The sequence below is a fragment of the Microchirus variegatus genome (assembly GCF_963457635.1).
Source record: "Microchirus variegatus genome assembly, chromosome: 2".
NCBI lineage: Eukaryota > Metazoa > Chordata > Actinopteri > Pleuronectiformes > Soleidae > Microchirus > Microchirus variegatus.
In genome coordinates, this window is record NC_139803.1 from 24,315,837 (window position 1) to 24,386,508 (window position 70,672).

The following is a 70,672-nucleotide window of genomic DNA, read 5'->3' on the forward strand; positions in this document are numbered from 1 at the left end:
ATCGTCACTCCCAAAGAGAACCTGAACACGATATAAAGGACCTCACATAAAGGCCAATCGAAGCGGTCGGGAAAAGATGACAGGAAGAAGGTAGTGAAGCAATACACCAAACACCAAAGGAACAAAAACATCTATATTTTGTTCCTGCAAAATAAATAGTGCTTGTAAACGAAAAATGAGCACATTTAAAAACGCCAGCATAAACAAAAGCTCCTCATACCATTAGTAAATTCACGAATTCGTTCGTTCGTTCGTGCCACATTCTGTATTTAATTAATATTGAATAACACTGCCAACTCGTTGGTTCAGAATGTCAAGTTATAGAACGTAGCCACATTAAATCAAAGGACATTTCCGCTGATACCCTATATATATATATATATATAACCATACAACCCTTACATTTAAGAAAACGAATTGTGGGAAAATAAATGCACCTAACAGAGTAACCGTTATGTTAGTTATTTCACAAACGAGACACATCCCATCAGACATACATGTTGTAAGGTTTGTGAGGACCTTTACTTTGAAAGGAAAATGACCAATCGAATCCGGTCTAACGCTGTATTTTGGCTAACTTTATGCTATCAGACTACTTTTTTTGCTGATCGCCTGTTTCTCCACGGAACTGAATAGTGTTGCACCGGGTGTAACCAACAAGCTAATGGTAAGCTAGTTAGATGTAGCCAGCTAGCCTTAGGTTCTTGTCGGCGTACGCAGATGAAGAAGACCTATATATGCACGAATACTGTGCGATACAAACGAAACCCGTTGATGTGGTTTTGTGTCACCGGTGCGACACTGCTGCAACCGACGTCTCATTAAGTTGTTTTCATCATTAAGGTCTTGCTTGCTCTGTTACCTGGTTAGCCCCTTCAGCTAAGCACAGTGGCGTATGGGTGTCAAAGTTAGCTGTGACTTAACTGGGTATCTGGTTGCCTGAGCTCAAATTCCGGACACGTCAAGGTAAACACTTAGCCGTCGAGAGTTTGAACGCTTAGCTAGTGAGCTAACAGTTGTTTAGCGGTGTATTCAGTCTATATCGTTGTTGTAAAACTATGCACACGTAAGCTGGTAAAGTTCGACCAAACGTATGAGCTGGCATTTCTCCTCATGTTCTCGCTATTATCTCCTGTAACCGTCTCCTGTTACTCCCACTTAGCCTTCCTGTAGCTAACGTTGGCTACCTTCTGTCATTTAACACTGTATTAACTTAGATTTTTTTCGGATTCGTTTTCCGAAATATGTGTTTTATTGTTGCATTAAAAAGAAAGCTGATATGTGTTCCCTAGATTACCACAATAACAGATTTCAGTATGTCCACATGTAGCTCTATTCATAAAATATGTTTTTATTTTTCTTCAAAAGGCTTAATTGCATCCCGATCTTTTAATCACAGGACTGTCCCCCTTGTATTAAAATCTTCCCAAGGTCTAAGCACGAGTCTGTCAGAAGTGAATTAGTATTGATCCAATGGTTAACTTTTGACCTGTCATCCCACATAGAAAATTCAATATGAGCCACTGTACTGATTGAGACAATCTTGAATAAAGTGTTGCGGTGGTTTAGGTTGAAGATAGGAATGTGGCTACTCTTCGCATTTTATTTAACATTTATATTATATTAAACATTATTTAAACAATAAGGGGGTGGAACTAATGTTACCAAACTGTGTTTTAAATTACATTAACATGCTACTTACAATAACAGTTCTCTAATTATCTAAATCTATACTTTCATAAAGACACATTTCTTATATTGTAAAAATAGTAATTAAAATGGTATAAATAAAAATATTTCCCTTAACTACTCAGGAATAAATGAAAGCACAATCCTTATTATGCATCTTCTTAACTTTGGTTCTTCTCTCCAAGGTTCCTCAAACCTGTAGCATATTTTGGGGCTGCCATGTCGGAGCCAAAGACCCCTACTCCTACCCCAGCTGGTGACACTTACAAAGGATGGGTATTCAAGTGGACAAATTACATCAAAGGTTATCAGCGGAGGTGGTTTGTCCTGAGCAATGGACTGTTGTCATACTACAGGTATACTATCCTGCATAATATAAGATCAACCAGAAAAATCCCTCACCATTGATCTCTAATAACTGCTGTTTTTTAGTTGCTTCACCTCAGGGTATGTCTTTTCTATTAAAGCAATATGTCTTTGTGTGATTAAAGCTTAGGGAACATTGCAGAATGACACAATGATGACACAGCCACCCGAAAAACAAGGGGTTTGAATCGCTTGGTACTTCACTGTTCAACTTATAAAATGATTGTTGATGCATCATAATGTTTCTTTTTCAAAACAGTGTATTTATTACTATTTCCTAATTAAATTAGATACTAAATAGAATGAATTCAGTCTAACAGTAGTTGGGTGCATCTGCACAAATATCTGTAGTTCTAAGCTATATGTATCAATAAAATAAGTAGCTCACATACACATGACTGGTTGGAGCTGCTTCTAAAACTGAGGGGCGATCACCTGTTTACCTCTACCTGATTTTAATAGGGAACAAGTGCTGTGCCCATTATTTTGCATTTCTCATCCAAACAACATAAAAGTTGGCACTGCACACACTGGTGCCCTTAGTAAGTCATCTGCCAAGTTTGAGGTCTGTCAAGTGAACTGACAGATATTCAATTAACAGAAAAGCAGACAGACATCACTTATGTTTTCTATCCTTGGCAATGTCAAAGTCAGCACTCCACACTCCAGCGCCCTTAGTAAGTCACTTTACCGAAGCCTGTCAAGCAAACTGTTGTACAGTTATGCAATTAATAGTCAGACATACTGACAATAAGCCTTTCACCATAGTGACACCAGCACGATGAAATGCAATTATTGATTTCTTCTAAAAATTCCCTGCCTGCTGTAATTATGGATTTATCTCTCTTGATTCATAAACTTTCAAGAGAGACCTTTGATGCATCTAAGAATTTGGCTCTTTTTTTACCCTCACCTACATAAAACATGGCAAATTCTTTCTGTCATAGTCTTATTCCAGGGTTTCTCACTCCTGGGCTTAACCCTGCATGTTTTAAGTGTTTCCCTGCTCCACACTTGATTTAAATAAATGGGTCGTTATCAGGCTTCAGCAGAGTTTACTGACAAGCTGACCATTTGAATCAGATGTGTGGCTCCCCAGGACCAGGAAGCCTGGTCTATTCTGTCTACTGTCTATTCACGTTTCACAAATTCCTCTATTTTTTTTTTTTTCAGGACCCAGGCAGAGATGGGCCACACGTGTCGGGGCACAATCAATCTGGCCACAGCAACTATCACTGTGGATGATGCATGCAACTTTGTAATCTCCAATGGAGGAGCACAGACATATCACCTAAAGGCCAGCTGTGAGGTGGAACGGCAGCGCTGGATCACTGCGCTTGAACTGGCCAAAGCAAAAGCAGCACGCATGCAGGCTGAGTCAGGTAAAATATTTGGACATGACAAGATTAAATACACCTTTGTTGATTTCCCCCGTAGAGGAAATTCAAACTGACAGAGCAGTTGAAAGGGTAGCACCAAAAAGTGCTGCCTTATGCCCGAGCTGAATTCAATCTGGCATGCTGCATTAAATTGTTATGAATGAGAAGTTCTAAACAAGTTTGAAATCAAGTTTATAGTTGAATGTTTAAATGTATTTGTGCAAAATTAGGGATTGAAAATACATGCAATATATGCAAAATCGGAATTCACGCATACAGGCTGTCTCGGTAATAACATCGTACACTGTGGTTTGAAAGAGGTTATTGCAGAGGAAGACAAAATACAGCATGACCGCACTTGACATCACCTCATATTAAGACTGTCATATTGTATGGAATGTGACAAATTTGTCTACATTCTGATTGAAAATGATGGAGTAAAGGTCAAATGTGTGAACTGAAGAGCTGTTGAAGATAATTATTATTATTTTTTTGAACAGTTGAACAACCCCTCTCTAGCTAGCATGTGATGTCACCCACTCTAAAAGTGAACTTTGCTCTCAATACCCACCAATATAAAATTCTGGAATTTTCAGTTGGCTGTGAGAAACTGTGAGGGTCATGAACAAGCTGAAATGAACGATACAAGTCCCACTTTTTGTGAATGTTTTGAAGTTTGAATTAAGAACTTTGAAGTGTGTGGCACCAGTAAGTAGTAGAAATGAGTGTGTCTGAAAGTGCATTTCAGTTAATCTGACAAAGTTGAATATTTCACAATATAACAGCAGAATTCAGAATGGACTGAATAAAGTCTTATGGACTTTGAAATCGAGTTTCTATGCTGAAGTATGTGAAACTTGCGGAAGTAGAAAAAATGGCTGCTGCAGAACAAATATCTATTATAAAAATCATAGAAATGCTGTATACAGTAACAGTACACAATGTACAATGTATAAAGTTGACAGTATGTGCAGTTTTGCCTGTCAGTGCAGTATGTGCATTATCTCTCATTCGAGATTGATCACTCATTGAGATGATTTTGGTCTTTGAATCTTATTAAATTAGAAAGCAGATTTTCTTTTTTAAAGTCCTGTTCTGTTTTTCTTTTCTTGTCAATAGATGACTCTGGGGACGACTTTTCACCATCATCTGCACCTGCGGCACCGGGACAAGGTGGGAGTTCACAGAACTCTGAGGTCCAGTCTGCTCTCAGAACACTAGGCAGCAAGGTGGAGGATCTCAGCACATGCAATGATCTGATCTCAAAGCATGGCTCTGCCCTCCAGAGGTCAGCCTTTAACACACTGTTTCCGTGTTCTCACTTTAGTTCTCAGGCCTAAAGTCAATGTTTCCCACATGTCTATTGTGTGAAAATAAAAGTGAAAATTCCAAAAATAAATCTTTCCAGAACACGTCGGGATTAAAGGCGTAAAGATAACTTCTTGCTAGTTTAGGTGTGGTCTGAAAACACTTGAATTATGTAGATAATCGTACAAAAACAAACAAAACATTTACAGATAAATGAGTCATGCAATGTTTTTTTTAAACACAGTGACGCAGGTAAGTTAATTGTTTGTCAAGGTGTGGTGTTCACGCAAAACAATGATGTGGATAACCAGTTGAACAAACGAGACAACGCCAGTTCTAATAATAAATCCACCTATTCACATGCTCATGATCTTTAACATTGCTATCAATTAACATCTTTTTTTGTTTTTGTTCTTACAGTTGATTCATGTTCAATTTTATTTCAGGTCTTTATCAGAACTGGACAATTTGCGTCTGACTGGAGAGGCTGGGGATAAGATTCGTCAGGTCACAGAGAGGGCAACGCTGTTCCGCATCACCTCTAATGCTATGATTAATGCAAGTGCCACCTCCTGCTCTCTTAATCTATTTACGTTAGGTTTGTATTGTTGACATTAAACAATGTATCAGTGAAAGTGGCCCTACTAACAAGTCGTAATATCAGTTAATAACATTGGAGATAAGTCGTTGCCAGGAAGTGCCCGAAACATGGAAACGCATAAAGCAGTTGGCAGCAAACACAAAATGGTCAACTAAACTAAATATTTGTTTGACTAACTTCTGTGGTAACTCAGGTGTTGAAGTGTTTGAGCAGGGTTTGTAGGCAGCAAATGAACATTTGAAATTTTGAAGAATTTGGTTCTACCATTGTTGTTAATGGAGCCACCATTTCATTTTAACGACTCTGATGACATATGATAATTTTATGACTTAAAGAGGCTATATGTAGGATATTCCATTATAGTTTAAGACGGTTACAGCTAGTTTCCTGGTAGTTTGAGTATCTAATCACACACTAACAGAGCAATCCACAGATAGCGACACTTATACCCCTGTATCAGGCTGCCAATTCACTTACGGTTTTACCTTATGTTCTAAATCTCTGATATACCATAGTCATTATATGACAAGCAATACATGTCCAAGAATCCAAAGTTCATACAGGCCATATCAACTGGGGTACTTCTAGTTAACTGCGTTTGGTTGTTTTCCCCTCAGGCTTGCCGAGATTTTCTGGCTCTTGCTCAGGCTCACAGTAAGCGATGGCAGAAGGCCCTGCAGGCTGAACGCGAGCAGAGAATGAGGCTGGAGGAGACTTTAGAGCAACTGGCCAAACAGCACAATCACCTCGAACGAGCGTTCAGAGGGGCTGCACAGGCTAATGCTACAACTGACAATAAAAGTAAGACGGGACTCTGACCCTAATGCTCATTACCTCACACATCACTCCTGTTTTTTCCCATTTTACATGTTTGTATTATTCAGTTATTTTTTAATTACTTTTATATGTATAAATGATCATGCTTTTTTAAACATAACTGTAAGAACGCTAGAATTTACATAATTCTACACTTGCACACACACAGCAGTCTCACAATATTTATGCATTTTGATGCGATAAAGTGGTAATTTTATTAGTGATAGTGATTAAAAATATATATAATGGCAGCAATAGAAATGTAATAGTAGCATTTTTTTTTACATTTTTTGTGAATTCAAGCAACCAATTTCATTTGGTTGAAACTTTTTGAAAAAGAAAGTATTCAATGGAAAAAAAATATATTGTTTCCTGGTTCAGGTGCTGCCGGGCCAAGAAAAGGTGAGGCCAGTGACGAGGACGATGACAATGAATTCTTTGATGCCATGGAGGAAGCTCCTGAGTTTATCACTGTACCTGCAGACCTGCAATTCCATAAGTTAGTGCTATCTCTTTTGACTGACAAGTTTGTCCAGGAAGAAATATTTGAAAATGTAATTCTCTTCTGTTAATTTATGTCTCCCAGTTCCTTGTATGACAGGAAATCACAAGTTGTATTCAAAGCAAAAGTCACAGTTGTGTATTTTTTGTACAGCTAAACATTTTGGAAAAAATATCAAAATGCTGTTTTTCCTCACAGCTACTTCTGCTATGGATTTGATTCGTATGGTTTTTTTTTAAAGTCAGCGTCAGTTTAGTTTTCATTGCATAATAGATTTAAATAATACATGATTTTAATAACACAAATTTTATAAAATTATACATGTTTGATTTTTAACTCTCTGTCAAATAATGTAAGGTTGAGAACTGAAGCTGAACAGTTAACAACATGTATTGTTTGTTATTTGCATAAATCATACAACTATCAAAAATAGAGCAATTACATTGCGTCCTTTGTGATTTGAAAGCGATTAATGTGTGCACTCTGAATTATGTATTCATATGTCCTAGTTAGAATTTTGAATATTTTTAATATTATGGTCAGTTTAACAGAATTGTCAATTGACAATGTCCGAATGTCTTTGTTTTTCAATCTTTTACAGAAGGTCCAGCAGTAATATCAGTGGTTTCAACAGTGAAATGTGTCCTGATGATCAGTCGGTATGTGTCAAAGAAGCTTTTCAATATTTGTCACCTCATTATAATGTTAAATTGAACGGCTAAACTTGATTAATAGCCAGTATGCCAATGTGGCTGCCTGGACAAGGAACTCTCATTATACTTTTGCTTGTTATGTTGCTCATGTGAACAATAGACACTGTTGTGTCTTATGTCTTAATATCAAAGGTGTGATTGTACTACAACACAATACAAACAATTTCAGAATGACTCATTTAAAATAACTGAATGTGTAATTTCCAATAGCTTTTATGTTGGTTGACAGAACTTTCTCCTTTTTTAGCTTAATGACGAGCCTCTTGCGATGAACCAGGAGTCCCCCTCTCAGGAGCTGGTGCCCCTGAAGAAGAGGCGAACACGCATCCCAGACAAACCCAATTATTCTCTCAACCTGTGGAGTATCATGAAGAACTGCATCGGCAAAGAACTGTCCAAGATCCCAATGCCTGTGAGTAATACTGTGACTATTACATAACTTTTACTGGAACCAACTGGATTTTTGTTTGCTGACTCAGCAAGCCTCAATACGTTTCACCTCCTCTTCGTTCTATTGGCTACTATTTTCAAGTCTTTGTTTTGCTGCAAAGTATTCAAACTAACAATGTAAACACAAATTAAAGGTCAGACTGTTGGCACCTGTGTGGGCCTATCATGTGGGTTGATCATAAAACCATTCATCTTTAAGTCTGCACTACTGGCTCAACAAGTTTTGTAGTCACATGTATTGTGAGTCAGCAAGTTATATTTAGATATTTTGAGAAACTGTGGAGTTGACATCCGTCTCTCTTAATACCAAGAACAAATAAACCAGACATTATTGTCACAGCTTCCCTTAGTCATGCTTATTTATTACAGATGAGAAATGACAGTGCAGAAACTTTGTTTGGTAATTTTGAAGCCATCAGAAAGCTTTGACAAGTTGAGTAATACACTGTCAAATTTCAACATTACTGGGTTTTATGGTTATAATTCAAGAAAAATGTTTAGATTGTTTTGTGTCAATTGGTGCTATTGATATCTGCACATATTTTTAAATAAATCCATAACGCAATCAAATAAATACTGATATTGATATTTTTGGTTCCTATGTGTGCTAAATCATCTGTCAGTAGTCCCAATCTTTATGCATTTCTAGTAAGTTATAACAATGTGATAATCACAAAAACACCTTTAAAGATTAAAATGGCAAACTCACTGAATAAAGACACAGGTTTTACCAGTGACTTTATTCAGTGAGTTTGCCAATCATAAATTTGGGTTCCACTCTAGCTTTCAGTGAGACCCGGTCATTTCAAAACTGCATACATGTTTGCCGCATTTGTAAAATAAGTAGATGATTACAATTCAAGTAAAAATGCTGATGCAATGGTCTTGACATTATGAAATGAATGTGTGTTGGATTGACTCTGTGTCTTTAAGCAGTGTTGATATTTATAAATTCTAAGAATATTTCCAAGAGGAAACCTGTTGCCACAAACTTTGTGTGAAACTGCTTGAGAAAACTTTGTCAAAACGTATGAAAGGATTCTTGCAATAGTTTCAACATGGTCCACTATAGAGCCAGCAGGTGGCAGACTTGGCTTTAGGTGAGTGCAGAGCAGTTGGTCTGAGAGGCAGGTACTGTAAAAATCAGTTATTGTCAAATTTACAGCAGAAACAGTGTTGGTAAATAAAAAAAAATATTGTAAAAGCAGTGTTTTACTAGTTGATATTAAAGGGGACATATTATGCGAAATCAACTTTTTAATCATTTAAATCCTTATATTTGGGATTCTGGAGGCCCCATCAGTCGGCAAAGTGTGAAAAAAGATGACACTCGTTTTTGTGGTCCTCCTCAGTGTAAGTACAGGAGATGAAACACACAATGTTGACTTTCACACTCATTGCGACGTCACAATGTGCTAAACTGTTGTCTCGCGGAGCTCCGCTTTGTCCATAGAACACGCACGTGCTGGCGAGGGCAACAGTATCCGAAAACCGGAAGTCAGCGAAAAGTTCCATTCTTGGCTCCACAGTGCAGTATAGAGTCCTGCACAGAGTCCTACACAAACTTCCAGCCTTAGAGGATTTATCTGTCTTGTGGATACATGTTATATATGACGGCAATGTGCCTGCTAGAGCCTGCAAATACTTTTCCAAATGCTTACTACTGTTAGCTCCCAGTAGCCTCTGGCTGATGTCATTTCCTGTCCTTTAAGTTTTGTTTTACTTTTTTTTTTAAGGTGGACTTAAAGAGATACTACTAAACAGAGCATTCTGAACAGGGCTGTTTTGGCAGGGTAATTGAACTGCTGTGGTGCTTCATCCTTATGGTTTTTTGACCAAAGCATGTCACAGACATGTTCATTAGGACACCAGGGAACTAGGTTTACTTGGAGAAATAGTATAATATGAGTCCTTTAAATAATTTTACCCATCATCTCTCTTTTTTTTCTTTTTATTTAATACTTTCAAGAAGCATGTCTGTTTTTTTAACTTATTTTTATGGCCACTTAAAAAAACACAGACTTCAAACATTGAAATGTTTCTGATTTCTTTAGGTAAACTTCAACGAGCCCATCTCAATGCTGCAGAGGTTGTCAGAGGACCTTGAGTACCACGAGCTGCTGGACAAAGCTGCCAAATGCCACAGCTCCCTGGAGCAGATGTGCTATGTTGCAGCCTTCTCCGTGTCCTCATATTCGACCACCGTCTACCGCACGGGCAAGCCATTCAATCCTCTGCTGGGAGAGACGTATGAGCTTGACCGCCAGAGAGAGAGCGGCTACCGGTCCCTCTGTGAGCAGGTGGGAGGAAAAAAGATAGTTGAACGTTCTCCAACGGGGAGCATTTCTTGAACAAGAAATGCATGTCAAGTAGGATGACTTCAAAAGTCCCAATTACTCGGCATTATGAAAGCTTTCTCCCTCTTTTTATGACTGGTTTTACATTGGGTTATACCAATGAATTAAACATATTTCCACTATTTGATAGACAAGACATTTTAACTTTAACTTTTGTGAGATATTTATCAATTACTGAGAACAAAACTACCAAATGGCCAATTAATAAATAAGAATTATAACAGGGTGTCCGTGGGGTCTTAAAAAGTATTAAAAGTTGATAAATCAATTTTGGGAAAATGAAGGGCCTTAAAAGTCTTAATCGTGATATCATGAGGTATTAAATTTAAATGTATTTTATTTTCCTCCCCATGTTTGTTCAAAACAATGATGCACAGTCATGATTGCCCTGCAAGATCGGCTCATGGCCACGCGAGTACACGAATGTGCTCCTCTTGGCGCGAAATAATCTCAGAAATCGCCCGAAATTGTGCTCTATGGATTTAATCGCAAACTAAAACTGATTTGTAAGTTAAATGTGTTGCTGATTACAGCTTGAAGTGGCGATAGGGTCTTACAATATTTTGAGAATGTCTTGAAAAATTCTAAAAAATTATTGAAATTAACTTCAGGATTCCTGCATATACCCTGTACAATAATAATAATGCCAAATACAAAATAAATAGAATAGAATAGATTGGTGTACTGCTAGTCTTCATTGTGAAACTACTACTTCTACTACTATCTACTCTACTACTGTCTATGCCTCACATAGTCTGTACCTTTTTCCCAGGTGAGTCACCATCCACCTGCAGCAGCACATCATGTGATTTCTGATCGAGGATGGACTCTGAGGCAGGAAATCACTGTTGCCAGCAAATTCAGGGGCAAATATCTCTCCATAATGCCTTTAGGTAAGGCGTTCAGCTTCAAAGCATCTCAAACATGCCATGTGGTTTGTTGGTGACGTCCATTTAGGGTGTGATCTATGATGGGCACATCACAAAATGAAGTGAACAAAACATTGTACACAAACAGAGTACTAATTACTCTGTGAACAAAGCTCAAGGAATTCATCTGTCACACCTCAGCTTATGAGAATGTTGCTTGTCAGGGGGTGTATAATAACAACTCCTGATCTGTTTTTAGGTAAGGTAAGGGATTTTTAAATACTCATCTGCACTTCCTCTCTCTCTCTCTTTCTCTCTATGCAGGCACAATTCATGCAGTCTTCGAAAAAGGCAACCATCACTACACATGGAAGAAAGTTACCACCACAGTGCACAACATCATTGTTGGAAAATTGTGGATTGATCAGGTGCAAAAAAGAGAGAGATAAAGCAAACTCGTACTGTCAAAGGCAGGGGTCACCAAACTTTTTGAGCTACCGGAAGGGTAGAGAATAATATGGAGTGTTACCATATTAACATTTTATGCAATTTACCATTTCAATGATGATACATACATGATCATACAACATGCAGTTATCCTATGAAAACAAATCATGCCCAATTGTTGTTTTATTAAACTGTCTCTGTCTGTCTTTCATACACAAACTCTGTCTCAGTCGGGTCAAGTCTTCAGGAAATTCAGTTGACCCAAGATAACCTTGTCATAGTTGGTGCATTTCCAAGAAAGTCATCAACAATGAGGAACAGGGCTGGGTATTACCAACAACCTTGTGATTTGGCACATATCGTGAAACAAATATACAAAGTTATTTTCAATCTTGTCAATTCTGTACTTCAGCATTTAAATCATCATTCTGTGTAACACATTGATATTTTTCAACTATATTCAACTACATGGCTAATTAATGCTTTTGTAATAAATAGACATATTGCTGGTATAACAATGGGCAGTTTAATTTTAGGATATATTTCAGGAAAAACAAAGTGAAGTCGCCATTTAAGAAAACCTTTAAATCCACTGAGAAGTGCACTCTTCTATCAGCAATGACCTACAAATATCACACACCGCATTGTATTGCCTAAACCTAAATCGATGTTTTAATTTTTTTTTTGATTTTAAGTTATTAAACATGTTTTCTGTTTCCCTTTCAGTCAGGAGAGATTGATGTTGTGAACCACACCACTGGAGACCGCTGCCATCTGAAGTTTGCTCCTTACAGCTACTTCTCCAGAGATGTAGCCAGAAAGGTGAGAAAATTAACTTAGTCCAAGTTTTCACAGATCCTACGTACAACTTTTGTTAATCCTACTACACAAACCACCTCTTTATTGTTGCAAAGCTGGGGTTCATGCTTCATTTCATTGTTACTGTTTTTCATTGATTAAACCTTTCATTACTTCCTCTTCTGCATTTAGTTTCTCTCTGTAGTTTTTCCCCTTGTTTTGTTGAAGACATTTCCTTATATGACAATTAAGATATGCCCTAGATTGTTGTAAGGTGAGATGATATACGATAAGCTGTTATTATCTCACTCACAAATTATCTTAGACAATTATCTTATACAAACTACACTGACATGAAACCTGCACAAACTTTGGGGTCAAATGATGCAGAGACAAACTCTCAGATGCCACACAATCTCCCAACACAGCAGTTTGTGTGGTCATAAGCCACAAATGCTAGTCAGATGACTTACTGAAGCTAGAAAAAAAGAGTATGAGGGCAACACTAATGGCGAAGGAGCTGGATGATTTAAAACATTTAGACTTAAAGACTTAGACTTCCTTTTATTGTCATTGCACAGAGAACACACAACAGAAAAACAGGCAACGAAATGTCGTTGCTTGGCAACCGGTAAAGAAGCTTGGAAACCGGTAAAGAAAAACATTTGAGGTGAAAGAGAGTCATTCTAAGACTTACTTTGGGGGAAATTATTTTTGTTTCTTGTATTTAGCTTTAAGGAAATATTTAGCAGTGGCAAAATGGCTGGCAACATGTACAGATTAAAAAAAAAAAGGGACCCTGGGTTTTATTTTTAGTCATTTTGCATTTTCTATTTTCCTGGTTTAGAATCTCCATAGTAGTTTTATTCTTTTTCTCCAACTTCTTTTGTTTCCGCTCTGTTTCTAATGTCATACAGACCAACAACTTGTAATGGGATTGATATTAAATGCCTTTTTTTTTCCTTTTTTTTGCCAATTTTCAGCGATAAACATAGGCTTCACGGTTTTAATGAATTCCTATGTTAACCACTTTTAGGTGACAGGAGTGGTGATGGACAAAGATGGCAAGGCTCACTATGTGCTATCTGGGACATGGGATGAGAAGATGGAATTCTCCAGAGTGATGCAGAGCAGCCGAGGTGGCGAGAACGGAACTGAGGGCAAACAAAAGACTGTTTATCAAACACTGAAAGCCAGAGAAGTGTGGAAGAGGAACTCTCTTCCGTAAGTATGACTACGTGGCTAGATTTAATGAACCCTGTACGTGAGTTTAACTAAATCAGTTTAACCTTTCATTACTCTGACGTGCATTATCCTGTGCATCATTGATTATCAAGAACCAGTTTTTAATTACACAATTGGCACCATCAAAAAGTTGCTTTTAATCAGCTCGTCGAAGCTACTCTGTCTCTTTATTGTGACAGAATAAAAATCTACAGAAGTGAGCAATCAAACTTGTCATTACTGTTAATATATAACTCTCCCTGTTTATATAAAACAACAACAAACCATGTGTACACACATGCAATCAAGCGTTTTTAATCATCATGTAAAATGTGCCTTTTTTATTTTAGGTTACGTTAAACCATGTGACGAACCAAACAATCAAATCTGATGACGGATAAATGATACCCAAACCTGTCACTCACTGTGTGCTAATGATGGACTTTATTTACTGCTGTGGCCTATTATGACTAAATGGCAGCAGTGAGTAATGCTTCAAAATAAACAAATTATTTTTTAAGTGACCGGACCGTCCCAGCACCCATGTCTTTTAATGTAACACTTTGTTTTAAAATATTCCTACAAACTGTGCTGATGATTGTATAATAGCCAAACATTTATGTTATTAATACATTTTTTTTTTTTAAGATTTCTCCCAAGAGATGATGGCGTGTCCTTTTCATGGCAGGACATTGTTGACATGTTTTGTCAGCAGTCAAATTACACACTAGCAAGGACCTATTGTTCTTTTTATTACTGTATTTCTGTTTCTATTGTTAGTCCATAATGTCATTGAATATTTAAAGATGTTCTATTTCAATTGGAAACGCCAGGTCAGAAATTAATTTTAATAGGTCCTGTTCTTCTACTATGTTTGTGTTGTATACAGATAACGACTAAGCTAAAAAACTGAACATCATATCTTCTCAGGCTTGTTATTCTTCTATTCGTCTATTCTTTTTTTGAGGCAGAGAATGAAATAATTTGAATCACACATGGATTGTAACTCAAACACAGTTATTTTTGCAACGAGTGGAGTCGTCCCCTGCTGTGTAATTGCTACTTCTGTCCTAATTGCTTGGCTTTACTTTTAAAGTAGAAGGCTATCTCCAATTTTATATGGACTTTTGGTCTATGGCATCACTAAATCCAGAGCGCAGTGCATCACAGGGTTTGTAAAATATGTTGAACGCATACCCGAGTTAAATCCCTCTGTTGATCTTTGTGCATCTATAGTGAGGGAGCAGAGACCATGTACTACTTCACTTCCTTGGCCTTGACCCTAAATGAACCTGAGGAGGGCATGGCCCCCACAGACAGCCGACGAAGGCCCGACCAGCGCCTGATGGAGGATGGTCGCTGGGACGAGGCCAACACTGAGAAGCAACGGCTGGAGGAGAAGCAGCGCAGCGTCCGGCGAGAAAGGGAGAGGGAGGCCGCCAGCCAGCGCACTTCCAGCCAATCAGAAGAAGGTTAGTCAAGTGTGTGTTAATGTTTAACTTCTTTTGTATTCCTCTATACCTTGTATGGGGCTTAATCTTGGAATCAAGGGGTAAAAAAAATCTCTGTGATCCCCTTCTCTCTTCCAAAAGCTGTCGATGAGGATTCTTTTACTGATCCCTCCCTAAAAAGCAAGTATTCCTCTTTTTGTCCCTATCACAGTCCTCTAGCTTTCATTTTTGTTCTAATCATCTGTCTAGATCGCTTTCTTAAAGCATTTTCAGCAACATTTTTATTCTCTCTTTCAGGTGCACCTCATGACAGTTATCAGGCACTTTGGTTTGAACGTTGTGAGGACCGGATCACAGGTGAGCAAATCCATCTCTATAAGGGAGGCTACTGGGAAACTAAGGACCGTGGGACCTGGGAGGGATGCCCAGACATATTTTGACCTCTGCGTTAAATGGAAAGTGCCCTGAAGAGACTGAGCCAACAAAGCTGCCTGGTGGCCTGCTTGCACCCCCCCTCATGTGGACAGCTGTTTTCCTTCACTGGCTCTCTGTTCTAAGAGATCTCCAGGATTGTCACTGCTGTCACACCCAGAGGGAGCAGGGTTTCCTCTGGTTTCTCCTCGAGTCTTAGCGTCTACCCCTTTGTTGCTGTCACACATCTGAGACGGCTCGAGTGCAACTATATTTGGTGCTGCTTTGACACGGATCAGGCTGGACACAAAGGGGAGGATATAAAATGGGCAGTGCTTCCAAATCTATAGTAGATCAATCTTAGTCTCTCTCTGCTGAAATCTGTTCAGTCTCTCGGCTCTGGAGTGGATGAGGTTTCATGCTGAAAAACACCCTGTGAAATGAAATAATGTAGTGTACCTGTTTTCATCCTCAGCATTGTTTGCTTTGTGAATAACTCTAAAAAAGGGTAAAAAGAGGGGTAAAACCTGGGTAATATATAGATTTATATAAAGTATAAATATGATTTAAATAATTTCATTCAAATGTCAACTGGTGGCCTTCAACATGTTAGCAAAGATTCCTTGTTTATCTCTTTGATTTAGTGTCTTAAAGTAATGAAGTAAAGGTTCTAGTGTGCTTGTGTGTATGACTGTGTATCTGTTCTTCCATCACTTTATACCTCTACTACTGTGCAGGTAAATTAAAAAGTAAAAATGGGTTTGTCCAAATACCAGTTGACCCTTTATACTGTCATGTGTTAAAAGTTTTTTGTTTGTTTTTTTAACCAAGGCCTAAAGGAAATTATAGTGATGCAAATTCTGATGTGGGTACAAGGCTTAAATACACTTTCTGTTCACCATCGAAACTAGCAACCTGCAGTCACCGTCATTTACATCACATCTGAGTAGATACAATGCTCACATTTATTGCAACCATGACACAACTTTGAAGAAAAACCTGGGAAAAGACTACAAGGCTGTGAGGTGGCAAAAATGTTTCAAATTAGTGACGTTTTATCCACTAACAATAGTTCACAGCACTAACATAGTATTTAGCCATTTCACAAATAAAATGACAAGTAACTAAGTTACATGATGACAGTAAAAAAAAAATATATATATTTTTTTTAAGTGTTGAATACTTGCTGTGATCATTTTTTGTGACAGTATCGAATGAATGAGCAAAGAAAACAAAACGTAAATGCAGTGGTGAAAGTCAATGTCACATGTATTTGCTGAAGAATCCATACATATATGCAAGTACATTTTGACACCAAAACATGGGATAGTATGTGTGCAAATCCTGATTTTCTTTGTAAGTGTACTTAAATATGAAGAATAAAGAAACAGAATTGAAAAGAATTGCAAATATGATTTTATAAATGTATAGAATTTCACATTATGGTATTGATAACTGTATTTTCATTATTGGAAGGTCTTAATTTTCTTGAAAAAAAGGAGTTTCCATATTTGACAGACATGATGTTCAGAATTTTGTATTAAAAGAAAAACAATCTGTAATAAACAAATTCTTTGCTGCCAAAATTAGCTTCCTCATATTGTTCCTAATTCAACTTCTTCCACAATTTCAATTAGTAGATGTCAAAACAAATCAAATCTAAAACGCCAGATTGCTAAGATTTCTGAAATCACCATTTATAATTCTATAACAATTTTCTTCAATAGCCGTATATATCAGTATAACATAGTTGGCAAAATCACAGAAGGTACAGACAACACAACTACATCAGTAAATCTGGGGCTTGGCAAGTTTATTAACCAATATCATATCTGTTATTATACTGTGTGTGCGTGTTGCATACATATGTTTGCTTTATTTGGTCAATACTGAACTTGTTTACTCAACTTATACGTGATGATATAAATATATCTGCTAAACATTAGAATATCAGTGGACTTTCATTCTGAAGTCTCTTAAATACAATATTCCTATGTTTTAAAGAACATAAATTATATCCTCAGATTTACCGATATAGATATGGACCTTTAAAATCTAAAATCAGTGAGGCTACTGTAAAAATATGAAGGAAACAACATTAAAAAAAACGAGTGCAACTCAGCCATTTTCACCTTTCCTTCACTGTTGAAATCACACCAGCTGTTTCCAAAGATAGAAGCTGCTTGTCTCGCTGTAAAAATCGCAGGCGCCTCTCCTGCTGTGTCATGCCAGGAGAATAATTTTTTTGCCACCTTTCTGAAAGGCAGACTGGAACCTACCATCCTATACATAGGGCAGAGAGAGTGAGTTGAGGGAAGTTGGGGAGGGGCTTATGGTCCAGCTGACCTCACAGCTGTTGGGACCAGAGGAAGCCACCGATGCACCACATCACACTCGGGGCACACCCTGCTGAGGATACTGTGTAGTGCCGTGCGACGCAGAGTGGACAAGAGGTGGTAAAGTAGAGGGACGGCGAGAGTTTTCATAACGGGCTGCTACAGCCTGTGCTGAGAGAGATGGAAATGCTGAATCAGTGAAACTGCATGAATGGTGGGAGAAGGGTATTAGCCAATGTGGGTTGGGTAAGATGTACAGTGTGATGCTATGTCACTCTTAATTTCTTCTTGTGAATGTGGAGCTGACAGCCCCTTACTTTTTATTTTATTTTTTATCTTAAATTAACCTGCGGTTTTCCTCAGTTCAAAGACTTAAAACGGACTGTGCTGTGTTAGAGTTCACTCCTTTTGCAGGGTTTAAAGCCACAACTGCCCCTTTACAGTTCAGCAAGCCAGAAAAATGAGGTAAGGCTCCACTTTGTGTTATAGTGTTGTCCACAATGTACACAGTGAATAGTGTAACTAATGAAAACTGACCTACTCAGTCAGATGGAGGAAGACAAGGTGGTGTGTCTACCAAGGTTGTTCCACGTCGCCGTGTGTGGAGGTACCCATGGCAATGAGCTGACCGGGGTGTACTTGGTGAGGGAGCTGCTGAAGGCAAAGAAGAAAGTGATGGAGAAGAAGGAGCCGGTGCTGATGGTGCTGTCGAACCCACGGGCCATGCAGCAGTGCAGCAGATACATAGACACAGACCTCAACCGTTGCTTTACCCAAGCCACCCTCAAGTAAGGAGGTGATGAGTGGTGAGGATGCTGTTAAACAGCTGCGGCAGATTATGAGCTAATGTTGTGTCCCTCTGTTTCTCAGTGGTCCCGCATCAGACTTGGCCCCCTATGAGATAATCAGGTCCCGACAACTGAATGCGATGTTGGGTCCAAAAGGGAGTCCTGAGGCAGTGGATCTCATTTGTGACCTCCACAACACCACTGCCAACATGGGCCTGTGCCTCATCACGTACTCTGACAGTGACTGGATTTGCCTGCACATATTCAGACACCTACAGGCAAGTTAACACGTTTACACAAAGGTCCAGCCAGCTCCCCTGCATGTTTGAGGAAAAAGTTGGTTGCATCAGAATGGTATCAATGCTAGAAATCAAAATGTACTGAATGTGACTTATCATTTCCAGAGGCAGATGCCCGATGTACCAATGAGGTACATCAATTTTGATGTCTTGCATAATGAATCATATTCCCTTGATTCAGTTGGAAAACATGGTTTTGGTAAGATTTAAGTTTCTATTAAAAAGAAAAAAAAATACTTGTGTAAATACTAAAATGTTTTTCATTTAATAAAATCAATTTCCTGCAGCAATGGAGGTCGGCCCTCAGCCCCATGGTGTGGTGAGGTCTAACATCTATAGAGTGATGAAAGATGCAGTGCAGCACACGCTCGACTGGGTCCATTTCTTCAACTCGGGTACACGGATACTTTATACTTTATAATTGCTTTGATACTTAACTTTGATTTGTTAAATGAGTTGAAACTATTTGTATTCTGAACATTATAAATGTGTATCCTTTGCTCCCTTGTTGGCTTGAGGCCGACTTCAGTTCTGTTTTTATCTTCAGGTACTATTTTTGAAGGAGGATATGTGGATGTGTTCACAGTGGTCAGACACATTGACTACCCAAGAGAAAGGGAGACTCACAACATCATAGCAGCTATTCATCCTCAACTCCAGGTAAGGTCTGAAATATGTTTTTAACGACGGCATCTAATTAAACAGATGCGCTTTGTTGAAATTTTACTGAACTCAATTACAAGTGTGAGTCAGGACGTTGACAACAAATCCTACCTAATAATAGAGTCTAGGACAGTTTTAATCACAGGTTGGCACAAGCACAATAGAAGCAAAATAAAAATAATCAGTTTTTGTTAAAGGATGATCATTGAAGTGAATTGTGTCTCGTACGTAACTTTAACTGCTCAAACACTAAGGATTAGTTATCACAACAGGGTGAGGCCTTATCCTAAGACAGCTTCATACTGAAGTGCAATTATGATGTCAACAACATTGTTTGCATACCCTTACGCATTTGCTCTCATTAAAAACTAGCACAGTACACAGTGCATCTAAGGCATCCAGTATGTTGTTTTTTTTTTACTTAGCAACTACCTTAGATGGAAGATTAGTCATCAAATGTATTTCATTTATTAGAGAGACAACAAATTAAAGTTAAAAGGTTATTCAATGAAAACACTTGAGGGTATTTTACTCAGTGTACACCAGGTCAGCGGTACAATAACGTTAAAGCCAAGTGAATAAAGTGTCCCTAAAATTGCCAAATTGAGGGGCAACATTACTGAACTTTGTTGCTATTGCTGTGTGTTAACAGAACAGTATGGACTGATTACTATTTGGAAATAATGCAAGAGAGAAGTATCGATCATTTAGGTCGCAGGAGTGGTTACAGGTGTATGCCCTAATTGTACCTTAGCTAATTGTACCTTAGCAGTTACATGCCAGTCGACGCTGCCAAACGTCGACTGGCATGACAAGCTGTATTTCTATAAATAACCAGCATCCAAAGTGACGTTTCTGTACGAAACTGTCTCAGGTGACGATTGAGATGTTTACGTCTGTACCTTTGCAGCATTTTGCATGATAACTTGTACGTTATATCATCAAATCCTATTTCATACTTCATAATAAAGTGCTGGAGCAACTTTGGTATAGTTAGTCACAAATTATTACTATAATTTTCTTTTCTTTTATTATTTTTATTTGGTCAGTTTTGGAGTTAATGTTTGGTTATTTTCTTTGGTGTTTTGTAGTTCTGAAGGGTACAATAACTATATAGAAAAGTATCTCCTATGAATGAATAAATACATAAATACCACTCATATTTTGAAATTAGTTGACAGTGTAGTGTACTTCACTTTACAGTTTACAACCACGTGTATTAATGCTATTAATGTCTGACTTTGCACACTTCCACACCAACACTATCTGTTCATACTGCCAGGAATGATAAGCCGTGTTCCAGACGTGCTTGAGTGGCTCAAAAGGGCTCAAAAAGCTGATCATCAACATGGCTTTGTAGTGGACAGGGATGGGCCACCTACGTATTCTTGTATTTGTGAAAATGCTGACTGGAATAGCAGCTTCTTTGCATTTCATCACTTAGGCTTCACGTCGAGCACTGGAAGTGAAGTGTGCAATTTTTTTCCTTTTGAAAACAAGTTTATTATCTTAGTATCTGCAAACAACAAGGGCCACATTGAGATAAATGTCACTGAAACCATTATCACGATGTGGTGTCTTATCAAATTTCAAAATAGCTTAGTAGGTAACCTTTGATCTCAAGCTTATGGCATTAAAAAATGTGAAAAAAACAACAACTACCACTTTCTAGTTCAGCTATTTCTTGGCTGCTTCCCATTACAATACTGACACAGAATGGAAAAATAGATCTACCACACACTTTCCCGTAAAACCACAACTCGACGATTTGTTTTGTTAGATAAAGAAACAAATGACAGTGTTTTACAGCAACCCTTTATATTATTGTAGCTTGAAAACCAGCTTGATGGCTCACTGACTTGTGAGAGGGAGTGGCACCTCTTTCCTTTCCTTCCTGATCACGCTGGGAATTTTCTACCTTAATGATAGTCGTCAAATTAAACAGCTAAAATCCGGCCCATCAAGTCTGAATGCCAGTGTTCATAGTGGATGTGGGCGTGCAGTGCATGATGGCAGCAGTGCTGAGAGTTAGCCTGTCTGCTGCATGCTTTACATAAGGATTGCTTTTGAAAATCATGAAAATTAACTTGTATCTACTCTTTTATCTACTATCTAAGCCACACATCCTTCAGTCATAGCAATATGTTGATCGATTGAAATGAAACGCTTGAGTGCTTTTACTTTGAAACAGGAACAGGATGTGTTCAGTAAGGATCAGTATGCGACCCTCTGGTGGAGGATAAAGCGGTAGATAATGGATGGACATTGAAGCTGTGGTTAAAAGATCGTTTTGACTGTATAGACGCTGTTAGATGTGTTCGGTCTGACAAAACCATGTGTCTCACGTGGGCAATGTGTGCCTAAAGCAAAAGAGAGAAGTTCCTGCAATGCATGGGTTTCCAGGATCCAGATGTTCCTCGCTCATCCAGCGATGGTACATCCACTAAAGGTGACCTTTGCGCCGTTTCAAACTCTCTCTCTGTCTCTCGCAAAAAAAATACAAATGAGGTTCTACCAAGATGTAGTCTTAGTCATTTAAAAAATATTTTCCCTAATTTTCTGTTAAATTCTCCTACAAGTACACTCTTAGAAATAAGGGTTCCAAAAGGGTCCTTCTACAGGGGCTGAGGTTCTACCTGGAACCATTTGCTTCTGAAAAACCCTTTCCTGAAGAAAGGGTTTTTTTTTTTAAAAGGGTTCTTGGTGGAACCCCCCAAAAAGGTTCCAGGTGGAACCTTCATTAAAAAGGTTCTACCTGGAGTCAAAACGGGTTCCTATGAGGACAACCCAAAGAACCTTATATAGTTCTACTTAGCACTTTTATTTCTAAGCGTGTATAGTGTAGGTGTAGGTGTTTTGCTGCTTTTCAAGGTAGCAGGAGCTGCCCGCTAGTAGCCACTAACCCAAGGATCTTCCTTTCTCCACAGGACAGAGACTTCTGCCTTCTCCACCCAGATGACGCGCTGTTCCAGACGTTCTCTGGTGAAACACTGAGTTACAACGGCAACGAACCGCTTTATCCTTTCTTTGTCAACGAATGTGCTTATTATGAGAAGGGCATTGCGCTGTACCTAGCGAGAAAGAGGCACATGATGGTTCCTGCAATTCGGGTGCAGACAGAGACAGAGCTGCAAATGAACAAAGAGGGATTTGAATCAGAGGAAGAGTGAGCAGGGCAATGAGACTGGTGTGCGACTTTGTGGAATAATTTTTTTTTTCTTTTTTGATAGAAGAAGCTTTTATTGAGAGAACAGTCAGTTGTCAACACTCAGCAATGCATGTGTACAATTGCATACATATACAGTGGGTGTATAATGATTGACTGTTTCAGCTCACACATGGAGAATGGACAACAGTCACAGTAGATTGAGAGTATATTGTCTGTAAAGGCTGATTTTATCAAATACAATCTGACTCAGATCTCACATAGATACATCGTTTCACAGACATTATTCCACTGACCTTGGTGAGTGTTGTTCAGCTTCATGGGTAATAATGATGGTTTTTTTCTTAAAATGTGTTTAATTACAGGGATATTTTCAAGGTCAAAAAAATAGAAATTCACGACTAGGCCTTACAGCAATATTCAGATATGTTCAAAATGATTTAAGTGCAACAGACTTCATATCATAATACGGCATGTAAAGTACATTCATAATGCGGAAGGGGAGATGGCCCAGTACCCTTAAATTGTAGTGACTGTAGTTTACTTGAAATAGCAGTAGCAAAAAGGAATTACGAAAGTCAAAGTACAAATATAAATACGATAAATAACAAACACAACTTAATTCACAACAAGGATGTGGAAACTAATTCATGAGCATGCGAGGTCAAGAAAACCGAACACAAACTGTCGAAGAAACACTATCACTGTTGAGTAACTTTTTCTATTCTACAAAAGTCGACAAAAATCTGTCAAAACAATAATATGCATGTGACCTTAAAAGTTTCAATAAATAAATGACAATTAAGTAAAAAAAAAAAAGGGTGTGTTTTTACGTCAAGTCTTAACCACAAGAATAAAAACGACAATAACGAAAACATAAGGACAGGAATAATCTTTCGTCGCAATCGCCACTGACACTGCAGCGCCCACATTCCTAGACGATGTCTCAAATCAGCTGAAGAATAAATGGCTGATTACACAACCTAAATATCTTACATTGTCCCATTGCAGTGCTACAGAGACGCACTGAGGGTGTGCCCCCAGTACACCTGCATGTTACTAGAGTGCTTTAAATAGCGCAACAATGGAGATGACACCACACCCAACTTTCATTCTGTGAACGGCTTGGACATTTCAACTACATGCTTTGGAGACAGTGAACCAGTCTTGTGTTTTACACATCCATAACACATATAGTAGCCTACTAAATACGACTAATACTACAGTATTTGTGCATTGCAGTGTGTTCTGGCCTTGTAGTCCAGTGATTGTAATGGGATTGTCTGCAATGAACTTGGTACAAGTTTTATTGGGTCTTATTATTACCTATTGTAACAATGGACATATATATATATATATTTTAAAAAACAGTGGCAGTTTTTTTTTTTATCTCTCTAGTTACTGTTAAGCAAACCTACTATACACATATTGTTGGTTTAAAGGTCCAGTGTGTAACATTTAGGAGGGTTTATTGGCAGACATTGAATGCACTACCACCAGTATGTTTGTGTAAGTGGACAATTACTTTAAAATAAAAAACATTTGGTTTTCATAGCCTTTTATGTGTACTTCAGGCACAGGCCTTACTAGATGGAAGGTGCCGCTTTGCGTGGCCATATCTCTCCAAATGGATGCCGGCTTTGTGTTTTGAAATGGAAGCTTAGAGTTGTGGAATGGTAAAATCCTTTCTGGTATGCAAAGGCCACTATATTTCCCTGCTGATGTGCTTGGTGGAGGGAGAGGGGAGCAGAGGAGTTCAATCTTTATTGTGCCATCGCACCATTGAATGTCTTGAGATTCTTACACATTGGACCGTTAAATCAAATCTTTGAATGCAGCAGACAGGGTCATTCCCATAGTGCACATGCACTTCTATCTATCCAACCCACATCCTGTTCCTCTGAGATCATTACAAAATGCATCCTGGTGGTGTGTAAATGAGATCGGTCTATGCCACCCGGTATGCAGTCATTTGGTAGTAATTCTGATTCTGGCTGCGAGCCACCCACACGAGCAGTGCAGCAGCCATCATGTGGAGTGGTGAGGAAATCAGGGCCAAGTAGAGGGACCAGCCCAGAGAGCCATCGACCTTATCAGGGAGCATGGACACCTTGTGGAGTAGGTCCATCCCTGCCAGGTAGCAGCACACTGTGGCTAGGGTGCACAGACCTGAAGGGCAGGAGATAAGGATTTTAACATTTTAGCGAGTCATTGTAACAAATCACAGTTGCAATGAATTACTGCATGCTGATGCATGAATGTATTCTTTAGAGTAAAAGTTCAACAATGCTTTTTAGAATGTATTTTGTCCATTGCGTTATGCCATAATAATATCATTGATTTCCTACTGGTTTTTAAGAAGCCTCGACATCAAAAATCAGAAGTCGTTCATAGGTGGTTTGAGATGTGTTTCAAATCAGTTTCCTACAGCAGCGTTTTTGGGTATACAGTCCCAACTCTCTCTGTTACTATATTATCTTCTAACTTTTATTTCCCTGTGCTTCGTCCCCCTTGGTTTGGTTCATTATGTGGTTGCACACATTGAAATGTATACTTCAAATACAGCATCATATACAGGGCCTGGCATATGTACTGCAGTGTTTACAGTTGTTTTGACGGGTTTTTTGCGGGTGAAGACATTTCTTGAAACAATGCTATTTTTTTTTTTTAACAGAAAACCTTTTTACTTGGAGACAATCTCATACTAATTTGGTATTAGTCTATCAGGTTTGTTGGGGGCAGGGAAACAAAGACCAGGTTTGAGAAACACTGAAATGAATGATATTCACCACTGTCCGCAGTTTCAAAACATAAGGATCGCTAACATTAACGCTAACAGTCTTACCAGCCAGCAAGTGAAGTACTCCTATGCCAAGGGTCGGAGTGAGGCTCCGGCAGAGGCAGGCACAGAACCCAGTCAGGCCTGCCAACAACACCAGGCCCAGGGAAACCAGGGGCAGGAGGAACTGGCACCTCCACAGGTCTACACACACACAGTATGAGTTAAAATGCACTCAGGTAAACTGAGGTCTTCATTATCCAACCTTGCATGACATACGATAGAGCCCCAACTGGGGGGGTTATATAGTATCCAGCATCACATTTTGTTCATAATTGATTACACACACATTACAACATCTAGTGCAAGATTGCAGGTAACAGCTTCATGCAAATTTAATGTGGGTAAACCTGTTGTGATCGAACTTACAGGTGCGCAGCATGTTCTCTCCACTATTGTGGTTTCCTGGCTCTTTGTACTTGGGCGTGAACTGCTGAGGTAGGGTGAAGCTTCGACAATCGAGCACCATTTTGGCATCTGAAAGAGGCATTTTCGTTCAAAAACCCATGTCTGAGCATGCATTAGACACTTTAATAAAGCTGAATGTTACACTACATTGATACACTTGAATGCTTTTTATGTTTCGCAGAGAAACTGCAGCATTATATCGACAAAAATGGTTTTGAATTGGAAATGCAAACTATTAAGCAATCTGAAACAGTAGGAGAAATATCAATACAAGGTCCAAATGGTGTGTAAAACTTAGGAGGGTTGAATATCAGAAATAAAACATACTTCCCTTTGAATAAGCCTTTTATATGTGCTTTTGGCAAAGGCTTTGTTTTGTGGAGGCTGCAATCAGCATGTGCAGATGCGTGTCTTGTATTTTGAAACGGAAGCTTACAGTGCAAATGAATGAGGCGTACAACAAAGAACAAGGGGCTCTCCAAACAATTGCCCTGTGTGATTATTTCTTTCAATTAAGTTTGGGGAAATTTGGTTAAAATGGTTTAATTGAAAACTAGTTATGCTGTGTCTCGGAGCGAGTAGACTTTATTCATTCACATTTGTTTTTCTGTTGATGTGACTCTGATCAGATTTGTGTCACTTCAGTATGTGGACCCGAGATTAGATGTACATCTGATACATGGGAATTGAGGTCATATCGGAAATCTAAGCAGCTTGTCGTTGTCATCTGCATGGCAAAGCCAAACAACAACAGGCAGTAGGCTACCTCCAGAGGCGCAGCTTGTGAACGGGCAAGGCGGGCAACTGCTTGGGGCCCCCGAGCCGATAGGGGGCCCCCCGACACTCGGAGCCTGATGGCTGTTTTTACTGAAATGTGCAGTGAGCAGCCGCATCACAGTCCCCCTTAAAAAACAATAGGCAATTTGCAATGACATCTCAGTAGGAAACTTCCCTAAAGGGGCCCCACCTCTCTTTAACCTGTGTGAAGTTATCGTTCTGCAAGTTTATATGTTTTTTTTCAGTTATTTACAGTATTTTATTGTTCTATATATTGTTTTATAACGTGGGTTCTTTACAGTGTAATGTATTTTTTTTTACGAAGTTTATATCGTTTTTTTAAAGCTATTTACAGTATTTTATTGTTCTTTACATTTATATTTTCACATACTTTTTAATTACAAGCTTTTTCCATGTTATTTCATTCATTTTGAAAAAAAGAAAAATATTTTGAAGTCATACATTTTTCGTTGGTTGTCAGATTATTTGTAACATAATGGTGATGAACCCTGGGAATTAGAATCGCCTCTGGCTACTTCACGATTCGATTTAATAACCAATTCAAATTGTGCGGAAGATACTGATAAATTGTAACTATGCAACAAGGCAACAAGGCAGGAAAGCATAAAACGGGAGGCAAGATATATTTTTTTTTCCGCAAAAATAAATGCATAAGAGAATCAGAGGGCAGTCGTGTCCACACGAGTCCGACACTTGTATGAATGTGAACCAAAATGAGTGGAAACAGGATCAGAACTAAACACTGTGGCTGAGGATGTGAAGTCACTGCAGAGTCCTATCTACCTGATGTGAGAATGAGCAACACCTGGAGTCAACACACAAGGTGGAGCTTATATAAACAGTAGCTCTATGGCGTGATGACATTTAGCGGGTGAGGTCTTTTCACATCAGCCTACCTGGCTCCTTGTACCACACAGCGTTGGCGGAAACGAGCACACATCTCCACCAGAGGCCCACAGTCCCGTTAAGGCGGAACAAGGTGTCGCTGTAAGTTTTTTCATCAAACTCCCCGTCCATGAACTCCTCATAGAGGGAGCGCAGCTCGGAGACGTTGGCCTCTCCGCGCACGGTGGGGCTGCTGTACTGGTACCAGTGCTGCGTCCCGATCGCCACAGACAGATACACAGTGGCCAGTATGCTCAGGACACAGGCAATGACCAGAGCTGTGGCGTAGCGGTTGTCAACCATTGTTCACTAAGTCAGACGCACGTCAAAGCAGATTAAAGTTAACGCCAGTGATCTAGTGTACGCGCATCAGCATCAGCGTCATAAAAAAAAAAAAATTCCGCGATGTTTCCTGTTAAGCGCGCCTCACCAAGGTCACCCCAGCATCGTCAACCTCACAAACAGACACGGTAGCAGCCGAGCAGCACCGCCTGCGTACTGTAATATGTCATGTACTCGTCTTCAGTAACAGTCAGCGTCAGCGTCAGCGACGCGGCTTGGATGCGCCATCTGTTCCCTTGTCCCACTTCCACAAACGGTGGGTGGAAAGGCGACGCCGCGGTACATATCACGCAGCAACAGACCTCAGTAATGATTTAAAAACAAACCGCGACTCCAAGGGATTCAACTGTCGCAGAGCAAACGTTTTGAGACCGGGAAAAAAAGCACCAGAGTGCATTTTGGTCTGCTCAGGACGGCAGGAAGATGCCGGGTGCATCGAGTCCAATTGTAAATACACTAATCCATGCGTTTTCCTCTTCCGGTTTCCCAATGTCGAAGTATTAACTGTTGGAAATTGACAAATACACCTCTGTTGCAAATGCTGATCTTTAGAAATCGGAGGAACATCAAATACAGGAAAGGAAAATAAAAATAAAAATGAGAGCACATATATTTGTTTGTTTTTTATTTTAATGTATTAAAATCATCATGTGTATGTGTGTATATGTGTGTATATATATATATATATATATATATACATACATACATATATATATATTTTAAAGTAGCGTTTCCCAACACATACTTTGTTCAACACCACCATGAAAACCCACAAGATCCACTTATTTTTTTCTACATACACACAAAAGACACTATTTTTCTTTTCTTTCTTTCTTTTAAACTGAAAATGTTTTCTATTCTGATCATTGACACTGTTCTCACATGAACTGTAAACATCTCACAGAATGCAGCTTTTGCATGATACATTTTGTATGAATAACAAAAATAATTACAAACATTGGACATTGGGTTGGACTATGAAACTAATAATAATAATAATAATAATAATAATAAATTGTATTTGTAACAAACATTATATAAAAAAAAGTGCTACAAAAGCGATCAAAAACACTTATTACAGATTAAAATATATATTTTTAAAACTGTCGATTGTCTGTGGGGGGCAGCTTTTCCCTTTACAATATACTGTCTGTGCAGCTTCTTTGCCATGTATCATTGACCATCATCATTAATCACATGCATTTGAGTAGGAAGAAAACTAGCACTTTGAGTTTATGCATTGAAACACATTTTGTTTGTACAAATTACTGAATATTTGACAAGGTATTTAAATTTGTGCAACAACCACAGTACCATTGATGATATGAACGATGAATGATTTGGTTCACCAAGAGCTCCAAGTACATCCCCATGTCTGATCAGTGCAAATATGTAATATATATTCAAGTGAGGACAAGCAAGGCCCAATTAAATGTTTTTTTGATTTGACACTGTGAAGCATCTGTACGTCTGCAAGCACACGCAGAATGGTCACAATGCCAGATCACAGATACCACACTCTGTGTCTGTTAAAGTAAGTTAGAGAAATGATAGCTAAGCAGTGCAAAGAAAATAAATAAAGGAGGCAGTAATGCAGAAAAAAAGAGGAGAAACACTTGTTTTGGATTTTTACTGACCCAAAATACAGCAACTAAGACATTTCTAAAGGGAGTTGGCACAAATGCTATTGCTGGCTTGACAGTATCCCTGACAATAGCACCAGGAAAAATGCAGTGATGAGGCTGATGTTCTCGGTTATTCCACCTGAAGTTATAGCTGAGAAGAAAAATCAAAACATGAGTAAACAAATAATTGTCAGACACTGGACTTTTCTAATGAAGTAGTAATATTTCTTACTTGTGCCATTAACGGTGATGGAGCTGAGTTCAATGTCAAAGCCAGTGACATTATCCGCTGCACTTATCAAAGCACTTGCAACCTCAGTGCCGCTAGGAACAGATGAGCTGGGGAACTGAAGACTTATCTTGTTGATGACTGATCCTTTTCTGCAAAAGTAGTTTGAAATGTTGTGTGAAATATCAGACTTCGGCCACTTTTGAGTTTTTTTTTTTTTTTTTTTTTTTTAAGTGGAACATACTGACAACATACCTGAATTCTTTCACCTTCATGCTTTGAAATGAGGGTAAATTCTTTTTAAACACAGGCGCAAGCTGCCAGAACAAGCAAACAAAAAACATTAAAACAATGCATTTAAACACGTTTTAATTGTTTTGTCAGAAAGCTGGCATACTCTCTGATAAAATAATCCAATAAGGCATTCCCACAGGTTTTCTTTAATGGTAAGACTTACCTGTCCTGTTATTGTAGAAGCACGAGATATATATGCAGGAGATGATTGATCCAACAAGTCATCTGTAAATGTAGCAGTTAGTGATCTGAATGATACATCTAGATTTGTGGCTGCTGCAGTGGTGGTGGTTGTTGGGGCTGCTGTAGTAGTTGTAGTTGCTGTAGTGGTGGTGGTTGTTGGGGCTGCTGTAGTAGTTGTAGTTGCTGCAGTGTTTGTTGTTGTTGGGGCTGTGGTTGTAGTTACTGCAGTGGTGGTGGTTGTTGGGGCTGCTGTAGTAGTTGTAGTTGCTGCAGTGGTGGTGGTTGTGGGGGCTGCTGTAGTAGTTGTAGTTGCTGCAGTGGTGGTGGTTGTCGGGGCTGCTGTAGTAGTTGTAGTTGCTGCAGTGGTGGTGGTTGTGGGGGCTGCTGTAGTAGTTGTAGTTGCTGCAGTGGTGGTGGTTGTCGGGGCTGCTGTAGTAGTTGTAGTTGCTGCAGTGTTTGTTGTTGTTGGGGCTGTGGTTGTAGTTACTGCAGTGGTGGTGGTTGTTGGGGCTGCTGTAGTAGTTGTAGTTGCTGCAGTGGTGGTGGTTGTCGGGGCTGCTGTAGTAGTTGTAGTTGCTGCAATGGTGGTGGTTGTGGGGGCTGCTGTAGTAGTTGTAGTTGCTGCAGTGGTGGTGGTTGTGGGGGCTGCTGTAGTAGTTGTAGTTGCTGCAGTGGTGGTGGTTGTGGGGGCTGCTGTAGTAGTTGTAGTTGCTGCAGTGGTGGTGGTTGTCGGGGCTGCTGTAGTAGTTGTAGTTGCTGCAGTGGTTGTTGTTGGGGCTGCTGTAGTAGTTGTAGTTGCTGCAGTGGTGGTTGTCATTGGGACTGTGGTTGTAGTTGCTGACGTGGTAGTGGTTGTTGTGGCTGCTGTAGTAGTTGTAGTTGCTGCAGTGGCTGTCAGGACTGCTGTTGTAGTTGTTGCAGTGGTTGTTGGGGCTTCGGTTGTAGTTGCTGCAGTGTTGGTGGTTGTCAGGGCTGCTGCAGTAGTTGTACTTGATGCAATGGTGGTAGTTGCTGGGGCTGCTGTAGTGGTTGTCAGGACTGCTGTTGTAGTTGTTGCAGTGGTTGTTGTAGTTGGGGCTGCGGTTGTAGTTGCAGTGGTGGTGGTTGTCAGGGCTGCTGTAGTAGTTGTACTTGCTGCAATGGTGGTAGTTGCTGGGGCTGCTGTAGTGGTTGTCAGGACTGCTGTTGTAGTTGTTGCAGTGGTTGTTGTAGTTGGGGCTGCGGTTGTAGTTGCAGTGGTGGTGGTTGTCGGGGCTGCTGTAGTAGATGTTGCAGTGGTGGTGGTTGTTGGGGGTGCTGTTGTAGTTGCTGCAGTGGTGGTGGTTGTCAGGGCTGCTGTAGTAGTTGTAGTTGCTACAGTGGTGGTGGTTGTTGGGGCTGCTGTAGTAGTTGCAGTGGTAGTGGTTGTCGGGGCTGCTGTAGTAGTTGTAGTTGCTTCAGTGTTTGTTGTTGTTGGGGCTGTGGTTGTAGTTCCTGCTGTAGTCGTTGTAGTTGCTGCAGTGGTTGTTGTTGGGGCTGCTGTTGTAGTTGCTGCAGTGGATGTTGTTGGGGCTGCTGTAGTAGTTGTAGTTGCTGCAGTGGTGGTGGTTGTGGGGGCTGCTGTAGTAGTTGTAGTTGCTGCAGTGGTGGTGGTTGTGGGGGCTGCTGTAGTAGTTGTAGTTGCTGCAGTGGTGGTGGTTGTCGGGGCTGCTGTAGTAGTTGTAGTTGCTGCAGTGTTTGTTGTTGTTGGGGCTGTGGTTGTAGTTACTGCAGTGGTGGTGGTTGTTGGGGCTGCTGTAGTAGTTGTAGTTGCTGCAGTGGTGGTGGTTGTGGGGGCTGCTGTAGTAGTTGTAGTTGCTGCAGTGGTGGTGGTTGTCGGGGCTGCTGTAGTAGTTGTAGTTGCTGCAGTGGTTGTTGTTGGGGCTGTGGTTGAAGTTGCTGCAGTGGTGGTGGTTGATGGGGCTGCTGTACTAGTTGTAGTTGCTGCAGTGGTTGTTGTTGTTGGGGCTGTGGTTGTAGTTGCTGCAGTGGTGGTGGTTGTCGGGGCTGCTGTAGTAGTTGTAGTTGCTGCAGTGGTGGTGGTTGATGGGGCTGCTGTAGTAGTTGTTGCCGCAGTGGTTGTTGTGGTTGTCGGGGCTGCTGTAGTTGTTGTAGTTGCTGCAGTGGTGGTGGTTGGCGGGGCTGTGGTTGTAGTTGCTGCAGTGGTTGTTGTTGTTGGGGCTGTGGTTGTAGTTGGTGCAGTGGTGGTGGTTGATGGGGCTGCTGTAGTAGTTGTAGTTGCTGCAGTGGTTGTGGTTGTCGGGACTGCTGTAGTAGTTGTAGTTGCTTCAGTGTTTGTTGTTGTTGGGGCTGTGGTTGTAGTTCCTGCTGTAGTTGTTGTAGTTGCTGCAGTGGTTGTTGTTGGGGCTGCTGTAGTAGTTGTAGTTGCTGCAGTGGTTGTTGTTGGGGCTGCTGTAGTAGTTGTAGTTGCTGCATTGGTGGTGGTTGTGGGGGCTGCTGTAGTAGTTGTAGTTGCTGCAGTGGTGGTGGTTGTGGGGGCTGCTGTAGTAGTTGTAGTTGCTGCAGTGGTGGTGGTTGTCGGGGCTGCTGTAGTAGTTGTAGTTGCTGCAGTGTTTGTTGTTGTTGGGGCTGTGGTTGTAGTTACTGCAGTGGTGGTGGTTGTTGGGGCTGCTGTAGTAGTTGTAGTTGCTGCAGTGGTTGTTGTTGGGGCTGCTGTAGTAGTTGTAGTTGCTGCAGTGGTTGTTGTTGGGGCTGCTGTAGTAGTTGTAGTTGCTGCATTGGTGGTGGTTGTGGGGGCTGCTGTAGTAGTTGTAGTTGCTGCAGTGGTGGTGGTTGTGGGGGCTGCTGTAGTAGTTGTAGTTGCTGCAGTGGTGGTGGTTGTCGGGGCTGCTGTAGTAGTTGTAGTTGCTGCAGTGTTTGTTGTTGTTGGGGCTGTGGTTGTAGTTACTGCAGTGGTGGTGGTTGTTGGGGCTGCTGTAGTAGTTGTAGTTGCTGCAGTGGTGGTGGTTGTGGGGGCTGCTGTAGTAGTTGTAGTTCCTGCAGTGGTGGTGGTTGTCGGGGCTGCTGTAGTAGTTGTAGTTGCTGCAGTGGTTGTTGTTGGGGCTGTGGTTGAAGTTGCTGCAGTGGTGGTGGTTGTCGGAGCTGCTGTGGTAGTTGTAGTTGCTGCAGTGGTGGTGGTTGTCGTGACTGCTGTAGTTGTTGTAGTTGCTGCAGTGGTGGTGGTTGTCGGAGCTGCTGTGGTAGTTGTAGTTGCTGCGGTGGTGGTTGTCGGGGCTGCTGTAGTAGTTGTAGTTGCTGCAGTGGTGGTGGTTGTCGGAGCTGCTGTAGTAGTTGTAGTTGCTGCAGTGGTGGTGGTTGTCGGGGCTGCTGTAGTAGTTGTAGTTGCTGCAGTGGTGGTGGTTGTCGGGGCTGCTGTAGTAGTTGTAGTTGCTGCAGTTGTGGTGGTTGTCGGGGCTGCTGTAGTAATTGTAGTTGCTGCAGTGGTTGTTGTTGGGGCTGCTGTAGTAGTTGTAGTTGCTGCAGTGGTGGTTGTTGTTGGGGCTGCTGTAGTAATTGTAGTTGCTGCAGTGGCTGTTGTTGTTGGGGCTGCTGTAGTAGTTGTAGTTGCTGCAGTGGTGGTGGATGTCGGAGCTGCTGTAGTAGTTGTAGTTGCTGCAGTGGTGGTTGTTGTCAGGGCTGCTGTAGTAGTTGTCGTTGCTGCAGTTGTTGTTGTCGGGGCTGCTGTAGTAGTTGTCGTTGCTGCAGTGGTTGTTGTTGTCGGGACTGCTGTAGTAGTTGTCGTTGCTGCAGTGGTGGTGGTTGTAGGGGCTGCTGTAGTAGTTGTTGCAGTGGTGGTGGTTGTCGGGGCTGCTGTAGTAGTTGTAGTTGCTGCAGTGGTGGTGGTTGTCGGGGCTGCTGTAGTAGTTGTAGTTGCTGCAGTGGTGGTGGTTGTCGGGGCTGCTGTAGTAGTTGTCGTTGCTGCAGTGGTGGTGGTTGTAGGAGCTGCTGTAGTAGTTGTTGTTGCTGCAGTGGTTGTTGTTGTCGGGGCTGCTGTAGTAGTTGTCGTTGCTGCAGTGGTTGTTGTTGTTGGGGCTGCTGTAGTTGTTGTAGTTGCTGCAGTGGTGGTGGTTGTGGGGGCTGCTGTAGTAGTTGTAGTTGCTGCAGTGGTTGTTGTTGTCGTTGCTGCGGTGGTTGTTGTTGTTGGGGCTGCTGTAGTAGTTGTCATTGCTGCAGTGGTGGTGGTTGTGGGGGCTGCTGTAGTAGTTGTAGTTGCTGCAGTGGTTGTTGTCAGATTTGTGGATGTAGTTGTTTTTACCACTGTGATGTTCAACAGATCGGTTTTAATTACTTTTGTGTAAACTTCAACCACAAAATAAAGTTCACATTACTACAAACCTTTAACACCAGGATTATTAAAGCAACACAATGGAGCATTTTGACCTCCAAATAATGTCCTTCAAGTTTTCAGGTAATAAACCAACTTACAACAGGGTGCTCCCCAGTGTGCGACTTGAGTAGCTTATCAGTGTGAAAGGTGAGGAAACTACCACTACCAACAGTCCCTCTCTCCAACCTGCAGTAGATCCACTAGAAAGACGAGATGGAGGCCTGGGCCAAACTCGAATGCAAACTAAGAAGGCAAAAATGCCTTCTTGCTTTCACCAAAACATGGCTCGGTGAATTAAGAAGCTGCAAATAAGTGGGTTTGGAAGCCCGTTTTGACTTGACTGGACAGAAAAGATCACAAACGAGTACATCACAACATAATAGTGCATTTCTGGTGCCTGTGTATGAACCCACTTTCAGGTATTCAAAGCCTGTAGAGGAAACTGTGTGGGGTTTTCTCCACTGCTTTTTAATAATGTACAAAGACAGCTGCAGAACATCCCAGGAAGTTTGGTATATTATAAATATAGTGAACAACAAACAACACTGCCCTCCTCTCCTGTCAGAGTCAGATCATGCAAATGCTCTACTTCCTTTTGCAAAATGAGTGGAGTGGTGATGAAATTCTCCATGATGCCTTTTGGCCAATGTTACAGTGTGCCCCAATGAAAACGAATTGCCATTCCATTGTTCCTTCTGCAATCAGGCTAAATCTGAATATTTTAATATAAGAAAAAAAGGGGGAAAGGCACCATCGTCAAAGTTGAGGGGTCCATATCGCCTGCGCTGGAACTTTGCTGGGGACATTTAACTATTGCCTGACCAGGCATTGTTCACCATCTCCCCAACGCTGCGCCCGGCCCCTCCATGAAAAGGGGGCCATCTCGGTCAGCGCGCCAGCCCTCACTCATTGCACCACGTGAGACTCCTTGGGCCGTGTTTCAAGGCGGGTCGGGTGGGTTACCGAAATCGTTGCCCAATTTACGGTGGCTGGAGCTACCCCTAGCAAAGGCTAGGGGTAGCTCACTACTTTCCAAGCCGACCAAGAGCCGGTTACGGCGCACCACCGGTGGAGGAAATTCATCTGGCAGGGCCAGTGACCGGAGAGAGGTCCTGTGAAGGGATCCTCCCGCACATTCTCAGTTTTTTTTATGTGTATGTGTTATTTTTCCTTTTCCCTAATAGGAGTGTCAGATCAACTCAATATACTGTAATACAGTGCATATTGTACTGAATGCTTGCTTGATGAATACTTGTACCCAGCACTTTTCAAACCACACTCAAGCTTATTGTTATTGTCCCTGGCACTTTTAAAAACAAACTGACGCCCTTGGCCACCATCAATGTTATGCTCACCCTGGATTTCCGCTGGACGCGGAACGGCAGCAGCGCGGTCGCTGTTGCAAATCGCTTCCATTCTAATCAATGAGTGCATTCCCACCGGCCGCGCTGCGGCGCGTCTCAGCAGCGGCCCAGAAGCGGCTCGCTGCGCCTTAGTGCTATCGATAGGAATCAGTTCTATTTTTTCCGTTGCCGCTGCTGAACCTCGTAAATTTCAACGAAGCAGATCGCACAAGACAGGAAGTCCGACACAGAATCAAAGTAAAACATTTCTGCCCCCATTTCAAAATAAAACACAATACGCAGGTCATATAACCTGTCACAACTTCACATCAACATTACGTCGTGACCGGTGCTGCCAGGTAAACAGTCAATTAATCAGAGCGTCTCGGAGAGTCATAATGTACGACGAGAGACTGATTGTTGAAGTGGAGAAACATAAAATCATTTATGACACCAGATCAACAGTTCTTCCACGTCGGAGAATGAAAAGAAGCTGTGTTGTTGTTGTTTACTTTATACACACAGTCTATCGCTGGATCTCGCGAACTTGCGTCCGTTCGAGATTATCGCGCGATCTTCCGTGAATACCGCCGGCTCCCAAGGCTCCGCGCCGCTGCCGTAACGTGCCCGGTTGGGATTGCCGCCGGGCAGAGGACGAAGCAGAACCGCGCCGCTACCATTCCGCGGCCGTTCCGCGTCCAGTGGAAATCCGGGGTAACACAACACTTACCCTTCCAGTGACAACAATGCTCTGTTTAGTCAGTAGACTCCAGAGTTGAATGTTTGCCAAATTGCGTCCATTTGATTCCCTTCCTCTTGTAAATTCAGTGACTCTCTGGCGTAAGATGAAGGGAAGTTAAGAAGGAATGACATTGGAATAATGTCCTCTCGCGCCGTTTCTACCCTTGTAAAAAGCAAGCTGGGTAATTTTAAGGATCGGATATATATATAAAATGTGTCAAGTTTTACAATTTATCACTTGATCTCTATGGATTTAAGGTGCACAGTGAACTCTAACAGGTTGAATCCAGCACCGGTCTCGTTCATTTTTGCCGCATCTTAGGCTGCCAACATGGCGGTTCATGGGGACCAAATTATGTGACATCCTGAGCTCTATGACATACATTTCAGAAATATAGGCTTCTTAACCTTGTTTGTACATTAGAAGTCCTGCTTCAGAGTTCACCAACAAATTCACATTACTGCAACAAATATTTTGCGACAGTTGTAACAGACAATACTATTTCCCAACTGTAGGGGGTCTTCAAGAGCAAATCCTACATTGTGTTACTTTAATTGCAACCCCTTTATGATATACATATACATGCTTCCTTGAGAAGGACATTACCTACCTATCAAAATAAGGAAAACCAGCATGAGCAGTTTGACACCCATCCTTTAAACGTGTCTATAAAATAAAGAGAAGTGAAACACATTAAGATTAGGTGTTTGTACAATTTACCAGAATCATTTTTTTTTTTTTTCATAAATCCTATCGATGTGTAATTAACAAGCAAATTGTGTGATTTATATTTTATCATATGTAACTCAAAATACTTAATTGTCTCATCCTGTCATATTTTGATTACACTACAGCAAAAACAACTGAACAGAATGAGATTAAAACAGCATTAAGTGAAACAACATAAGTATGTATAAGTAATATGTGTCACAAAACTAGTATAACTGCCTTGAGCTGATTACTTCTGAAATATTGCCAGCAGTTTCACAAATGTTTGAAAAATAAAGACATTTATTTGACTGAAAATAACCCCACATATATTTCAGTAAGTCTTCACTTTAGTCCCAACGTAGTAACTCAACAAATATGAAGAGTATCACCATAACCCTTGCCACTATTTTCAAGCAGAAACAAGCCGGAAATGTCCCCAACAAAAGAATATGAACCTTGAAATTACAATGATTCTAAGAGCTGATTCAAAGGTGATTCAAACAACCTTTACCTTATCATACAAACATGAAACAAAGACACACAGATTAAAAATGTATGTATCGGAAAACAGACCTGAATACGTTTGGATATACTCACCCAAAATTAACCAATACCAGTTGAAATTTTTCTCCTTTTTTTCTGGTATAAATGATCAGTTACTGTTTTTAAATTCACTTCAGTAACACTTCAAAGTATCATGCCCTGTGACATCCCATATCTGTTCAGGCTTTTATATACTAGAACTGAATAAAAGATAATGACGTTCTCCTTCAGAAATGCTGTAGCACCTGATGTAGAAAACCAAATCAAGGGTAGGGCATGGGTATGGTTTTACCAGTGTGACGGTACGTTACAACAAGCAATAATTATAGTAAGGGAAGCTAACTAGGTGAATCATAGTTGGCAATTATTCTGAAAATATGTATTTTTGACAACCTATCGCAAAGCTTAAGTTCATGAAATATTGCATACACGTTTGTACTCTTGAGGGAGAAGTAGAAGTGGGCATATCAATAAATGTTTAGGTAACAGATTTAACGCTGGATGCTGTCCAGAAATCACCAAGAACATTGGTGTTGTAGTACAAACAAGCATGTTTGACTGCCACAATGTGTCTTATGTCTGCCATAGATTGAATTAGCTGACAGATTATTATTATTAATACATTTTCAGCCATATCAGATTACTCAATAAACTGGGAAAAATCAATTATTCTTCCTATCAATTATAGCTTCAAACCAGCACCATCCAGCCCTCTGAAGTCAGGAAACATCAGATATCTGGGTATACATTTTTCCTCCAGGCTGCCAGATCTAACACAATTAAACTATACTCCACTACTTAAATCAATAGAGGATGACCTCCTACGATGGAATTCTCTACCTATATCACTTATGGGGAGAGTTGCCACTATAAAAATGAAGATTTTACCAAAAATCAATTACGTCTTCTCAATGATCCCCACCCAACCTTCACCGAGTTGGTTTAAATCACTAGACTCTGCCACAACTAAATTCCTCTGGAAAAACAAACCAGCACGCATTAGCTTAAAAACCCTCCAAAAAGCCAAAGCCTATGGGGGCCTGGAACTTCCAAACTTCCACAATTACTTTCTAGCTAATAAGCTTCAGTATGTCCAAAAATGGATTAAACCCAACCCACTGGACAGCCTGTGGCTCGACATAGAAGAAACACTCTGCAAAGAAATTAAAATCTCTGATCTGCCATTTATAGGCACAACCATCAAACGGCACCAGTGCTTTAAAAGCATAAATATAAATACTTCCCTGTCAGCCTGGTGGGAATTTATTAAACTCACTGGGTCCTCACATGTCCCATGTAAATTTACCCCAATCTGGAATAATCCAGACATCCTGCGGAATAAAACAACATTAAAACTAAAATAATGGCAAGAAAAGGGAATAAGACACCTACAACAAGTTATCCAAGATAACAAATTCTTACCATTTCAGAATTGAGTGGAAAAATATGGCATCAACAGCAACACGTCTTTTGAATATATACAAATTAAATCTGTAATTCAGACAAGGTTTAAAACTAGTAAATTAGACCTAGAATTACCGCCGATGATCAAACAATTCCTAAAACTTATATATCCAAAAATTATGTCTAAAACATATACACTATTAACAGAAAACGATAGCACAATTTCTCTACCAACCACTAAATGGGAGGCAGACCTATCTATCAGCCCAGACGAAAATTTCTGGCTACAAATATCCTCTAATACATTCAAAATGATAAAAAATCCAGGCCTACAACTAATACAATACAAAATACTACACAGAATACACTACACTGGACAAAGGATGTTCAGAATGGGGTTCTCACAATCAAATACCTGTACAAACTGCAATGAGAACACAGTAGACAGCTACATGCATGCTATATGGCTATGCACACCTGTGTATAACTTCTGGTGTAGGGTATGTGAGGACCTCTCAGCATGTTTTGGTTGCACCATACCACCTTCCCCAGCACTATGCATATTGGGTGATTTAAATCAGATACATATAGACACGAATAAACCACACATACTAGTCACTAGCCTAAGCATCGCCAAAAAAACTATCCTCCTGAATTGGATAAATAAGAAACATTTAAGCTTAGACCAATTCAGAAATCTAACATCAGATCACATCTCCATGGAGAGAATGTCTGCCTCTATAAAAAACCAATCGGCTGACTTTGACTTAACCTGGGCCCCACTAATTGACTATATCTCTTAGAGCAGGTGGGTGACGGTGCCTTGGCCGGTCAGTCTGCTATGCTGTGAGTCGGTGGCCGGAGGTGCGGCTGGTGGTTGTGGCGGGCTCTGCCCCGCTTTCCCGGTGGGCGGCCTGGGGGGGCTCTGCCCCCGTCGGTGGTGGGCCGGCCCCGCCCCGGGACACTAGTGGGCTCTGGGTGCGGGAGGCCTGGACCTCTTCGATCTAACTGGGTGTGGGGTGGCTGGGCCTCTGTCCGTAGCTTTGCCGCCGTCTGCCCTTGGGGGCTGACCCTGCGTGGGGGGAATTCCGCCCCGCACCCCTCCGGCTGGTCTCCTGTGGGGTGAATGCGTGACCATTCTGGGGGGCGGTGGCCGCGGGCTCCTCCTGCCCTGCACGGCCGCTGGAGATCCCGGGCATCGGGGTCCTTACTGGCTCGCTGCTGGGGGTTGGTCGGACAATGGCTTGGTCCCCCACTCAGATTCCAACCACATCTAATGACAACACCTGCACATTTACACACGTGCACGCTTATGCTTTCTCACACACACACACGCACCCCACTACACTATAAGATGAAACTGAACTGATATAGCTGTTGCAAACCTGGATAACCTCTCTTGATATGGTCGTTAACGATTACTAGAAACCATACCTGTTATACAATTGAATATTATGTTCTGTGAAGTATGTTCAGTATTAATTTGTTGTCGTTCATGTTCCGTCTTGTGAAGCATGTTCTGTCTATTTTGTAGTACCTTAATTGTTTAGTGTTGTTTATGCTTTGTTCTGTGAAGTATGTTCTGCTTTGTATTACCTTAATTGTTTAGTGTTGCGTATGTTCTGTGAAGTATGTTCTGTCTGTTTTGTATAACCTTAATTGTTTATTGTTGTTTATGTTCTGTGAAGTATGTTCTGTCTGCACTGTGCTACACTGTCACTGTTAATGTTGTCTGCGCATCTCTCGCATCTCTCTCTCTCTCTCTTCCTCCACCCCCCCCCCCCCCCCCCTTTTCCCTTCCCCCGTCTGTCCACTCCCCGTCCCCCTGTCCGGTCCGGTTACCACGATCATAAAACAAATAAATAAGAATAAAAACACTGCAGGCCAAGAATCAGAGACTTGCCGTGCGCACAGCAAATCTGCTTAACACCACAGGGCACGTAGTCAACCATACACCATGTCCCAGGTACTGGGCAGGACAGGTTAAAAAAAAAAAAGAATTAGCTGACAGATTCTGCTGTATAACAAAACATATGATGTTACTGTCATGATTCCTTCGTTATGATCCACTTTCTTTTTTTTACCAAACCAAATATCAAAACATCACACAAGAGACTGAATTTTCACTTCAAATATGTTGTATTCTGATCATTGTACATTTGACATCTACAGAAACTGTAAAAACCACAGGAAGTCTCACAGAATACAGCTAATTTTGCATAAATAATTACAATTACACACACACATGTATAATTCATACATATACTGTATAAAACAACACTTAGGATGCCTTTTCCCTTTACAACAATAAGCTGTCTGTGCAGCTGCTAGTTAAGTAAAACATGACCATATATTTTGCATGCATACTTTGAATATTAACTGAAATACATTTGTGTACAAATTTGTATTGAATAAAGTTTAAATGTGTAATCATACAGATATTTTCCAAAAGCCACGTCTTTTAAATACCATTGTAGACGTGTAAATTAATTTACTTTAATGTTATTACAGATGATAATGATTTGGTGCAACAAAAGCTTAAAGTTGGATTTGTAATTATGTCCATGATCCTTGACATTTCCACTCAGAAGTATAGTCACTTTGAATGATAGCTAATCCATTGTCATTAAAGTGTCTGACTAGTGCAAAGTTGAACATGGTGGTGAGCTCATAAGACATTTCAACCATAAAACGGCCACTACTTTTGGATTCCTTTTCATTCCAAAAATGGCAGTCATATTCTCATAGCAAGTGAAACGGGAATCAGCACAAATGCTACTGCTGATTTTACAGTAGCTTTGATAAAAGCACCAGGCAGAATGCAGTGATGAGGCTGATGTTTTGGCTTACTCCACTTGAAGCTGTAAATAAGTAGACATACAGAAACATTAGATAAACAACACATGTTCAGACTTTGTAGATTTATAATTAAGGGGTGACATTTCTTACCTATGCCATTAATGGTGATGGAGGTGGTTTCAATGTCAAAACCAGTGACGTTTGGAGCTGCACTTATCAAAACACTTGCAATCTGTGAGTTGTTAGGAGCAGATGAGCTTAAGAACCGAAGATTTAGAAAGTTGATGATTGATCCATTTCTGCAGAGGTAGATAGAAATATTGTGTGAAACATCAGACTTTGGCCATTTTTCTTAAAGTTTAACATACTGTCAACTTACGCGAATGCCACTACTTCCAAGTTGAGAAAAGAGGGAAATGTCTTTAACACAGATGTAAGCTGCCAAAACAGAAAGCACATTGCATTTCAACAATTTTACTTATTTTGCCAAATGCTGTTTTATTTCAAATGTGGAAATAAATAAATGCATAAATTATACATAAAGACATAGTCACATGTTTTCTTTAATGATGACTCACCTCTTCAGTTATTGTAGATTTACGTTCTTGAAATGCAGAAGATGACGAATCAAACAAGTCAGTTGTAAATGTGCCCTGAACAGATCTGAATACTAGTCGCTTAATTATTGTAGATGCAGCAGTTGTAGTAGTTGCAGGTGTCGGTGCAAGGGTTGTAGTTGTGGGTGGAGCAGGTGTGGCTGTAGAAACTGGACTCTCTGTAACACATCAAAAATAAATGATTTAAGAAGCATTCAAATTTTATTCTTTATTTAGCCTAAAACCAACAAAAAAAGTTTAGATGCTACTTTGTGTTGGGTGTAAAGTATGTTCCACTGTAATGTGTTCACAAACCTGTTATTGTAACTGAGGCTGGATCTATTAACGTGCTCAATGCACTGTTGGGATCGTTGGCAGCATCTACCAAAGCCTGAGCAACTTCAGCAATCTGTGGAACCTCATTTTCTTTGAATACAATCTCCATATTTGCCTTTACTCCATCTACTCGATTTCGTGCAGGAATACGGCTGTGTCACAAAAAGAAATGAGACAGTATTAACAATGCAAGTGAGTATTTGTTTTACAAAAGCAAAACCTTTGGAAAAGTGAAGAATATTTTTACCTGAAACTTTTCACAACGCATTTCTTAAACGATGAACCAAATTGTTTCCTGTATGCAGCATTACACTGTAAAAAACAACAACATTTAAACATTTAATCAATTAAAATTTTACACGTTTTGAGCTTATTACTTCTCCTTTTGACATAAGGCATACTTTTCCAGAAGTGAAAAACTATGTACACAGTATGAAATAAGAAAACACTTACTCCATTTGTAAGGTTTTGTGCAAGTTCTTGGAATTCGGGGCTACTTGAGTCATTGAGCGCAGGTGTATATCCCAAGCCTTTGATGATTGTAGTAACAACATAAACATTTTCTGGGGCTGGTGTTGTAGTTGTTGTGACTGGGCCTGTTGTTGTGGCTGCTGTTGTACTTGTTGTTGAGGCTGGTGTAGTAGTTGATATTGCTGGGACTGGTGTGGTTGTTGATGTTTCTGGTGTGGTTGTTGTTGTAGGTGGTGTTGTTGCTGGGGTTGTTGTTGTGGCTGGTGTAGTAGTTGTTGTGGCTGCTGTTGTAGTTGTTGGGCCTGTTGTTGTGGCTGCTGTTGTACTTGTTGTGGCTGGTGTAGTAGTTGATATTGCTGGTGTTGTAGTTGTTGGAACTGGTGTGGTTGTTGTTGTAGGTGGTGTTGTTGCTGGGGTTGTTGTTGTGGCTGGTGTAGTAGTTGTTGTGGCCGCTGTTGCAGTTGTTGCTGGTGTTGTTGTTGTGGCTGCTGTTGTACTTGTTGTTGTGGCTGGTGTAGTAGTTGTTGTGGCTGCTGTTGTAGTTGTTGGGCCTGTTGTTGTGGCTGCTGTTGTACTTGTTGTGGCTGGTGTAGTAGTTGATATTGCTGGTGTTGTAGTTGTTGGAACTGGTGTGGCTGTTGTTGTAGGTGGTGTTGTTGCTGGGGTTGTTGTTGTGGCTGGTGTAGTAGTTGTTGTGGCCGCTGTTGCAGTTGTTGCTGGTGTTGTTGTTGTGGCTGCTGTTGAACTGGTTGTTGTGGCTGGTGTAGTAGTTGATATTGCTGGGATTGGTGTTGTTGGGACTGGTGTGGTTGTGGATGTTTCTGGTGTGGTTGTTGTTGTAGGTGGTGTTGTTGCTGGGGTTGTTATTGTGGCTGGTGTAGTAGTTGTTGTGGCTGATGTTGTAGTTGTTGGGCCTGTTGTTGTGGCTGCTGTTGAACTGGTTGTTGTGGCTGGTGTAGTAGTAGTTGTGGCCACTGTTGTAGTTGTTGGGCCTGTTGTTGTGGCTGCTGTTGTACTTGTTGTTGTGGCTTGTCTAGTAGTTGATATTGCTGGGATTGTAGTTGTTGGGACTGGTGTGGTTGTGGATGTTTCTGGTGTGGTTGTTGTTGTAGGTGGTGTTGTTGCTGGGGTTGTTATTGTGGCTGGTGTAGTAGTTGTTGTGGCTGATGTTGTAGTTGTTGGGCCTGTTGTTGTGGCTGCTGTTGAACTGGTTGTTGTGGCTGGTGTAGTAGTAGTTGTGGCCACTGTTGTAGTTGTTGGGCCCGTTGTTGTGGCTGCTGTTGTACTTGTTGTTGTGGCTTGTGTAGTAGTTGATATTGCTGGGGTTGTAGTTGTTGGGACTGGTGTGGTTGTTGATGTTTCTGGTGTGGTTGTTGTTGTAGGTGTTGTTGCTGGGTTTGTTGTTGTGGCTGGTGTAGTAGTTGTTGTGGCTGATGTTGTAGTTGTTGGGCCTGTTGTTGTGGCTGCTGTTGTACTGGTTGTTGTGGCTGGTGTAGTAGTAGTTGTGGCCGCTGTTGTAGTTGTTGGGCCTGTTGTTGTGGCTGCTGTTGTACTTGTTGTTGTGGCTGCTGTTGTACTTGTTGTGGCTGGTGTAGTAGTTGTGGCGGCTGTTGTAGTTGTTGGGCCTGTTGTTGTGGCTGGTGTAGTAGTTGTTGTGGCTGATGTTGTAGTTGTTGGGCCTGTTGTTGTGGCTGCTGTTGAACTGGTTGTTGTGGCTGGTGTAGTAGTTGTTGTGGCTGATGTGGCTGATGTTGTAGTTGTTGGGCCTGTTGTTGTGGCTGCTGTTGTACTGGTTGTTGTGGCTGGTGTAGTAGTTGTTGTGGCCGCTGTTGTAGTTGTTGGGCCTGTTGTTGTGGCTGCAGTTGTACTTGTTGCTGTGGCTGCTGTTGTACTTGTTGTGGCTGGTGTAGTAGTTGTTGCCGCTGTTGTAGTTGTTGGGCCTGTTGTTGTGGCTGCTGTTGAACTGGTTGTTGTGGCTGGTGTAGTAGTAGTTGTGGCCACTGTTGTAGTTGTTGGGCCTGTTGTTGTGGCTGCTGTTGAACTGGTTGTTGTGGCTGGTGTAGTAGTAGTTGTGGCCACTGTTGTAGTTGTTGGGCCTGTTGTACTGGTTGTTGTGGCTGGTGTAGTAGTTGTTGTGGCCGCTGTTGTAGTTGTTGGGCTTGTTGTTGTGGCTGCTGTTGTACTTGTTGTTGTGGCTGCTGTTGTACTTGTTGTGGCTGGTGTAGTAGTTGTGGCCGCTGTTGTAGTTGTTGGGCCTGTTGTTGTGGCTGCTGTTGAACTGGTTGTTGTGGCTGGTGTAGTAGTAGTTGTGGCCACTGTTGTAGTTGTTGGGCCTGTTGTTGTGGCTGCTGTTGTACTTGTTGTTGTGGCTTGTGTAGTAGTTGACATTGCTGGGGTTGTAGTTGTTGGGACTGGTGTGGTTGTTGATGTTTCTGGTGTGGTTGTTGTTGTAGGTGGTGTTGTTGCTGGGGTTGTTGTTGTGGCTGGTGTAGTAGTTGTTGTGGCGGATGTTGTAGTTGTTGGGCCTGTTGTTGTGGCTGCTGTTGTACTGGTTGTTGTGGCTGGTGTAGTAGTTGTTGTGGCCGCTGTTGTAGTTGTTGGGCCTGTTGTTGTGGCTGCTGTTGTACTTGTTGTGGCTGGTGTAGTAGTTGTGGCCGCTGTTGTAGTTGTTGGGCCTGTTGTTGTGGCTGCTGTTGAACTGGTTGTTGTGGCTGGTGTAGTAGTAGTTGTGGCCACTGTTGTAGTTGTTGGGCCTGTTGTTGTGGCTGCTGTTGAACTGGTTGTTGTGGCTGGTGTAGTAGTAGTTGTGGCCACTATTGTAGTTGTTGGGCCTGTTGTACTGGTTGTTGTGGCTGGTGTAGTATTTGTTGTGGCCGCTGTTGTAGTTGTTGGGCCTGTTGTTGTGGCTGCTGTTGTACTTGTTGTGGCTGGTGTAGTAGTTGTGGCCGCTGTTGTAGTTGTTGGGCCTGTTGTTGTGGCTGCTGTTGAACTGGTTGTTGTGGCTGGTGTAGTAGTAGTTGTGGCCACTGTTGTAGTTGTTGGGCCTGTTGTTGTGGCTGCTGTTGTACTTGTTGTTGTGGCTTGTGTAGTAGTTGACATTGCTGGGGTTGTAGTTGTTGGGACTGGTGTGGTTGTTGATGTTTCTGGTGTGGTTGTTGTTGTAGGTGGTGTTGTTGCTGGGGTTGTTGTTGTGGCTGGTGTAGTAGTTGTTGTGGCTGATGTTGTAGTTGTTGGGCCTGTTGTTGTGGCTGCTGTTGTACTGGTTGTTGTGGCTGGTGTAGTAGTTGTTGTGGTCGCTGTTGTAGTTGTTGGGCCTGTTGTTGTGGCTGCTGTTGTACTTGTTGTTGTGGCTGCTGTTGTACTTGTTGTGGCTGGTGTAGTAGTTGTGGCCGCTGTTGTAGTTGTTGGGCCTGTTGTTGTGGCTGCTGTTGAACTGGTTGTTGTGGCTGGTGTAGTAGTAGTTGTGGCCACTGTTGTAGTTGTTGGGCCTGTTGTTGTGGCTGCTGTTGTACTTGTTGTTGGAGCTTGTGTAGTAGTTGATATTGCTGGGGTTGTAGTTGTTGGAACTGGTGTGGTTGTTGATGTTTCTGGTGTGGTTGTACTTGTTGTAGGTGGTGTTGTTGCTGGGGTTGTTGTTGTGGCTGGTGTAGTAGTTGTTGTGGCTGATGTTGTACTTGTTGGGCCTGTTGTTGTGGCTGCTGTTGAACTGGTTGTTGTGGCTGGTGTAGTAGTAGTTGTGGCCACTGTCGTAGTTGTTGGACCTGTTGTTGTGGCTGCTGTTGTACTTGTTGTTGTGGCTTGTGTAGTAGTTGATATTGCTGGGGTTGTAGTTGTTGGGACTGGTGTGGTTGTTGATGTTTCTGGTGTGGTTGTTGTTGTAGGTGGTGTTGTTGCTGGGGTTGTTGTTGTGGCTGGTGTATTAGTTGTTGTGGCTGATGTTGTACTTGTTGTGGCTGGTGTAGTAGTTGATATTGCTGGTGTTGTAGTTGTTGGAACTGGTGTGGTTGTTGTAGGTGGTGTTGTTGCTGGTGTTGTTGTTGTGCCTGGTGTGGTAGTTGATATTGCTGGGGTTGTAGTTGTTGGGACTGGTGTGGTTGTTGTTGTGGCTGGTGTAGTAGTTGTAGTGGCCGGTGCAGTGGTTGTTGTTGCTGGCGTTGTGGTTGTTGTGGCTGGTGTAGTAGTTGTAGTGGCTGGTGTAGTACTTGTTGCCGGTGTTGTAGTAGTTGTTGTGGCTGGTGTTGTAGTTGCTGGTGTAGTGGTTGTTGTGGCTGGTGTAGTGGTTGTTGTTGCTGGCGTTGTGGTTGTTGTGGCTGGTGTAGTAGTTGTAGTGGCTGGTGTAGTACTTGTTGCCGGTGTTGTAGTAGTTGTTGCCGGTGTAGTAGTTGTTGTTGCTGGTGGTGTTGTTGTTGTGGCTGGTGTAGTAGTTGTTGTGGCTGGTGTAGTAGTTGTAGTGGCTGGTATAGTACTTGTTGCTGGTGTTGTAGTAGTTGTTGTGGTAGTTGTTGTTGCTGGTGTTGTTGTTGTGGCTGGTGTAGTAGTTGTTGCTGGTGAAGTAGTTGTAGTGGCCGGTGTAGTAGTCGTTGTTGCTGGTGTTGTGGTTGTAGTTGCTGGTGTTGTTGTTGTTGTGGCTGGTGTTGTAGTTGTTGTGGCTGGTGTAGTAGTTGTAGTGGCTTGTGTAGTACTTGTTGCCGGTGTTGTAGTAGTTGTTGGTGTAGTAGTTGTTGTTGCTGGTGTTGTAGTTGTTGTGGCTGGTGAAGTAGTTGTAGTGGCCGGTGTAGTAGTTGTTGTTGCTGGTGTTGTAGTAGTAGTTGTTGGTGTAGTAGTTGTTGTTGCTGGTGTTGTAGTTGTTGTGGCTGGTGAAGTAGTTGTAGTGGCCGGTGTAGTAGTTGTTGTTGCTGGTGTTGTAGTAGTTGTTGTTGGTGTAGTAGTTGTTGTTGCTGGTGTTGTTGTTGTTGTGGCTGGTGTTGTAGTTGTTGTGGCTGGTGTAGTGGTTGTAGTTGTTGCGGCTGTTGTAGTGGTTGTTGTGGCTGGTGTAGTAGTTGTAGTGGCTGGTGTAGTACTTGTTGCCAGTGTAGTAGTTGTTGTTGCTGGTGGTGTTGTTGTTGTGGCTGGTGTAGTAGTTGTTGTGGCTGGCGAAGTAGTTGTTGCTGGTGTTGTGGTTGTTGTTGCTGGTGTAGTGGTTGTTGCTGGTGTAGTGGTTGTAGTGGCTGGTGTAGTAGTTGTGGCTGGTGTTGTAGTTGCTGGTGTAGTACTTGTTGCCAGTGTTGTAGTAGTTGCGGCTGTTGTAGTGGCTGGTGTAGTGGTTGTTGTGGCTGGTGTAGTAGTTGTAGTGGCTGGTGTAGTACTTGTTGCCAGTGTTGTAGTAGTTGTTGCCGGTGTAGTAGTTGTTGTTGCTGGTGGTGTTGTTGTTGTGGCTGCTGTCGTGGTTGTTGTTGCTGGTGTTGTAGTTGTAGTGGCTGATGTTGTGGTTGTTGTGGCTGTTGTAGTAGTTGTTGTGGCTGGTGTAGTCGTTGTTGTTGCTGGTGTTGTGGTTGTTGTTGCTGGTGTTGTAGTTGTAGTGGCTGGTGCAGTGGTTGTTGTGGCCGGTGTAGTGGTTGTTGTGGCCGGTGTAGTGGTAGTTGTTGCTGGTGTAGTGGTTGTTGTTGCTGGTGTAGTAGTTGTTGTTCCCGGTGTTGTAGTTGTTGTGCCTGGTGTGGTGGTAGTTGTTGCTGGTGTAGTGGTTGTTGTTGCTGGTGTAGCAGTTGTTGTGGCTGCTGTTGTAGTTGTGGCTGGTGTTGTTGTTGTTGTGGCCAGTGTTGTGGTTGTAGTGGCCAGTGTAGTAGTAGTTGTTCCTGGTGTGGTAGTTGTTGTGGCTTGTGTGGTAGTTGTTGTTGCTGGTGTAGTAATTGTTGTGGCAGTTGTTGTGGTTGTTGTTGCCAGTGTTGTAGTTGTTGTTGCCGCTGTTGTTGTAGTTGTTGTGCCTGGTGTGGTGGTAGTTGTTGCTGGTGTAGTGGTTGTTGTTGCTGGTGTAGTAGTTGTTGTGGCTGGTGTAGTAGTTGAGGTGGCTGCTGTCGTAGTTGTTGTTCCCGGTGTTGTAGTAGTTGTGGCTGACGTAGTTGTGGTTGTTGCTGGGGTTGTCGTTGTGGCTGCTGTTGATGTAGTTGCTGTTTCCTCCACTTGAAATGATGCAAATTTTGACATTATTTTTGGTTTTTTCCAGTTATATTTTACTGCATCAGAAATGTTAAATTATATATTTTTTCCAATTACTGTTTTACCTCAATTTGTATGATATTTGCAGTATTGGATGTAATCAATCATCTCCGAGGTGTTTTATTTCATTTGATTCAAGACAGTATAAATGCATGGAATGTCAACTCATCAAACTTACCACTTGCAAAAAGGAAAAGAACTATGAAGAATATGGCACCCATCCTTTCAACAAATCTATAAAATGAAATAAAAATACAAATGTTCAGTGCTTCGAGTTATATGTTTTTGTTTTTTTTACATATATCATGTGAATACATTTACATATTTCCTTTCAGGAGGAGTATCAGCATACAGCTTTAAACTCAAATTACATTCTATATTGTCCCTTATTGTCTTGATAACATTACTGACAGAACTGCTAAACAGATTAAGCAGATACTTTCAGTTATTTATAAAAATCTTGCAGAATCATGTAGCTTTTGGCACAGATGTTATAAAATGTTATAACATGTTATAAAATACATTTTTGATTCTTTGTCATAACACTTTGATGCCAGTTCTATGCCAGTTACAAAGCATTTTGAGACCTCTCCTGCATCAGCATTATAAGCACTTATCTTATAAACCTCTTGTACACTCTGATGAGCTGCCTGTATTATGTTTAGAAGGCACATACCAATACATACCGCAAATGGGTCATTACCACATTTTACAAATTTTTGTGTCTGGTCCTGTTAAAACGTCTTGTTATTGATTGAACTTGATTGGACTGTTAAGCTCTTTGCAACATTTGTTTTCCGGAAAGATTGATATAAATGAAGGTTGTTAGTATTATTTATAGGTTTTTGGCAGTACAGTAGGACTATAACCAGACCCCCTTTATCTCCTAAACCACAGCTCGTAAAATTAAGCAGTAACACTTTATAATAAATACACACTATTAGCATTAGTTAAGCAAAAGATATGGAATTCATCATTTATAACGTATGAAAGCTCATTAATATGAAGTTTATAAACACAGTTTATAAATGTTTTTACTCGTGTGCTGAAGTGTTGGTGTGTACTGAGTGACTGCTGGACACACAGATGTGAGAGAGCAGTTCCTTTATAACTGGGTTTATAAAATACATACTACTGAGTATTCATGCACTATAAATAATGAATTCAATATTTATTAATACTTTACTAATGTTAATAGTGTGTACTTATTATAAAGTGTTACCAATAAAGCTTTTATAACATACTCTCCATCTTTTTTTTTTTCTTAAATACTAATATGCACAATACCTATCATACCTACCACGATACAAAAACCAGGTATACAAATCAAATACAAATCAGGTATTTATGGTAAGTTAATAACCACAGAAATCTTGATTTTAATTGTATCTAACAGTATTTGGACTAAAAATGTTATGTTACTTTCTAATCCATTCCAGATGAGTCATATTCCTAATGTACTCATGGTAGACTGCTAGTTACATCTCAAATTTAATCTATGTATATCCAGAACTTTTTGGAAAAAAACACATGTGGAAAAGAGAAAGTGAGAATTTATATCATGTTCCAATTTATGATTTCAGAATCCATTCTAATCACTTTAAATGTGCAATTTATAAATGAAATAAAATGTATATCACAGTTTGGTGTCACTAATCAAATGCATTAGCACAATTACATACCACACAAAAATAGACTTAAATGAGAACTTACCCACAAATGAATTGATAAAAAAAGAAAAAAATATTAATTCCCCCAGATGTTTTTCAATAGTTCTATAGGTATTGATTTTAGTGAAGTTCACTTATTCAAGGCTGCAAACCTTTGAATGTCTATGTCATACATCTGTGCAGGCCTTTATGTATGGGAAGGAAATAAAGTGAAGTGACGTCGTTGACTGATGACGGATTTTTTTTTACTCATGTTGCACATATCAAAACGCTGCCAAAATTCCGCATTTGTGAAAGAAGTTATACCGGCTTGACAGTAGGAGATGCTGAGAGTGGTGGTGAGATGAGCAGAAACGATGAAAGAAGTCATTTATAGTCTGTATTCCCAAGTATCAGGCTAAAATATCCTTAACAAAGGGGATCCCTTTTAATGTTTTATTTAACCTTTATGACATTTTACATCTGTTGAGTTCTTAAAAGGCTGTATGCAGATGGCAGCTAATTACATGACTCATCCACGGGGCATTATGAAACATACCAGCCCTGTTGTACCAACCATTACAACTCCAATTACAGCTACTTTTTCTGCTGCAATAATGGCACCTATAATTACAGTACAACTATTGCACAACTCATAAACTGATAAAACAGGTTGACTTTTAGATGTGCATTAATGTCCTCAGCATGTATAAATTAACCCACAACAATGACCTTAAAGCATTTCTTTTCAAAGTGCAACATGTGAAAACAAATATCTTTGTGTACGTTTTTGTGGATTCATATTCATCCATTTTAACTGCCAGTCAATATAAATTGTCAAATTATATTTTATACTATACTAATGAGTGGCTCTGTATGAACACCATCGGGTACAAAAATCATCATTTTGTCATTTGTGGAAAGCAGTTACTTGACGTCAGCTGTCGTAACAACACACACTTGTGTAAATGTACGCACCATTTAGTGAAAGCATTATTTTATAATAAATCAGACTGTTGTGGTGGTGGCTTGGCCCTTCTTCAGAGGTGATGAGGAAATAAAGTTTGTGATGTACAGTGTAAGATAAATTGCAAGGAAATATGTTTTTCCCTGGCTCTGTTTTGACCCATAAAAGCTTTACTTTTTTGACACATTTTCCAAGATATATAACTAAAATATTCAGCCCTCTTGTATAATTGCATTATTTTTAAGTGGAAGAATTCAACAAATAACCAATGGATAAGAGACATGATGCTGAATATAAAGCTGGAAAATATTAGATATAGTCTGAATGGCTCTATTTGTACATTTTACCTTTTTTTTTTATACAAAGGTAAGATTGAAAGGGAAGGACTGATACCAGTTTCACAGGGTAAACAAGGGTGTATACTCTGGTGCTGTGCCAAGAAACTAGCACTGAAAGGTGACAGACAGTACACTGTAATCTTGTTTCCTTTATCAGTTAGAAGGCATTAGATTGCCTGAATTAAAGATTGGAGCAACCATTGGACTAATCAAAAGCTGTAAACAACATATTAGGGAATATAGAAGGGGCCTTTAGAAACATTAAACTTTTATTACTGCATATTTACAGTGCATATTTAAATGTGATTTGTGGGTGTAGTTTTTGCTGCTTATTTACTTGTATTAGTTTTTAGTATGTGCAGGGTATGACAAATTGATGTTTGTGGTTGCTTTATTGTGTTGTATAAAGTAGATTCCACTATAATGTGTTGACTAATCTGTTATTGCAACTGAGTTTTGATTTATTAACGTGTTCAATGTAACATTCGGATTTTCTCAAACTGAAAGTTTTAAGTGTTTGTTTGAAAATTTGCAGCATATTTGAATGGAAACCCTTTTTGTTTGCTTATTGCATTTCCTAGTTTTCTCTACTTTTTCATGGGCTCTTTCACATTCTTCTCAAAAAGAAAAGCAAGCGCTCAAAAATCTATTTAAATCATACTTTTTTCCTGTAATTTACATGTGAGCTCAGACACTCCCCTACCTGCCTCTATATATACTGTGCAGCTCAGCCCCAAGGGAACACAAAGCTTTTGTGTGTTTTATGATTACTTTAGGCTTACTTAACATCCTACTTTACTAAAGAAGAGTAAAATGTAACAATAAAATGACTGTGTTCAAGTTCAAACTCAGGAGCAAGACAATATAGTCAGATTTTAGAAATAGTATGGTCCTTGCTCTCCCAGTCCAATCAATCCTAATTCTGAATAGTCCAAAGTATATATTTTCAAACAAAGTATTAGATTTTTTAGATTAGATTAAAATCAGTGTGTACACATTATATTTAATGAAGAACATTGGTGTTGTAGTACAAACAAGCATGTTTGCCTGCCACAACGTGTCTTATGTCTGCCATAGATTGAATTAGCTGACAGATTCTGCTGTATAACAAAACATATGATGTTACCCTCATGATTCCTTCTTTATGATCCACTTTCTTTTTACCAAACCAAATATCAAAACATCACACAAGAAACTGAATTTTCACTTCAAATATGCTGTATTCTGATCATTGTACATTTGACATCTGACAGAAACTGTAAAAACCACAGGAAGTCTCACAGAATACAGCTAATTTTGCATAAATAATTAAAATTACACACACACATGTATAATTCATACATATACTGTATAAAACAACACTTAGGATGCCTTTTCCCTTTACAACAATAAGCTGTCTGTGCAGCTGCTAGTTAAGTAAAACATGACCATATATTTTGCATGCATACTTTGAATATTAACTGAAATACATTTGTGTACAAATTTGTTTTGAATAAAGTTTAAATGTGTAACCATACAGATATTTTCCAAAAGCCACGTCTTTTAAATACCATTGTAGACGTGTAAATTAATTTACTTATAGTGTTATTACAGATGATAATGATTTGGTGCAACAAAAGCTTAAAGTTGGATTTGTAATTATGTCCATGATCCTTGACATTTCCACTCAGAAGTATAGTCACTTTGAATGATAGCTAATCCATTGTCATTAAAGTGTCTGACTAGTGCAAAGTTGAACATGGTGGTGAGCTCACAAGACATTTCAACCATAAAACGGCCACTACTTTTGGATTCCTTTTCATTCCAAAAATGGCAGTCATATTCTCATAGCAAGTGAAACGGGAATCAGCACAAATGCTACTGCTGATTTTACAGTAGCTTTGATAAAAGCACCAGGCAGAATGCAGTGATGAGGCTGATGTTTTGGCTTACTCCACTTGAAGCTGTAAATAAGTAGACATACAGAAACATTAGATAAACAACACATGTTCAGACTTTGTAGATTTATAATTAAGGGGTGACATTTCTTACCTATGCCATTAATGGTGATGGAGGTGGTTTCAATGTCAAAACCAGTGACGTTTGGAGCTGCACTTATCAAAACACTTGCAATCTGTGAGTTGTTAGGAGCAGATGAGCTTAAGAACCGAAGATTTAGAAAGTTGATGATTGATCCATTTCTGCAGAGGTAGATAGAAATATTGTGTGAAACATCAGACTTTGGCCATTTTTCTTAAAGTTTAACATACTGTCAACTTACGCGAATGCCACTACTTCCAAGTCGAGAAAAGAGGGAAATGTCTTAAACACAGGTTTAAGCTGCCAAAACAGAAAGCACATTTCATTTCAACAATTTGAGTTATTTTGCCAAATGTTGTTTTATTTCAAATGTGGAAATAAATAAATGCATAAATTATACATAAAGACATAGTCACATGTTTTCTTTAATGATGACTCACCTCTTCAGTTATTGTAGATTTACGTTCTTGAAATGCAGAAGATGACGAATCAAACAAGTCAGTTGTAAATGTGCCCTGAACAGATCTGAATACTAGTCGCTTAATTATTGTAGATGCAGCAGTTGTAGTAGTTGCAGGTGTCGGTGCAAGGGTTGTAGTTGTGGGTGGAGCAGGTGTGGCTGTAGAAACTGGACTCTCTGTAACACATCAAAAATAAATGATTTAAGAAGCATTCAAATTGTATTCTTTATTTAGCCTAAAACCAACAAAAAAAGTTTAGATGCTACTTTGTGTTGGGTGTAAAGTATGTTCCACTGTAATGTGTTCACAAACCTGTTATTGTAACTGAGGCTGGATCTATTAACGTGCTCAATGCACTGTTGGGATCGTTGGCAGCATCTACCAAAGCCTGAGCAACTTCAGCAATCTGTGGAACCTCATTTTCTTTGAATGCAATCTCCATATTTGCCTTTACTCCATCTACTCGATTTCGTGCAGGAATACGGCTGTGTCACAAAAAGAAATGAGACAGTATTAACAATGCAAGTGAGTATTTGTTTTACAAAAGCAAAACCTTTGGAAAAGTGAAGAATATTTTTACCTGAAACTTTTCACAACGCATTCCTCAAACGATGAACCAAATTGTTTCCTGTATGCAGCATTACACTGTAAAAAACAACAACATTTAAACATTTAATCAATTAAAATTTAAAACGTTTTGAGCTTATTACTTCTCCTTTTGACATAAGGCATACTTTTCCAGAAGTGAAAAACTATGTACACAGTATGAAATTTTACTTACTCCATTTGTAAGGTTTTGTGCAAGTTCTTGGAATTCGGGGCTATTTGAATCATTGAGCGCAGGTGTATATCCCAAGCCTTTGAGGATTGTAGTAACAACATAAACATTTTCTGGGGCTGGTGTTGTAGTTGTTGTGACTGGGCCTGTTGTTGTGGCTGCTGTTGTACTTGTTGTTGAGGCTGGTGTAGTAGTTGATATTGCTGGGACTGGTGTGGTTGTTGATGTTTCTGGTGTGGTTGTTGTTGTAGGTGGTGTTGTTGCTGGGGTTGTTGTTGTGGCTGGTGTAGTAGTTGTTGTGGCTGCTGTTGTAGTTGTTGGGCCTGTTGTTGTCGTTGTTGTGGCTGCTGTTGTACTTGTTGTTGTGGCTGGTGTAGTAGTTGTTGTGGCTGCTGTTGTAGTGGTTGGGCCTGTTGTTGTGGCTGCTGTTGTACTTGTTGTTGTGGCTGGTGTAGTAGTTGATATTGCTGGTGTTGCAGTTGTTGGAACTGGTGTGGTTGTTGTTGTAGGTGGTGTTGTTGCTGGGGTTGTTGTTGTGGCTGGTGTAGTAGTTGTTGTGGCCGCTGTTGTAGTTGTTGCTGGTGTTGTTGTTGTGGCTGCTGTTGAACTGGTTGTTGTGGCTGGTGTAGTAGTAGTTGTGGCCACTGTTGTAGTTGTTGGGCCTGTTGTTGTGGCTGCTGTTGTACTTGTTGTTGTGGCTTGTCTAGTAGTTGATATTGCTGGGATTGTAGTTGTTGGGACTGGTGTGGTTGTGGATGTTTCTGGTGTGGATGTTGTTGTAGGTGGTGTTGTTGCTGGGGTTGTTGTTGTGGCTGGTGTAGTAGTTGTTATGGCTGATGTTGTAGTTGTTGGGCCTGTTGTTGTGGCTGCTGTTGAACTGGTTGTTGTGGTTGGTGTAGTAGTAGTTGTGGCCACTGTTGTAGTTGTTGGGCCTGTTGTTGTGGCTGCTGTTGTACTTGTTGTTGTGGCTTGTGTAGTAGTTGATATTGCTGGGGTTGTAGTTGTTGGGACTGGTGTGGTTGTTGATGTTTCTGGTGTGGTTGTTGTTGTAAGTGTTGTTGTTGCTGGGGTTGTTGTTGTGGCTGGTGTAGTAGTTGTTGTGGCTGATGTTGTAGTTGTTGGGCCTGTTGTTGTGGCTGCTGTTGTACTGGTTGTTGTGGCTGGTGTAGTAGTTGTTGTGGCCACTGTTGTAGTTGTTGGGCCTGTTGTTGTGGCTGCTGTTGTACTTGTTGTGGCTGGTGTAGTAGTTGTGGCGGCTGTTGTAGTTGTTGGGCCTGTTGTTGTGGCTGGTGTAGTAGTAGTTGTGGCCACTGTTGTAGTTGTTGGGCCTGTTGTTGTGGCTGCTGTTGTACTTGTTGTTGTGGCTTGTGTAGTAGTAGTTGTGGCCACTGTTGTAGTTGTTGGGCCTGTTGTACTGGTTGTTGTGGCTGGTGTAGTAGTTGTTGTGGCCACTGTTGTAGTTGTTGGGCCTGTTGTTGTGGCTGCTGTTGTACTTGTTGTTGTGGCTTGTGTAGTAGTTGACATTGCTGGGGTTGTAGTTGTTGGGACTGGTGTAGTTGTTGATGTTTCTGGTGTGGTTGTTGTTGTATGTGGTGTTGTTGCTGGGGTTGTTGTTGTGGCTGGTGTAGTAGTTGTTGTAGTTGTTGGGCCTGTTGTTGTGGCTGCTGTTGTACTGGTTGTTGTGGCTGGTGTAGTAGTTGTTGTGGCCGCTGTTGTAGTTGTTGGGCCTGTTGTTGTGGCTGCTGTTGTACTTGTTGTTGTGGCTGCTGTTGTACTTGTTGTGGCTGGTGTAGTAGTTGTGGCCACTGTTGTAGTTGTTGGGCCTGTTGTTGTGGCTGCTGTTGTACTTGTTGTTGTGGCTGGTGTAGTAGTAGTTGTGGCCACTATTGTAGTTGTTGGGCCTGTTGTACTGGTTGTTGTGGCTGGTGTAGTAGTTGTTGTGGCCGCTGTTGTAGTTGTTGGGCCTGTTGTTGTGGCTGCTGTTGTACTTGTTGTTGTGGCTGCTGTTGTACTTGTTGTGGCTGGTGTAGTAGTTGTGGCCGCTGTTGTAGTTGTTGGGCCTGTTGTTGTGGCTGCTGTTGAACTGGTTGTTGTGGCTGGTGTAGTAGTTGTGGCCGCTGTTGTAGTTGTTGGGCCTGTTGTTGTGGCTGCTGTTGAACTGGTTGTTGTGGCTGGTGTAGTAGTAGTTGTGGCCACTGTTGTAGTTGTTGGGCCTGTTGTTGTGGCTGCTGTTGTACTTGTTATTGTGGCTTGTGTAGTAGTTGACATTGCTGGGGATGTAGTTGTTGGGACTGGTGTGGTTGTTGATGTTTCTGGTGTGGTTGTTGTTGTAGGTGGTGTTGTTGCTGGGGTTGTTGTTGTGGCTGGTGTAGTAGTTGTTGTGGCTGATGTTGTAGTTGTTGGGCCTGTTGTTGTGGCTGATGTTGTACTGGTTGTCGTGGCTGGTGTAGTAGTTGTTGTGGCCACTATTGTAGTTGTTGGGCCTGTTGTTGTGGCTGCTGTTGTACTGGTTGTTGTGGCTGGTGTAGTAGTTGTTGTGGCCGCTGTTGTAGTTGTTGGGCCTGTTGTTGTGGCTGCTGTTGTACTTGTTGTTGTGGCTGCTGTTGAACTGGTTGTTGTGGCTGGTGTAGTAGTAGTTGTGGCCACTGTTGTAGTTGTTGGGCCTGTTGTTGTGGCTGCTGTTGTACTTGTTGTTGTGGCTTGTGTAGCAGTTGACATTGCTGGGGTTGTAGTTGTTGGGACTGGTGTGGTTGTTGATGTTTCTGGTGTGGTTGTTGTTGTAGGTGGTGTTGTTGCTGGGGTTGTTGTTGTGGCTGGTGTAGTAGTTGTTGTGGCTGATGTTGTAGTTGTTGGGCCTGTTGTTGTGGCTGCTGTTGTACTGGTTGTCGTGGCTGGTGTAGTAGTTGTTGTGGCCGCTGTTGTAGTTGTTGGGCCTGTTGTTGTGGCTGCTGTTGTACTTGTTGTTGTGGCTGCTGTTGTACTTGTTGTGGCTGCTGTTGTACTTGTGACCGCTGTTGTAGTTGTTGGGCCTGTTGTTGTGGCTGCTGTTGAACTGGTTGTTGTGGCTGGTGTAGTAGTAGTTGTGGCCACTGTTGTAGTTGTTGGGCCTGTTGTTGTGGCTGCTGTTGTACTTGTTGTTGTGGCTTGTGTAGTAGTAGTTGTGGCCACTGTTGTAGTTGTTGGGCCTGTTGTACTGGTTGTTGTGGCTGGTGTAGTAGTTGTTGTGGCCACTGTTGTAGTTGTTGGGCCTGTTGTTGTGGCTGCTGTTGTACTTGTTGTTGTGGCTTGTGTAGTAGTTGACATTGCTGGGGTTGTAGTTGTTGGGACTGGTGAAGTTGTTGATGTTTCTGGTGTGGTTGTTGTTGTATGTGGTGTTGTTGCTGGGGTTGTTGTTGTGGCTGGTGTAGTAGTTGTTGTAGTTGTTGGGCCTGTTGTTGTGGCTGCTGTTGTACTGGTTGTTGTGGCTGGTGTAGTAGTTGTTGTGGCCGCTGTTGTAGTTGTTGGGCCTGTTGTTGTGGCTGCTGTTGTACTTGTTGTTGTGGCTGCTGTTGTACTTGTTGTGGCTGGTGTAGTAGTTGTGGCCGCTGTTGTAGTTGTTGGGCCTGTTGTTGTGGCTGCTGTTGAACTGGTTGTTGTGGCTGGTGTAGTAGTAGTTGTGGCCACTGTTGTAGTTGTTGGGCCTGTTGTTGTGGCTGCTGTTGTACTTGTTGTTGTGGCTGGTGTAGTAGTAGTTGTGGCCACTATTGTAGTTGTTGGGCCTGTTGTACTGGTTGTTGTGGCTGGTGTAGTAGTTGTTGTGGCCGCTGTTGTAGTTGTTGGGCCTGTTGTTGTGGCTGCTGTTGTACTTGTTGTTGTGGCTGCTGTTGTACTTGTTGTGGCTGGTGTAGTAGTTGTGGCCGCTGTTGTAGTTGTTGGGCCTGTTGTTGTGGCTGCTGTTGAACTGGTTGTTGTGGCTGGTGTAGTAGTTGTGGCCGCTGTTGTAGTTGTTGGGCCTGTTGTTGTGGCTGCTGTTGAACTGGTTGTTGTGGCTGGTGTAGTAGTAGTTGTGGCCACTGTTGTAGTTGTTGGGCCTGTTGTTGTGGCTGCTGTTGTACTTGTTATTGTGGCTTGTGTAGTAGTTGACATTGCTGGGGATGTAGTTGTTGGGACTGGTGTGGTTGTTGATGTTTCTGGTGTGGTTGTTGTTGTAGGTGGTGTTGTTGCTGGGGTTGTTGTTGTGGCTGGTGTAGTAGTTGTTGTGGCTGATGTTGTAGCTGTTGGGCCTGTTGTTGTGGCTGATGTTGTACTGGTTGTCATGGCTGGTGTAGTAGTTGTTGTGGCCACTATTGTAGTTGTTGGGCCTGTTGTTGTGGCTGCTGTTGTACTGGTTGTTGTGGCTGGTGTAGTAGTTGTTGTGGCCGCTGTTGTAGTTGTTGGGCCTGTTGTTGTGGCTGCTGTTGTACTTGTTGTTGTGGCTGCTGTTGAACTGGTTGTTGTGGCTGGTGTAGTAGTAGTTGTGGCCACTGTTGTAGTTGTTGGGCCTGTTGTTGTGGCTGCTGTTGTACTTGTTGTTGTGGCTTGTGTAGCAGTTGACATTGCTGGGGTTGTAGTTGTTGGGACTGGTGTGGTTGTTGATGTTTCTGGTGTGGTTGTTGTTGTAGGTGGTGTTGTTGCTGGGGTTGTTGTTGTGGCTGGTGTAGTAGTTGTTGTGGCTGATGTTGTAGTTGTTGGGCCTGTTGTTGTGGCTGCTGTTGTACTGGTTGTCGTGGCTGGTGTAGTAGTTGTTGTGGCCGCTGTTGTCGTTGTTGGGCCTGTTGTTGTGGCTGCTGTTGTACTTGTTGTTGTGGCTGCTGTTGTACTTGTTGTGGCTGCTGTTGTACTTGTGACCGCTGTTGTAGTTGTTGGGCCTGTTGTTGTGGCTGCTGTTGTACTGGTTGTTGTGGCTGGTGTAGTAGTTGTTGTGGCCACTGTTGTAGTTGTTGGGCCTGTTGTTGTGGCTGCTGTTGTACTTGTTGTTGTGGCTTGTGTAGTAGTTGACATTGCTGGGGTTGTAGTTGTTGGGACTGGTCTAGTTGTTGATGTTTCTGGTGTGGTTGTTGTTGTATGTGGTGTTGTTGCTGGGGTTGTTGTTGTGGCTGGTGTAGTAGTTGTTGTAGTTGTTGGGCCTGTTGTTGTGGCTGCTGTTGTACTGGTTGTTGTGGCTGGTGTAGTAGTTGTTGTGGCCGCTGTTGTAGTTGTTGGGCCTGTTGTTGTGGCTGCTGTTGTACTTGTTGTTGTGGCTGCTGTTGTACTTGTTGTGGCTGGTGTAGTAGTTGTGGCCGCTGTTGTAGTTGTTGGGCCTGTTGTTGTGGCTGCTGTTGAACTGGTTGTTGTGGCTGGTGTAGTAGTAGTTGTGGCCACTGTTGTAGTTGTTGGGCCTGTTGTTGTGGCTGCTGTTGTACTTGTTGTTGTGGCTGGTGTAGTAGTAGTTGTGGCCACTATTGTAGTTGTTGGGCCTGTTGTACTGGTTGTTGTGGCTGGTGTAGTAGTTGTTGTGGCCGCTGTTGTAGTTGTTGGGCCTGTTGTTGTGGCTGCTGTTGTACTTGTTGTTGTGGCTGCTGTTGTACTTGTTGTGGCTGGTGTAGTAGTTGTGGCCGCTGTTGTAGTTGTTGGGCCTGTTGTTGTGGCTGCTGTTGAACTGGTTGTTGTGGCTGGTGTAGTAGTTGTGGCCGCTGTTGTAGTTGTTGGGCCTGTTGTTGTGGCTGCTGTTGAACTGGTTGTTGTGGCTGGTGTAGTAGTAGTTGTGGCCACTGTTGTAGTTGTTGGGCCTGTTGTTGTGGCTGCTGTTGTACTTGTTATTGTGGCTTGTGTAGTAGTTGACATTGCTGGGGATGTAGTTGTTGGGACTGGTGTGGTTGTTGATGTTTCTGGTGTGGTTGTTGTTGTAGGTGGTGTTGTTGCTGGGGTTGTTGTTGTGGCTGGTGTAGTAGTTGTTGTGGCTGATGTTGTAGTTGTTGGGCCTGTTGTTGTGGCTGATGTTGTACTGGTTGTCGTGGCTGGTGTAGTAGTTGTTGTGGCCACTATTGTAGTTGTTGGGCCTGTTGTACTGGTTGTTGTGGCTGGTGTAATAGTTGTTGTGGCCGCTGTTGTAGTTGTTGGGCCTGTTGTTGTGGCTGCTGTTGTACTTGTTGTTGTGGCTGCTGTTGTACTTGTTGTGGCTGGTGTAGTAGTTGTGGCCGCTGTTGTAGTTGTTGGGCCTGTTGTTGTGGCTGCTGTTGAACTGGTTGTTGTGGCTGGTGTAGTAGTTGTGGCCGCTGTTGTAGTTGTTGGGCCTGTTGTTGTGGCTGCTGTTGAACTGGTTGTTGTGGCTGGTGTAGTAGTAGTTGTGGCCACTGTTGTAGTTGTTGGGCCTGTTGTTGTGGCTGCTGTTGTACTTGTTGTTGTGGCTGGTGTAGTAGTTGTGGCCGCTGTTGTAGTTGTTGGGCCTGTTGTTGTGGCTGCTGTTGTACTTGTTGTTGTGGCTGCTGTTGTACTTGTTGTGGCTGGTGTAGTAGTTGTGACCGCTGTTGTAGTTGTTGGGCCTGTTGTTGTGGCTGCTGTTGAACTGGTTGTTGTGGCTGGTTTAGTAGTAGTTGTGGCCACTGTTGTAGTTGTTGGGCCTGTTGTTGTGGCTGCTGTTGTACTTGTTGTTGTGGCTTGTGTAGTAGTTGATATTGCTTGGGTTGTAGTTGTTGGGACTGGTGTGGTTGTTGATGTTTCTGGTGTGGTTGTTGTTGTAGGTGGTGGTGTTGCTGGGGTTGTTGTTGTGGCTGGTGTAGTAGTTGTTGTGGCTGATGTTGTACTTGTTGGGCCTGTTGTTGTGGCTGCTGTTGAACTGGTTGTTGTGGCTGGTGTAGTAGTAGTTGTGGCCACTGTTGTAGTTGTTGGACCTGTTGTTGTGGCTGCTGTTGTACTTGTTGTTGTGGCTTGTGTAGAAGTTGATATTGCTGGGGTTGTAGTTGTTGGGACTGGTGTGGTTGTTGATGTTTCTGGTGTGGTTGTTGTTGTAGGTGGTGTTGTTGCTGGGGTTGTTGTTGTGGCTGGTGTAGTAGTTGTTGTGGCTGATGTTGTACTTGTTGTGGCTGGTGTAGTAGTTGATATTGCTGGTGTTGTAGTTGTTGGAACTGGTGTGGTTGTTGTTGTAGGTGGTGTTGTTGCTGGGGCTGTTGTTGTGGCTGGTGTAGTAGTTGTTGGGGCCGCTGTTGTAGTTGTTGCTGGTGTTGTTGTGCCTGGTGTGGTAGTTGATATTGCTGGGGTTGTAGTTGTTGGGACTGGTGTGGTTGTTGTTGTGGCTGGTGTAGTAGTTGTAGTGGCCGGTGTAGTGGTTGTAGCGGCTGGTGTAGTGGTTGCTGTTGCTGGTGTAGTGGTTGTTGTGGCTGGTGTTGTAGTTGCTGGTGTAGTGGTTGTTGTGGCTGGTGTAGTGGTTGTTGTTGCTGGCGTTGTGGTTGTTGTGGCTGGTGTAGTAGTTGTAGTGGCTGGTGTAGTACTTGTTGCCGGTGTTGTAGTAGTTGTTGCCGGTGTAGTAGTTGTTGTTGCTGGTGGTGTTGTTGTTGTGGCTGGTGTAGTAGTTGTTGTGGCTGGTGTAGTAGTTGTAGTGGCTGGTATAGTACTTGTTGCTGGTGTTGTAGTAGTTGTTGTGGTAGTTGTTGTTGCTGGTGTTGTAGTAGTTGTTGTGGTAGTTGTTGTTGCTGGTGTTGTTGTTGTTGCTGGTGTAGTAGTTGTTGTTGCTGGTGAAGTAGTTGTAGTGGCCGGTGTAGTAGTCGTTGTTGCTGGTGTTGTGGTTGTAGTTGCTGGTGTAGTGGTTGTTGTAGCTGGTGTTGTGGTTGTTGTGGCTGGTGTAGTAGTTGTAGTGGCTTGTATAGTACTTGTTGCCGGTGTTGTAGTAGTTGTTGGTGTAGTAGTTGTTGTTGCTGGTGTTGTGGTTATAGATGCTGGTGTAGTGGTTGTTGTAGCTGGTGTTGTGGTTGTTGTGGCTGGTGTAGTAGTTGTTGCCGGTGTTGTAGTAGTTGTTGTTGGTGTAGTAGTTGTTGTTGCTGGTTTTGTTGTTGTTGTGGCTGGTGTTGTAGTTGTTGTGGCTGGTGAAGTAGTTGTAGTGGCCGGTGTAGTGGTTGTTGTTGCTGGTGTAGTAGTTGTAGTGGCTGGTGTAGTACTTGTTGCCAGTGTTGTAGTAGTTGTTGCCGGCGTAGTAGTTGTTGTTGCTGGTGGTGTTGTTGTTGTGGCTGCTGTAGTGGTTGTTGTTGCTGGTGTTGTAGTTGTAGTGGCTGATGTTGTGGTTGTTGTGGCTGTTGTAGTAGTAGTGGCTGGTGTAGTCGTTGTTGCGGCGGGTGTAGTAGTTATTGTTGCCAGTGTTGTAGTTGTTGTGGCTGGTGTAGTCGTTGTTGCTGGCGTAGTAGTTGATATTGCTGGTGTTGTAGTTGTTGGAACTGGTGTGGTTGTTGTTGTAGGTGGTGTTGTTGCTGGGGCTGTTGTTGTGGCTGGTGTAGTAGTTGTTGGGGCCGCTGTTTTTGTTGTTGCTGGTGTTGTTGTTGTGCCTGGTGTGGTAGTTGATATTGCTGGGGTTGTAGTTGTTGGGACTGGTGTGGTTGTTGTTGTGGCTGGTGTAGTAGTTGTAGTGGCCGGTGTAGTGGTTGTAGCGGCTGGTGTAGTGGTTGTTGTTGCTGGTGTAGTGGTTGTTGTGGCTGGTGTTGTAGTTGGTGTGGCTGGTGTAGTGGTTGTTGTTGCTGGCATTGTGGTTGTTGTGACTGGTGTAGTAGTTGTAGTGGCTGGTGTAGTACTTGTTGCCGGTGTTGTAGTAGTTGTTGTTGCTGGTGGTGTTGTTGTTGTGGCTGGTGTAGTAGTTGTTGTGGCTGGTGTAGTAGTTGTAGTGGCTGGTATAGTACTTGTTGTAGTAGTTGTTGTGGTAGTTGTTGTTGCTGGTGTTGTTGTTGTGGCTGGTGTAGTAGTTGTTGCTGGTGAAGTAGTTGTAGTGGCCGGTGTAGTAGTCGTTGTTGCTGGTGTTGTGGTTGTAGTTGCTGGTGTAGTGGTTGTTGTAGCTGGTGTTGTGGTTGTTGTGGCTGGTGTAGTAGTTGTAGTGGCTGGTGAAGTAGTTGTAGTGGCCGGTGTAGTAGTTGTTGTTGCTGGTGTTGTGGTTGTAGTTGCTGGTGTCGTGGTTGTTGTAGCTGGTGTAGTGGTTGTAGTTGTTGCAGGTGTTGTAGTGGTTGTAGTGGCTGGTGTAGTAGTTGTTGTGGCTGGTGTAGTAGTTGTAGTGGCTGGTGTAGTACTTGTTGCCAGTGTTGTAGTAGTTGTTGCCGGTGTAGTAGTTGTTGTTGCTGGTGTTGTGGTTATAGTTGCTGGTGTAGTGGTTGTTGTAGCTGGTGTTGTGGTTGTAGTTGTTGCGGCTGTTGTAGTGGTTGTAGTGGCTGGTGTAGTGGTTGTTGTGGCTGGTGTAGTAGTTGTAGTGGCTGGTGTAGTACTTGTTGCCAGTGTTGTAGTAGTTGTTGCCGGTGTAGTAGTTGTTGTTGCTGGTGTTGTGGTTATAGTTGCTGGTGTAGTGGTTGTTGTAGCTGGTGTGGTGGTTGTAGTTGTTGCGGCTGTTGTAGTGGTTGTAGTGGCTGGTGTAGTGGTTGTTGTGGCTGGTGTAGTAGTTGTAGTGGCTGGTGTAGTACTTGTTGCCAGTGTTGTAGTAGTTGTTGCCGGTGTAGTAGTTGTTGTTGCTGGTGTTGTGGTTATAGTTGCTGGTGTAGTGGTTGTTGTAGCTGGTGTTGTGGTTGTTGTGGCTGGTGTAGTAGTTGTAGTGGCTGGTGTAGTACTTGTTGCCGGTGTTGTAGTAGTTGTTGTTGGTGTAGTAGTTGTTGTTGCTGGTGTTGTTGTTGTGGCTGGTGTTGTAGTTGTTGTGGCCAGTGTAGTGGTTGTAGTTGTTGCGGCTGTTGTAGTGGTTGTTGTGGCTGGTGTAGTAGTTGTAGTGGCTGGTGTAGTACTTGTTGCCAGTGTTGTAGTAGTTGTTGCCGGTGTAGTAGTTGTTGTTGCTGGTATTGTGGTTATAGTTGCTGGTGTAGTGGTTGTTGTAGCTGGTGTTGTGGTTGTTGTGGCTGGTGTAGTAGTTGTTGCCGGTGTTGTAGTAGTTGTTGTTGGTGTAGTAGTTGTTGTTGCTGGTGAAGTAGTTGTAGTGGCCGGTGTAGTAGTTGTTGTTACTGGTGTTGTGTTTGTTGTTGCTGGTGTAGTGGTTGTTGTAGCTGGTGTAGTGGTTGTAGTTGTTGCGGCTGTTGTAGTGGTTGTTGTGGCTGGTGTAGTGGTTGTTGTGGCTGGTGTAGTAGTTGTAGTGGCTGGTGTAGTACTTGTTGCCAGTGTAGTAGTTGTTGTTGCCAGTGTTGTAGTTGTTGTGGCTGGTGTAGTTGTTGTTGTTGCAGGTGTTGTGGTTGTTGTTGCTGGTGTTGTAGTTGTAGTGGCTGATGCAGTGGTTGTTGTGGCCGGTGTAGTGGTTGTTGTTGCCGGTGTTGTTGTTGTGGCCGGTGTAGTGGTAGTTGTTGCTGGTGTAGCGGTTGTTGTTGCTGGTGTAGTAGTTGTTGTTCCCGGTGTTGTAGTTGTTGTTGCCGCCGGTGTTGTAGTTGTTGTACCTGGTGTGGTGGTAGCTGTTGCTGGTGTAGTGGTTGTTGTTGCTGGTGTAGTAGTTGTTGTGGCTGCTGTTGTAGTTGTTGTGGCTGGTGTTGTTGTTGTTGTGGCCAGTGTTGTGGTTGTAGTGGCCAGTGTAGTAGTAGTTGTTCCTGGTGTGGTAGTTGTTGTGGCTAGTGTGGTAGTTGTTGTTGCTGGTGTAGTAGTTGTTGTGGCAGTTGTTGTGGTTGTTGTTGCCAGTGTTGTAGTTGTTGTTGCCGCTGTTGTTGTAGTTGTTGTGCCTGGTGTGGTGGTAGTTGTTGCTGGTGTAGTGGTTGTTGTTGCTGGTGTAGTAGTTGTTGTGGCTGGTGTAGTAGTTGAGGTGGCTGCTGTCGTAGTTGTTGTTCCCGGTGTTGTAGTAGTTGTGGCTGACGTAGTTGTGGTTGTTGCTGGGGTTGTCGTTGTGGCTGCTGTTGATGTAGTTGCTGTTTCCTCCACTTGAAATGATGCAAATTTTGATATTATTTTAGGTTTTATCCAGTTATATTTTACTGCATCAGAAATGTTAAATTATATATTTTTTCCAATTACTGTTTTACCTCAATTTGTATGATATTTGCAGTATTGGATGTAATCAATCATCTCCGAGGTGTTTTATTTCATTTGATAAAAGACAGTATAAATGCATGGAATGTCAACTCATCAAACTTACCACTTGCAAAAAGGAAAAGAACTATGAAGAATATGGCACCCATCCTTTCAACAAATCTATAAAATGAAATAAAAATACAGATGTTCAGTGCTTCGAGTTATATGTTTTTGGTTTTTTTACATATATCATGTGAATACATTTACATATTTCCTTTCAGGAGGAGTATCAGCATACAGCTTTAAACTCAAATTACATTCTATATTGTCCCTTATTGTCTTGATAACATTACTGACAGAACTGCTAAACAGATTAAGCAGATACTTTCAGTTATTTATAAAAATCTTGCAGAATCATGTAGCTTTTGGCACAGATGTTATAAAATGTTATAACATGTTATAAAATACATTTTTGATTCTTTGTCATAACACTTTGATGCCAGTTCTATGCCAGTTACAAAGCATTTTGAGACCTCTCCTGCATCAGCATTATAAGCACTTATCTTATAAACCTCTTGTACACTCTGATGAGCTGCCTGTATTATGTTTAGAAGGCACATACCAATACATACCGCAAATGGGTCATTACCACATTTTACAAATTTTTGTGTCTGGTCCTGTTAAAACGTCTTGTTATTGATTGAACTTGATTGGACTGTTAAGCTCTTTGCAACATTTGTTTTCCGGAAAGATTGATATAAATGAAGGTTGTTAGTATTATTTATAGGTTTTTGGCAGTACAGTAGGACTATAACCAGACCCCCTTTATCTCCTAAACCACAGCTCGTAAAATTAAGCAGTAACACTTTATAATAAATACACACTATTAGCATTAGTTAAGCAAAAGATATGGAATTCATCATTTATAACGTATGAAAGCTCATTAATATGTAGTTTATAAACACAGTTTATAAATGTTTTTACTCGTGTGCTGAAGTGTTGGTGTGTACTGAGTGACTGCTGGACACACAGATGTGAGAGAGCAGTTCCTTTATAACTGGGTTTATAAAATACATACTACTGAGTATTCATGCACTATAAATAATGAATTCAATATTTATTAATACTTTACTAATGTTAATAGTGTGTACTTATTATAAAGTGTTACCAATAAAGCTTTTATAACATACTCTCCATCTTTTTTTTTTTCTTAAATACTAATATGCACAATACCTATCATACCTACCACGATACAAAAACCAGGTATACAAATCAAATACAAATCAGGTATTTATGGTAAGTTAATAACCACAGAAATCTTGATTTTAATTGTATCTAACAGTATTTGGACTAAAAATGTTATGTTACTTTCTAATCCATTCCAGATGAGTCATATTCCTAATGTACTCATGGTAGACTGCTAGTTACATCTCAAATTTAATCTATGTATATCCAGAACTTTTTGGAAAAAAACACATGTGGAAAAGAGAAAGTGAGAATTTATATCATGTTCCAATTTATGATTTCAGAATCCATTCTAATCACTTTAAATGTGCAATTTATAAATGAAATAAAATGTATATCACAGTTTGGTGTCACTAATCAAATGCATTAGCACAATTACATACCACACAAAAATAGACTTAAATGAGAACTTACCCACAAATGAATTGATAAAAAAAGAAAAAAATATTAATTCCCCCTTTTTCCTGGTGTAGATGTTTTTCAATAGTTCTATAGGTATTGATTTTAGTGAAGTTCACTTATTCAAGGCTGCAAACCTTTGAATGTCTATGTCATACATCTGTGCAGGCCTTTATGTATGGGAAGGAAATAAAGTGAAGCGACGTCGTTGACTGATGACGGATTTTTTTTTACTCATGTTGCATATATCAAAACGCTGCCAAAATTCCGCATTTGTGAAAGAAGTTATACCGGCTTGACAGTAGGAGATGCTGAGAGTGGTGGTGAGATGAGCAGAAACGATGAAAGAAGTCATTTATAGTCTGTATTCCCAAGTATCAGGCTAAAATATCCTTAACAAAGGGGATCCCTTTTAATGTTTTATTTAACCTTTATGACATTTTACATCTGTTGAGTTCTTAAAAGGCTGTATGCAGATGGCAGCTAATTACATGACTCATCCACGGGGCATTATGAAACATACCAGCCCTGTTGTACCAACCATTACAACTCCAATTACAGCTTTTTCTGCTGCAATAATGGCACCTATAATTACAGTACAACTATTGCACAACTCATAAACTGATAAAACAGGTTGACTTTTAGATGTGCATTAATGTCCTCAGCATGTATAAATTAACCCACAACAATGACCTTTAAGCATTTCTTTTCAAAGTGCAACATGTGAAAACAAATATCTTTGTGTACGTTTTTGTGGATTCATATTCATCCATTTTAACTGCCAGTCAATATAAATTATCAAATGATATCTTATACGATACTAATGAGTGGCTCTGTATGAACACCATCGGGTACAAAAATCATCATTTTGTCATTTGTGGAAAGCAGTTACTTGACGTCAGCTGTCGTAACAACACACACTTGTGTAAATGTACGCACCATTTAGTGAAAGCATTATTTTATAATAAATCAGACTGTTGTGGTGGTGGCTTGGCCCTTCTTCAGAGGTGATGAGGAAATAAAGTTTGTGATGTACAGTGTAAGATAAATTGCAAGGAAATATGTTTTTCCCTGGCTCTGTCTTGACCCATAAAAGCTTTACTTTTTTGACACATTTTCCAAGATATATAACTAAAATATTCAGCCCTCTTGTATAATTGCATTATTTTTAAGTGGAAGAATTCAACAAATAACCAATGGATAAGAGACATGATGCTGAATATAAAGCTGGAAAATATTAGATATAGTCTGAATGGCTCTATTTGTACATTTTACCTTTTTTTTATACAAAGGTAAGATTGAAAGGGAAGGACTGATACCAGTTTCACAGGGTAAACAAGGGTGTATACTCTGGTGCTGTGCCAAGAAACTAGCACTGAAAGGTGACAGACAGTACACTGTAATCTTGTTTCCTTTATCAGTTAGAAGGCATTAGATTGCCTGAATTAAAGATTGGAGCAACCATTGGACTAATCAAAAGCTGTAAACAACATATTAGGGAATATAGAAGGGGCCTTTAGAAACATTAAACTTTTATTACTGCATATTTACAGTGCATATTTAAATGTGATTTGTGGGTGTAGTTTTTGCTGCTTATTTACTTGTATTAGTTTTTAGTATGTGCAGGGTATGACAAATTGATGTTTGTGGTTGCTTTATTGTGTTGTATAAAGTAGATTCCACTATAATGTGTTGACTAATCTGTTATTGCAACTGAGTTTTGATTTATTAACGTGTTCAATGTAACATTCGGATTTTCTCAAACTGAAAGTTTTAAGTGTTTGTTTGAAAATTTGCAGCATATTTGAATGGAAACCCTTTTTGTTTGCTTATTGCATTTCCTAGTTTTCTCTACTTTTTCATGGGCTCTTTCACATTCTTCTCAAAAAGAAAAGCAAGCGCTCAAAAATCTATTTAAATCATACTCTTTTCCTGTAATTTACATGT

At 41.3% G+C, this 70,672-nt stretch overlaps 3 protein-coding genes across 3 annotated transcripts; 2 read left to right on the plus strand and 1 right to left on the minus strand.

Annotated features, from left to right (window-relative positions):
• Positions 1-720: 720 nt before the first annotated feature.
• On the plus strand, positions 721-16,957 carry LOC310942832 (oxysterol-binding protein 1-like). The gene is made up of 17 exons (XM_083908274.1): positions 721-966; positions 1,875-2,045; positions 3,229-3,437; positions 4,554-4,722; positions 5,189-5,300; positions 5,961-6,144; positions 6,541-6,658; positions 7,263-7,320; positions 7,622-7,786; positions 9,879-10,124; positions 10,954-11,074; positions 11,375-11,478; positions 12,224-12,319; positions 13,332-13,519; positions 14,756-14,991; positions 15,112-15,150; positions 15,268-16,957. The coding sequence occupies exons 2-17, from the start codon at positions 1,909-1,911 to the stop codon at positions 15,408-15,410; spliced, it is 2,325 nt and encodes a 774-aa protein (XP_083764400.1). The 5' UTR covers positions 721-966; positions 1,875-1,908; the 3' UTR covers positions 15,411-16,957.
• A 1,309-nt stretch (positions 16,958-18,266) lies between these two features.
• LOC310944370 (N-acyl-aromatic-L-amino acid amidohydrolase (carboxylate-forming) B-like) lies at positions 18,267-22,637 on the plus strand (the record flags this gene model as incomplete). Its single annotated transcript, XM_083910138.1, has 6 exons — positions 18,267-18,505; positions 18,588-18,783; positions 18,910-19,003; positions 19,092-19,199; positions 19,352-19,464; positions 22,395-22,637. 6 exons carry the CDS (start codon positions 18,267-18,269, stop codon positions 22,635-22,637), a joined length of 993 nt encoding a protein of 330 aa, XP_083766264.1.
• A 1,944-nt stretch (positions 22,638-24,581) lies between these two features.
• Positions 24,582-27,866, minus strand: LOC310943549 (claudin domain-containing protein 1-like; the record flags this gene model as incomplete). Its single annotated transcript, XM_083909150.1, has 4 exons — positions 24,582-24,802; positions 25,479-25,616; positions 25,842-25,949; positions 27,575-27,866. 4 exons carry the CDS (start codon positions 27,864-27,866, stop codon positions 24,582-24,584), a joined length of 759 nt encoding a protein of 252 aa, XP_083765276.1.
• Between the last annotated feature and the right edge of the window lie 42,806 nt (positions 27,867-70,672).

What these genes read in the sequence shown, in the direction of transcription:
- LOC310942832 (XM_083908274.1), top strand. Translation starts at nt 1,909, where the DNA reads ATGTCGGAGCCAAAGACCCCTACTCCTACCCCAGCTGGTGACACTTAC. An exon ending in GGACTGTTGTCATACTACAG is followed by an intron (nt 2,046 to 3,228) that starts GTATACTATCCT and finishes TTTTTTTTTCAG; the next exon opens with GACCCAGGCAGAGATGGGCC. An exon ending in ACGCATGCAGGCTGAGTCAG is followed by an intron (nt 3,438 to 4,553) that starts GTAAAATATTTG and finishes TCTTGTCAATAG; the next exon opens with ATGACTCTGGGGACGACTTT.